General features: G+C 47.0%; 1 protein-coding gene and 1 long non-coding RNA gene across 7 annotated transcripts in view; one reads left to right on the top strand and one right to left on the bottom strand.

The window, feature by feature from the left end:
* LOC140593285 (uncharacterized) overlaps positions 1-12,847 on the bottom strand; it is a 13,798-nt gene extending 951 nt beyond the window's left edge. The window contains exons 1-6 of one of the 5 annotated variants that reach the window (XR_011993549.1): positions 12,675-12,847; positions 12,433-12,515; positions 9,880-9,969; positions 9,711-9,792; positions 8,686-8,874; positions 1-1,070 (exon numbers count right to left, since the gene is read on the bottom strand). The exon at positions 1-1,070 is cut by the window's left edge and continues 951 nt beyond it. This is a non-coding gene — a long non-coding RNA (uncharacterized lncRNA). The remainder of the gene's footprint in view (positions 1,071-8,685; positions 8,875-9,710; positions 9,793-9,879; positions 9,970-12,432; positions 12,516-12,674) is intronic. The other 4 variants (XR_011993551.1, XR_011993550.1, XR_011993548.1 and 1 more) reach the window with 4 other exon arrangements.
* A 38,527-nt stretch (positions 12,848-51,374) lies between these two features.
* Positions 51,375-62,789, top strand: fmr1 (fragile X messenger ribonucleoprotein 1). Of its 2 annotated transcripts, none has more exons than XM_023819901.2 (15): positions 51,375-52,134; positions 53,115-53,167; positions 53,529-53,622; positions 54,138-54,209; positions 54,358-54,506; positions 55,606-55,699; positions 55,788-55,904; positions 57,049-57,219; positions 57,559-57,637; positions 57,724-57,836; positions 57,936-58,022; positions 58,110-58,305; positions 58,820-59,005; positions 59,339-59,421; positions 59,730-62,789. In XM_023819901.2, exons 1-15 carry the CDS (start codon positions 52,084-52,086, stop codon positions 59,907-59,909), a joined length of 1,725 nt encoding a protein of 574 aa, XP_023675669.1. In that variant the 5' UTR covers positions 51,375-52,083; the 3' UTR covers positions 59,910-62,789. The 2 variants fall into 2 exon arrangements, with proteins under 2 accessions (XP_023675669.1, XP_023675668.1); XM_023819900.2 differs by having other exon boundaries at positions 57,933-58,022.
* The last annotated feature ends 9,300 nt before the right edge of the window (positions 62,790-72,089 follow it).

Here is a 72,089-nt window from a genome sequence, read left to right as displayed (position 1 = left end):
CCCAAGGAGATGGTTAATTTCACCCTGTACCAGGCCTGGCCCCCAGTTGATAAAAGGTAAGGGGAAACTGGAAATTCAGGCCTGATCCTGAAATTCACTTTGTATCCCCCAGATATATATTCCAGATACACACCGGCACCAACCTCCTCATTCTCAATGCTTTCAGTCAGCTCAGAAGCTCCTAATGTATTCCTTTTTAATACTCCTTAATCATTATAATATTGAAAGATCAGATTTTTTTCCTCTGCTGATATATTACAGTCCTTCACCCGCATCCTTATCGGGCTCGTGGTGCAATAAGACTGGGCGTGATGAGCAAATGCATTTCTCTTCATTATTATTTCTGCCATTCACAAAATTGCACTCAGATCACTGAAGGACTATAAAATTTATGCTATTAGAGTGAAGATTCTGTTTGTTTTAATTGCATTATTAGCAGAATGGGTTAATACTGTTAATTTAATTTTGTTTGCAGTTACTTATGGCAGATCTGGCTCTTTGCAGAGATACATGCCATTCATCTACGTTCACCGTAAGTGCAGACATTGGTTTGTGGTCCACAGCTGCCAAGCGGGTCCTCATTATTGAGTTGACCGTTCCTTGGGAAGAGGGCATACCAGCTGCACATGAGCTAAAGCGGCTCAAATACACCGAGCTGGCAGCAGAATGCAAAGAGGCAGGGTGGGCAGCACCCATCCACCCGGTGGAGGTTGGGTGCAGGGGCTTTGTAGGCAGGTCAGTGATCCAGCTCCTCCACGCGACAGGAACAACAGGGGCAAGGCTGCAGCGAGCGGTCAAGGAGCTAGCGGAGGAGGCGGAAAAAGCAAGCTACTGGTTGTGGTTACGGAGAAAGGACAGTATATGGGGACAGACACCCCAATAGGGTCAGATGCAGGGAGTGGTAGGGAGACGTCCCTAGGAAACCACTTACCCCCCCACCTGGAGATGTACTGGTTAGGGGACGTAACATCGGTGAAAGGTGGCACCAGCTGACGACCCCGCATCTGACCCAAAATGCACTGGAGGAGGTGCGACAGGCAGAAGGCCAAGCAGGAAACACCATCTTGAACCTGTATACAGTAGTGATAGTAACGGTTAATGATTTGAATATCCAGTAGCTCTTGATTGCTTGCCTCTGCAGCTGAATCCTCAGCATCACTGAATGATATCCAGAAGGCATTTTGCTATGTCCCACAAAACTGGTTCCCCCGCCAAAACAAAACCTTTATTCACTCGTGACTTGGATCAAAGCACAGTCTACACCTTCTTTTTTTTCATAAACCCATTCCACAACGGATTTGTGGGAGTAGCACTGCAAAAATAACAACCACAACAGAGCTGAAGTCTCCAGCGACAGATACAAGCCCTGAGCATCTTCTAGAAAACGAACTTGCTATTTATAGATGAAACGAGGCCGCACGGCTTGAAGTGTAGCTGTTTTGGGAATAGATTGCTCTCAGCTCCACAAAATCCCCAGCTAAGGCAAACAGCACTTTGATACAGTCGAGTTATCAAGTTCAACATCAAGAGGTACTACTTTGACCAAAAGTGAGCCCAGAATGTATGTTCCGGTTTTTTCTCAGCGGCAATGTTTTGATAAACTACGCTTATCTCTTGCCTATAAAATGCTAGTTTATACTTTACTCACTTCTGGTTGCCCGTAGTACTCTGAATGAATGGTTAAACCTTAAAGTCCACCTAAAATTCACTATAACTGTAGAAGGTGACTGAAAAACTTTTAATTCCATAGAATAATATCCTGCTGTGTTTATTATTTCACTTCAGTATTGAAATCACGTGAGAATGAGCCCTCGCCTGCTGAATTGAGATACAAACACTGAATTAACACTGAAACCAATCAGGCCCAGAATTGATTACTCAACAGCTCGACATGATTGAGTCGCCATTGAAATGTGCCCAATAAGCTCTCGATTTCATGCGGTTTCAATCCCAGCATCCATTAAAGCAGCAGCTCAGTCAGGGCTAATTTATTAAGAGCAGGATTAGAACAAAAACTCAGTGTGTCTCCAGAACCAGGACTGAGAACTTCACTGTTACTGCATTTTACTAAACACAGAGGGTAGCTTTCCCAGTTGCTTTGCCACTGCTGTTGTAAGATATAAAATATTTTCTACTGTAAAGAGAAAGTATGGTAACACTTTACTTTTACTACTGTTGCTACTGTTTTTAGTAAGTCATAAACACATTCATAATGTATTATAATGCATTCATAAATCATTATAAACATGGCTATAGATATTTATCAAAAGGCATAAAATATAGCCATGTGTATTATGCATTATGAATGCTTCATGAAGCTCTCATCTATAATGCACAATAGATATTATAGCCATTATATAGGTTGATATGCGCATTAAGGATGCTTTGCACTGCATTATAAAGGTATCTATAATGCATTAAAGATGAGAGCTTCATAAAGCTGTGATGGATTAGGTAGGGGTAAAGAGGACGCTGTCGCGGAATCAGGTGCAAGTGACTTTAATAAATGAAGTGAAAGCTGTCTGAAGACTAGAAGGTTACTGGCGAATGTATCGCTCAGAATAAACAAAAGGAGCAGGCTGGATCGTAGTCGTGGGACAGGCTGGGGTCGGGCGATGTACGGAGTCGGTCTTGGGGGCTGGGCAGGTCTCGTAGTCGGGGTACAGGCGGAGGTCAGGCGATTTACGTCAGGCATCAAAGGGGCTGGACAGAAACTCGGGGTCAAAACGGCAGAACAACAGTCAGAGAACACGGAGAGAAAAAACCAGGAAAAACGCTCGAACTCAGGAATAATTCTTGAAGATCTCGCATCAGGCTGCAAGATCCGATGGCTAAAATAGTCTCCCTAATCTAGAAATGATCTGCAACAGCTTGCGGTAGGTGGATGCAAAGAGGACCGGAGAAACCGGACAACCCGGTATAGCGGCGTAGAGCTGACAGCTCGTTAAAACGGGGACGGTAGGATCAAGGAATCCCCGGAGGCGTGATCTTCGTGACGTCAGTCGGGGATCCCTGGGGTCGATCCGTGACAAAAGCATTTATAATACATAATACACATGACTATAATGTGTTATGCCTTTTTATGGGAATGTTTATAATGCTTTATGAATGTACTATAATGCATTATGAATGTGTTTATGAATTATCAAAAATACGGCCTTAAGTAAAGTGTTTTAAATTTAATTTTAATTTAAAATGAGAAAATGAGTCTGGTAGACTTGGCAACTCGGGAAACAGAAACATGTGACAGAATAAAATAATAAAACAGAGCTCAGCAAGCAACAACAGGATGAGCTCACAGCCAAATCTGAAATCCAGCCATCAGTTCTGACTCACAGACATAAACCCAAAATCCAAGCAGGAGAACCGACTCAAGGACATGAACCCAATATCCAGGAAAGAGTTACTGACTCACAGACATAAACCCAAAATCCAGGCAGGAGTACTGACTCAAGGACATGAACCCAATATCCAGGTAAGAGTTACTGACTCACAGACATAAACCCAAATTCCAGGCAGGAGTACTGACTCAAGGACATGAACCCAATATCCAGGTAAGAGTTACTGACTCACAGACATAAACCCAAAATCCAGGCAGGAGTACTGACTCAAGGACATGAACCCAATATCCAGGAAAGAGTTACTGACTCACAGACATAAACCCAAAATCCAGGCAGGAGTACTGACTCAAGGACATGAACCCAATATCCAGGTAAGAGTTACTGACTCACAGACATAAACCCAAAATCCAGGCAGGAGTACTGACTCAAGGACATGAACCCAATATCCAAGTAAGAGTTACTGACTCACAGACATAAACCCAAAATCCAGGCAGGAGTACTGACTCAAGGACATGAACCCAATATCCAGTTAAGAGTTACTGACTCACAGACATAAACCCAAAATCCAGGCAGGAGTACTGACTCAAGGACATGAACCCAATATCCAGGTAAGAGTTACTGACTCACAGACATAAACCCAAATTCCAGGCAGGAGTACTGACTCAAGGACATGAACCCAATATCCAGTTAAGAGTTACTGACTCACAGACATAAACCCAAAATCCAGGCAGGAGTACTGACTCAAGGACATGAACCCAATATCCAGGTAAGAGTTACTAGCTCACAGACATAAACCCAAAATCCAGGCAGGAGTACTGACTCAAGGACATGAACCCAATATCCAGGTAAGAGTTACTGACTCACAGACATAAACACAAAATCCAGGCAGGAGTACTGACTCAAGGACATGAACCCAATATCCAGGTAAGAGTTACTGACTCACAGACATAAACCCAAAATCCAGGCAGGAGTACTGACTCAAGGACATGAACCCAATATCCAGGTAAGAGTTACTGACTCACAGACATAAACCCAAAATCCAGGCAGGAGTACTGACTCAAGGACATGAACCCAATATCCAGTTAAGAGTTACTGACTCACAAACATAAACCCAAAATCCAGGCAGGAGTACTGACTCAAGGACATGAACCCAATATCCAAGTAAGAGTTACTGACTCACAGACATACAGTAAACCCAAAATCCAGGCAGGAGTACTGACTCAAGGACATGAACCCAATATCCAGGAAAGAGTTACTGACTCACAGACATAAACCCAAAATCCAGGCAGGAGTACTGACTCAAGGACATGAACCCAATATCCAGGTAAGAGTTACTGACTCACAGACATAAACCCAAATTCCAGGCAGGAGTACTGACTCAAGGACATGAACCCAATATCCAGGTAAGAGTTACTGACTCACAGACATAAACCCAAAATCCAGGCAGGAGTACTGACTCAAGGACATGAACCCAATATCCAGGTAAGAGTTACTGACTCACAGACATAAACACAAAATCCAGGCAGGAGTACTGACTCAAGGACATGAACCCAATATCCAGGTAAGAGTTACTGACTCACAGACATAAACACAAAATCCAGGCAGGAGTACTGACTCAAGGACATGAACCCAATATCCAGGTAAGAGTTACTGACTCACAGACATAAACACAAAATCCAGGCAGGAGTACTGACTCAAGGACATAAACCCAATATTCAGGTAAGAGTTACTGACTCACAGACATAAACCCAAAATCCAGGCAGGAGTACTGACTCAAGGACATGAACCCAATATCCAGTTAAGAGTTACTGACTCACAGACATAAACCCAAAATCCAGGCAGGAGTACTGACTCAAGGACATGAACCCAATATCCAGGTAAGAGTTACTGACTCACAGACATAAACCCAAATTCCAGGCAGGAGTACTGACTCAAGGACATGAACCCAATATCCAGTTAAGAGTTACTGACTCACAGACATAAACCCAAAATCCAGGCAGGAGTACTGACTCAAGGACATGAACCCAATATCCAGGTAAGAGTTACTAGCTCACAGACATAAACCCAAAATCCAGGCAGGAGTACTGACTCAAGGACATGAACCCAATATCCAGGTAAGAGTTACTGACTCACAGACATAAACACAAAATCCAGGCAGGAGTACTGACTCAAGGACATGAACCCAATATCCAGGTAAGAGTTACTGACTCACAGACATAAACACAAAATCCAGGCAGGAGTACTGACTCAAGGACATAAACCCAATATTCAGGTAAGAGTTACTGACTCACAGACATAAACCCAAAATCTAGACAGGAGTAGCACAAGTCACCTCTGGAATCAGCCAGCCAGGCTCAGTACTGTGGATGCCATGAACCTTGAACCTGACTTAGTCTGGTCCTCGTCAAACAGGCTCTGTCAGGCTCAGCACACAATAGGAGCCCAGAGTTATTAGTGAGAGCATTTAGGGCCATCACATATACAGAGTAAAGTGCAATAAAGATCCTTCCTGAACCATTATAAAACAAAGCAAAGATCAAAAATAAAAGAGCAATATGGTTGTGGCTGATGCCTGTTGCTGAAATAAAGTCATAGAGAGTATGGAACAGAAAATAGCTCAAGATTAATCTGCAGCGTCAATTTGCACATAGGAGTAAAGGGGCCTTGGCTGCCTTTTAGCTTTATGGTTCCGGAAGCTACCGGCTCAGTGATATATGCACTGCAAGGCTTTGTATATTCAGCAAGTTCTTGTTTTTTAGGCAGAACGGACTTGACTTGTTTCTGTATTGCACATTAGCATTTTCATCAAAGTCCAAACAACCATGCTATAAATATAAATCTTAATTTTACCACGCAAGCAGAAAACACTGCAACCCTCAGAAGGAAAAGTGATTTCAGATGGATGGATGGATGGATTGCACCAACAGTCTTTCACATCAAGTCACAGTATGGACTTGTCCAAGTGCAGGACCAATGACATTTGTGTCAGAGCCAGTCCCTGACATGCCCCTTTTGTGTATCAGATCCCCATTTAGCCAGCAGGTGTCACTGGCCATCCCATTCTTAGCCCAGAGCATGTTCTCCTGTTCTGTGGGTAGCTGTGTGACTTAATAGACCAGGTGGATGGCTGTGTTATCCACACTTCCTTCTTGTCATGGGTTTGAGGCTAGCCTGAACCATGTTTATTATTTAGCATTTAGGAGTCTTTGTATATCATGTGTTATATTGGTGTATTCCTGTAGAGATCCTTCTACTTGTCCCTTAGTAGTTTTTCCTATTTGTAGTAATGTTCAGTAACCTTTACTATCTAGTCTTCCCTGGTCTTCGATCCTTTGGTTTCCATTGATTGCCCACACTTGTTCCTCAGTGTTGCTGGTCCTTAGTGCTGTTACTGTAACTACCCACACCTATCATGTGTGTATTTAAGTGCCTGCCCATGCTCCATTCTTCAATTAGTCATTGTGTTTCTGTGCCGGTGTCTGGTGTTCGGTGTGTTTCTTATGTGTGTTATTGCCTTGTTTCCTGCCTGTTTCACTAGTTGAAACAGCAGTTCTACCTGCTGTATTTTCACCCCTTGTAGTTCCTTTTGTTTTCTGGTTTCCTGTAGAGTTAAGTATTGCTCAGTAAAACCCTTTCTTTGTCTGAAAGCTATACTGTGGATCGCCATTCCACCAACGCGGCAAGTTGTACAGTGAACCTCCCACGCTTCCATATCATAGAGTTGGATTCTTACCGAATCCCAAACCATACCAGACTCATTACTTTCCCTCACTGATTGGTCAATTTGTCCACTACACAGCTAGTGGTAGGTTTATACTCTCCATCTTCAGCTTCCCTCCATCCAAGCTGAAAGTAGGCCGAGCTGTCACCGTGTTACACTGTGACCACAGGGCTACTGTCGGCTGCACATCACACAAAGTGACACTGACGCTGACAGCAGGCCTGGGGATTCTGGGAGGTGGGGTGGGATAGGACCAAATGCCAGGCAGCAGGGCCCTGAAAAGCCATGGGAGTATCCTCCCCTGGGGGGTTCCACCCCTTCTTTGGATATTCCTGAGCTGCCCTTGACCTTTATCGACACACCTGTCACCAAACCACAGCCATCAATGCCGACCATTCCAATAGGTGACAGAGGAGGCTGCCTAGGACTCCATTTCTGAGGGGATGCAAACTTAGCCAGCTGACTTCACTTTTTTTGCATCCGGGGTGCCAGTGATGCTTAAGGCACCACATGCTCTTCAGCTGGAACTAGCAGCCATATGTCCTGGCTTCTCTCACAATCATTCAGATATGGAGATCGGCCTCGACTGCTGGGACACTCGCTCTTTCCTGCCAGTCGGCTGGTTTGGGGCTATCTCATCTCCTGGCGTGGACATTGCCTTGTCACCTTCAGCCGCCGCTGCGGTAATTTTTGATGGGATGTTTAGTGTCTTTCAGATGTGCAGATGAATGCCAAGGCAGTAAACGTGGTCCAGGAAACGCTTAGATGCCCTCACGGCGTAAACGAGGCCTCACGCACTCTCCATCGCTCTCCTCTCTTACTTTACCGTCAGCAATAAATTACGCCTTAATTACGTTGATGTTTTTTTGGTCTTAACAGCACTTAAAACCCATAAGAGCAACTGATAATACATGGCTGAGCGATAATATTTCAGCTGGTTTCCTCACCTACGTGGATCATGACTTTATAGGGGCTATTTCAGCAAACTTTCCTGCCAGTTCTGAAGATTGTTAACACTTATTAGCTTCGTGTGAGCATGTGTGTAATAAAAAGTCAGCAGAACTGCACCTTTTTACCCCCCACCCCCACCCCATTAAGTGAAGCTCTGGTGAACGGTGCACCTGCAGGTCCCCCCTACAATAGGCGCGGTCGTAGATGGCAGGAGCTGTATTCATTACAGATTGCTGTCATTTTCATTTCATTTTATTTTATATAATTTTCTTTTTTCACTGAATAAAAGTGTGACACTGTAAACTTGAAATTTCTATCTATCTGTCTGTCCATCTGTAAATCCATCCATCAATCTATCCATCTATTACGGAGGCATACGCTGAATTTATGCATGGAGGGGCTGTATGTTATTACTGCAGTGTATTCAGGGTTCAGTCAGACGGTGCCTTTGGAGCTGGACTTGGGACTGCAGCGTTCTCTGTTCTACTCTTAGGACGTCCTGAACCTTTTGGTAGCAATAATCAACATTATAAATGGGGAAGATGCAAGTAGCTCTAGATACCTTCTAAGCAACATTATGCTAAATGATGCCATATTTTATTCATTAAATTCACTATTAAATTTACCTCAAATTGCTCACGAGCTAAGCTATGGCAAGGACACTGATGTTACCTGGAGAGGGTGCCAAGCTGCCATTATTCACACGAGGAGTGCAAAGGGAGGGCATCAACTCCTCTTCCCAGGCAAACCCAGGCTGAGCCCTTTCTCACCCCGCCTGCACTCCCAGCTTGAACTCGAATCCTCAGAGAATGGAGGAGCAGGCTTACTGGAGGCTGGGTTTCTGTTGTCGGGCTTGATCCCCTGCAGGAGGAGAGCAGCAGGAACAGCCAGACAGACGTTCACCTATGGGGGATGTGTATCGGGATACCCAAAGAGGTCTCGTCTCCTGAGTGTTACAGATGAGAATATATCCATCTGCACCATCAGTCATGAACAAGGGGGAAAAAGCTAGTCAGGTGACTCGCAAAACAGCCATCTCACCCCCCACCACACACACACAAACGACTGAATTATACAATAATGTAAAGGTCCAAATTGTCCCACGATGAATTCCAAAAGCAGATATTTAATGGCGGTCTGAGGCAGAAGGCTAACTAATTCTGCACCTGTGGCTGTCACATCTGGCCTGAGGAATAACCTCAAGGTAGAAGACAGACAGAGGTATTAGGCTTCTTGCTCCCAAACTTTTTTATTTTTCTTGAAAGATGCTAGCTGCTATGGCAGGAGATGCTGCTGTGCCCCGCAGGCCTGGCCCCTGCCTCCCACAGCCACAGGATAATGAAGAAATCCACTCCCCTCCCCACAAAACTGTCAGCAGTTTGTAACGGTTGACCTGCTTGTTGGTGCTATCTGAGGGAATCGCTGGGCTTTCATTAAAGTGCCCAAAACCCTCCCCCCCCCCCCCCCCCCCCAAGTATTTCCTGGGAGAGGGGAAAAAGAATCAGCCAGAGCTTTTCACAGGTGTGGGGGCTATTTCCAACAGGTCTCTCTATTCCACCAATTCCACAGGAGAGGGAGTTAGTATCTCCACACAGCCCAAATATCTGGAACCCAGGGGCAAGGCTGACACCCCCCCACTGCCCCCAGCAGCTGCTTCCAGTGCTGTTTGAGTCAGTTTAATATTTCTTGACACATACCATGGGATGCTGGAAATGATGGTGGGAGATGGCAGTGGAGATGCAGGCTGTGAGCTGCTCGTTTGGGAGGATCCAGTCTGCTCTGGAAAAAGGGTCTGTTAGCTGTGAGCCTGTGGGAGCTGTGACCTCATGAGCTCCCCCCAACCCCCCCCCGGGAAGGAAGACTTACATTTGACCCCGCTACACCCAGGCTAACAGTTTCCTGGTTGCCTCTTTCAGCCAGAGACCCGGAACCTTCCAGACACGAGAGTCCCTGCATCTGTTCATCACAAGCCCAAAAACCATGCTGCGTTCATTAGTGCCTAGAAGTCATTAAAAGGGTTTGCCAGTGACCCGTGGAATGTCGATCAAATACACCATCAAAATGTAATCAAAAGGAATGGCTAATCTGACGAGATAACAGAATATCTGCAAGGAAGCTGCTCGATGCATTGGATTCGCTCAGTCTAATAGCCCGGGAGGGGAATTCGAGAAAATCCTCTGAGGGTCCTGCACTGCAATTCGAGATTTTGCAACGAGAGCTAAAAAATAACGAAGCTGTCCAACTCACAGCAATGTTAGGAGTGAAGGAAAGAATACCTGTAAGAATGAGGTCATGGTCCGTGCCACTATTGAAGCTGGAAATTGTTCCTGCTGTGATATGTCATTGGTGGTCTTTATCAGAATGTTAACATTAGGCTAAAAGGTTCACTTAAAACAGGTTTAGCAGTAGGGTAACAGTATGCAATTAGGTTGATTATCTGGATTATTGATAGGCTAACATTGGGCTAACAGGTTTCAGGGTTGCCAATTTTGGTCAGCTTGCTGGAGTGAAATTTTCAATTCAAGAAAAGTCTGCACATACATTCACATGCATTTACATGTATGTAACAGTTTTATTACCTTGTAAATAGTCTGTAGGGTTTGTAAACTACCACATCAGTTTTAATGTAGCTAATGTTAGGTTTATAATGGAGTAACATAGATTTGCCGTAAGATTTCTAGAGTGACCGTGAGAGTCTGAAAGCGTGAGTGTCATGCTAGATGCGTTAGAGTTGGCAAGCCTGTACTTTAAGTTAACAATGGATTAATAATAGTTAAACCTTTGCCTATTAGTCAAAGAGGTTTACTTTAGTTTATCATTAGCTTAATAGTAGGCTATCATTCTGCAAACAGACTATTAGGCTAACAGGTTTATGTTAACGTTATCTTAATATTAGGCTAATACTGAGCTGTCTTGAGGCTAGCAGCTTAACATTACTATGTTTAGGTTAACATTATGTTCATAGTAGACTAACATTAGCCCAAGATTAGGCTAACATTAGTTTAACACTACAGCATTTTTTGTTCCCTTTCTTTTCAGTGTATCATGAATCCACAAGCCATAGTTAAGTCATCGGAACTAATTTGACTGTAAATGAGATTAAAAGCCATCCATTCATCAACCTGCATCTTCATATGTAGAACTTTTACAGTGATTAAACCATCAGGTGTTGGGATGGGCAGCATTTGCATATTAAATCAGGGTGTTGACGCATTAGCGGTTTGGAAGGTTTATAAACACAGATGCTCTGTACGGCTACATAGCATGGGCTCAGGTCCTGACAGCGCTGAGTTGCTGGACAGGGACGGGGGCACAGGAGAGATTTTTGAAGTGGGGGGAATAAAGAATGAGCAAAAGGCCTCATCTTTTAAGCATATGCAGCCATGCTCGATGAAGCATTCGGCATGATTTGGGCTGATGGTTTAATACACTAAACATCTTATTTCACACTGGCCAACATACATACAATATTACTTTTGGTGCTTTTCCACTGGTGTACAGGAATCGAGTTAAACCCGAGCTGTACCACAAATAAAGTATAGCTACAGTACAGTGTTTTTCCAGTTTGCTTCAGTTTCCACTGCAGAGGGGTCAGCTTTTTAAAGGCACTGCTGGGTTTGGAGCTACACAAAACTGAAGAGACACTTATTTACAGTGTACACTATGATTTACTATGTGCTAGTTTCCGCTAGCATGTGTGTAAGAATAGCCATGTTAGGTTAGCATCGAACGCTAGCGGAATTAGCATTGCTTGCGTAAATTTGCATTATGAATCCATTCCATTCAGCTGTTCTGTAGTATTTTTTATGTAGAGTTTGGAAATGTTCAAGTTCCAAGTTATTGGGAATGCATCAGTACATCATGATGTGCAATACTACTAATAATGAATAATATATAGAATATACCCTTTTTCCTTGCGCAGAACCTAAGTATCTAATGCATTTCAAATGGTTATCAGATGGTAGTGATGAAAATACTTTGGTTTAATCAGACTTTTGACCCTGCATGGTTATGGCTCGGGTACAGCTCACATACTTTGCAATGGAAAACCACTAGTTCATGGTACAGCTCTGGAAAAGCACCATTTGTTGTCCGGTGTTGCAGTTGCCAGTCACCCACACATGGCCTATTGGACAATAGCATAAACAACAGATAGCCTCCTCTACAATGTGTTACAAGTTTAAATTTACTGATCCACAATATACTGTAATGTTACATAATATGTGAGGACACATTCATATATATATTTTTTGCTTTAACAGACATAATTTAACATTAGGTGAAGCTTAGGATAAGTAGTTTTCTTTGCTGAAGTAAAATAAATTAGCCTATCAAAAATATGGGGAAAACCATGTTGACAATTGCATCCAACATAGGCTTGGTATAAATTAAGCCTGTTTAGAGTTTATGACTACTTACATTCTACTTATTCACTTATTGCTTTACAAGTGCTGGCCCCTCTGAATCTGCTTGGGTATCCATGCCCCTGTTCCTAGGTATACCTTTAAGTAAAGGTGCATATACACATTAATATATGCAAACAGGAAGTTTTCATCCAGAAATCACTACTGTTTAAATTGTAGGCAGTGGATTTACTCACAGCTCCTTATTGTTGTCACACCCCCCTCATGAGAATGTGGAACACAGCTGACAGCACTCACCTGCGCCTGATTTAAGCCCTGCCGGATCCTGCGAGCAGTGCGATGCATTAGAGAGTGCTCTGTGAGGTGTACTAAGCACTCTGACCTGGGTCTCCTGTTCAGCTTCGATCTGCCCTGCTTGCTCTGCCCGATGTACCTGTCAGTCCTGCCCTACCTCCACCCTGCCTGTGTCCTCAAACTTTGCCCCCTTGTTATCCCTGTGTGTAAAGTCTGCATTTGCATCTCCAGATTAATCTCCCCAGCTCCTTTTGGACTATGAACTCTAGACTCCGACTTTGCCTACTCTTACTGTTTATCTGTGGAGGGTGTCTAGTAAACAACCAAGACCTCTCAGTCCATGTGCAACTGTTCTGTCTGCTACAGAATACCTTGCCTAATACCATGGATCCCTCTGAGATGCAGACCGAGCTACACCCAGATTGCTCAGCTCACAGACCTGGTCAGACAGATCCAGCAGGGTATGGCCACCACCACTCTGCTACTGACAACTCCACCCTGACGATCTTCTGTCATGTCGATGGTGATGCCGAACTGGTACGACAGCAACCCTGACACCTGCCGGGCCTTTCAGATGCAGTAAGGGCTGTATATCGATCACCACCCGGAGCGGTTCCCCAATGACCAAGACCAATGCATTTTGTGATCTTGCTGCTGAGTGGCTGAGCACTGGAGTGGGTGACTATGCTCTGGGCTGAGAACGGCACACTGCTGCAGTCCTCTAGTGAGTTCCAGAGTTTTTGATCAACCGTCCATAGGGCGTAGCCGCGTCAACGGACTGTGTGATCAGTGCCAGGGAACAGATCAGCCACACTGCTGGTTTGGGATTGCTTAAAGGTGCTGTACAGATGGGTACTAAATTCAGAGCTGTACACAGAGACTGCCTGCCAGGGAGCCGCCCGTTCTTTCTAGGAATACATGCAGCTGTTGATCGCTATGGACAACATCATCCATGAACAGCGCCATTCCCACTCAAATGCTGACAATCGATGTGCTTCTTCCACTCCCTGGGTGAGTCAGAACCAAGGCAACCGGAGGGGGTTTCTCTACCTCCAATAGATTGATTGTGGAGGTATCAGAAGCAGTTGTGTCTCTACTATGGGGAACCAGTACATGTGATCAAGTCCTGCCCTATGCGCCCAGTGAGAGGACAACCTGACACCAACCCAGCATAGCATTCCCTTGGAGCCGTTGCCAGCCCCCGTTATCGTTCAAGGTGTCTACGGCTCTCCACTCACCTCCAGTTGGGTCTTTCATTAAATCACCCCTCTAAAGATGCAGGTAGGGGCTTTTGACATGGAATCTATCCAGCTCCTGGTTCTCCGTTTGGTTCAAGACTGAATCATCTGAGGACACCCATGGCTGCCGGAGTACAATCCCCACCTAAACTGGAAGGTAGGAGAGATTTGGTCCTGGTCCAATGAGTGATTTGGAACGTGTCTTGTGTTGCCAGGCAGAGTGTCGTCAGTGAAGAGCCCCCAACCGGAGGGTGTGTCTACCATTCTGCCTCAGTATCAGGAGTTCCTGGAGGTCTTCCGCAAGTCAAAGGCATTTAGCCTCCCTCCACACCGTCCTTCAGATTGTGCCATCGAGCTGATATTGGGAGTGCTGCTCCCTAGGGGCCACTTGTACTCCCTCTCCTATCCCAAGGAGGAGGTCATGCGATCTTACAACCAGGAGTACCTCATGCAAGGTTTAATTTGTTCATCCACCTCCTCTGTAACCTCTGGCATCTTCTTTGTTAAGAAGAAGGATGGCAGACTACGCCCATGCAGTGATTACTGGGCCCTGAATGCTATAACAAAGAATGACCAAAAACGCTCCCACTCATCCCCTTGGCCCTGGAGCTGATTTGATTGCCGCAGATTTTCACCAAGGTGGACCTGTGAACTGCCTATAATCCGATTCAGATCCAGCAAGGGGATGAGTGGAAAACTTAACTTATTACATCAACTGGTCAGTATTTGGTGATGCCATGTGGATTGGCAAATATTCCTTCCATATTCCAGTCTTTCATAGGTGAGGTCTTAGGGGATATGCTGAACCGCTTTGTCATTGTCTTTATTGATGACATTGTCCTCTACTCTGACTCATTGGAGCACCACTTACACCATGTCCGGAGTGTGCTTCAAAGCCTGAAAGACCACCACCGCTACATCTAGGGAGATAAATGTGAGTTTCATAAACCTCTATCAAGTTTCTAGGGTACCGGATTTAACCCGGAGGAGTGGAAATGGACGAGAAGATAAAGGCCGTCCGGGATTGGCCATAACCCTGCACAGTGAAGGAATTGCAGTGCTTCCTGGGTTTTCAAACCTCTTTTATCAAGGAGTTCAGCCATGTGGCTGGCCCTCTGTCCAACCTTCTCCAAGCCTGAGGATCCAAGCTGCAGTGGACCCTTAGGGCCATCTCTGCCTTCTGACAATGAAGGAAGTGTACTATTCTGCCCCGGTTCTGCGAAAGCCTGACTTGTTGCAACCCTTTGTCGTGGAGGTGGACACTTCCAAAGTAGGCATCAGCGCCGTCCTGTCCCACCACAACCCAGAGACCGGTAAGACCCATCTGTGCACCTTCAATTAAAGAAAAAACTCATGCCAATGAAGTGTAACTATGATGTGAGCAACTGGGAACTCCTGGCCATTAAGGCTGCCCTGGAAGAGTGGTGGCATTGGCTAGAGCGGGCCCTACACCCCTTCCAAGTGCTTACCGATCACTGGAACCTGGAATACCTTCACAACACCAAGAGGATGAATTAATGCTAGGCCCGATGGGCACTCTTCTTCACGTGCTTTGATTTCCATGCTTCCAGAGCCTCCCCGCTCCCATTTTGCCTCAGTTGTGTTTTGTAGGTCCAATCCTTGCTCTCCAGGAGCAATTGAAGAAGATCAATCAACAACATCCTCCTCCCATTGATTGTCCCCCAGGGAAGATGTTCATCCCATCCTGGCTCCGCAACATAGTGCCCCAGTGGGTCCACATTTCCTTGGAGTCCGGGCATCCAGGTGTAGCTGTGACCACCCGACTGGTCTCCTGCAGATACTGGTGGCCTGGCTGGCGACATGAGGTGGAGCAGTATGTCAGCTCCTGCCCTGTGTGTGCTCAGAACAATGTACCTCCCCTGCCACCAGCTGGCCTTCTGCAACCCCTTCGCACACCATCCAGGTCATGGTCCCACATCTCCCTAGACTTTATCACTGACCTGCCACCCTCCCACAGCTGCACCACCATCTTGACGGTGGTAGATCATTTCTTCAAGATGACTGGTTCCACTGTCCAAGTTTCCTCTGATCTAGCAGACGTGCTGTTAACTTTAGTGTTCCAATACTACGGGGTCCCTGAGGAGCTTATCTCAGATTATGGACCTCAAATCACTTCCAAGGTATTCCACTCCCTCTGCTCCTGCCTGAATGTTACCCTGAGCGTCACCCTGGCATGTCATCCCCAGTCCAATGGCATTGCAGACAGGACAAATCATGAGGTCGGGAAGATGCTCTGGCTGATGTGCGCCTCCCACCCGACTGAATGGTCTCAGTACTTCCTTTGGGGAGAGTACATCTGGAACTCCCTGATCCAGCCCTCCATGAACCTCTCTCCCTTTCAGTGCATCCTGGGTTATCAGCCCCCACTCTTCCCATGGGATTCCCAGCCCAGCAACGTCCCATCAGTGAAGAAGAAGTATCAGCAGAGTCAGGTCTGGAAGCAAGCTCACTGTCGCCTCTGCCAACAATCCGCCCTCCAGAAATGTCACGCTGGCCACCGATGCAGACCCGGCCCAATCGTCCACCCCAGCCAAAGGGATTGGCTCGCCACCAAAAACCTCCACATGCCAACTGATCATTAGTTGACCCTGAAGTATTTCGACCCTTTCCATGTCCTGAAATGACTGGGGACCATTACCTACCATTTACCCATTTACAGTTACCTGAAATATATCGTATCACCCTGTCCTTCCATGTGTCTCTTTTCAAGCCTGTCCGTTACAGCCTAGCACACCCAGGCTTGGAAGTGTCTGGACTGCCTCCGTTGATTCCGTTAGAGGATGGAGAGGCCTTTTCTGGCCAGGCCCCCCTGGATTCCCACTACCGGTGAGGCCAGTTGCAATACCTGGTGTACTGGGAGAGTTACGGCCCGGAAGAAGATTCATGGGTGCCTACCACAGATGTCCTAGACCCAGAATTGATTACCCAGTTCCGCCAAGATCATCCAGACCAGCTTGCCCCACATTCCCCGTCAGACCCCTCGGCCTCCAGGAGGAAGCCAACAGGGGGGGTTCTGTCACGCAGAGTTTTCAGCACACAAATCACTACTGTTTAAATTGTAGACAGTGGATTTACACACAGTTCCTTATTGTTGTCACGCCCGAACGAGGAACATGCAGCTGACAGCACTCACCTACCTGATTTAAGCCCTGTCAGGTTCTGCGATCAGTGCGAGGTATTACTGAATGTTCTATATGTATACCAGGGATACCCAACTCCAGTCCTGGGGGGCCGGAGCCCTGTGTAGCTTAGTTCTTTACCTGTTCCACCATAAATGATTCAGCTCAAGAGCTGTGTGGTAATTAGCACAAGGAGTTGAATCAGGTGTGTTAAATGAGGGGAAACCCAAAAATGTGCAGGGTTCTGGCCCTCCAGGACTGGAGTTGGACACCTCTGATGTATACTGACCAATGTCTCCTGTCCAGTTTCAATCGAACCTGCTTGCTCAGTACATGTGCGATTGTTCTGTCTGTTACAAATCATGTTAAGACTGACAGTTTAAATGACACTTTCTTGGCTGTTTTTTTTCTAAGCTATTCCGTGCAGTTTGGCCCATCCTGCAGCCCATACTTGTGCCAGTGGGCACTGGCTTATTTGTGTGAGGGGAAAAAGAAGGTCTTTGCAGTTACTCCAGTCTGCAATCTATAAGTGAGAGGGGCAGATGAGTAGTCTGAGAGGGGTGGGGGGAGAGAAATGGGGAAGAGGGCCATCCGGTCATTTGTAAAGTGCAGCAATCAAACAGATTGCATTGGGCCTCGCTGCTTTCAGTACCCCGCTTCATTATTGTAATGAACGGCGTCCAGCAGAGCCTCTAGTGACAGGTCAGCATGGCCACATGCCCTCTGCGCTTGCCTTTCCTCTCCAAGGGAACAGTTCCTGTTGGCCGCCTGACCTAACAGCAGTTGGGTCGAGTGTTAATGAATCAGAATGGTGTGAAGTGACTAAAAGGTGATGGATTTTATAACCCAGGTGGTGCCTTAACACCCAGGAGTTCCTTAACCTTGAAGACAACAGCTGTACGAACAGGCGGAGGTGGCAAAACTTTGAGTGAATGAGGTTGCTACGGGTCAAACCAAGACACTGCCAGCTCCTGGCCCATGGAACACGCTATCCGGAACTCTCACCAGGTTGATGTGGTGCTCAGAAATGGGCAAAACTTGAGCAAGTGGCCTCTGGGAATGGGGCGATGATGAAGATGATGATTATGACGTTATTTATGCTGATACTGATGATGTCAGTGATGGTAACATCTTACACGATCACAAAGTTCTTGTTTATCTGTTGTAGACGAAGCTCTACATGGTGGAGATCCTCAAAGGAGCACTCTGCCTTGCCTCTGAACAGGACATTAAAAATGTAGTCTAAACCACCTTGCAAAGGTGAGCCAAATGCTGTATGGGGCGTGGTTTGTGGACTGTTCATCCTGCTATTGGTTCTCCCTTTCCTCAGGGAATCCGATTCACATAAAAACAGTCTAAACTAATAAATCATGGAGCCTTGGGCAATGTGTGAAGTACAGACATTTGAGCATAATGCATTGTGCTCTTAAAGGGGAAAATAAACTGACCAGTAGGCGAGACTGTGAATCAGAAGTCAACATGGACGCAGTCATGTGATCTCCCCTCCCCGTGACAGAAAATGTCTGCCATGTTTTGCAGTGAATCACAGAAAAGACAAAAAGCAGCAGGGCTCTCCGGGGCTGGAGGTGAATCTGCGTGTTGGAGAGGGACCCGTGCAGCATCTCCGGGGATGTTTATGAGGCTCTGGTGTCACCTTGTGGTCAAGACATGAAATCATTAACAGACGCACAAGCCGCGCTAATGTCCACGCCGGGGACAGTCACAGAAATGACAGCTGCATGGCCCCTGCTTGCATTGTCCTGCTTTCTTTTGAGCGATTCATCTGCACAAGGGTGACATAAAAGCCATCTCTCACTCCATAAAGGCTTCTTTGGGCTTCTACATTAGCTTCTCTCACTCTCCCATCAGCTCATTTATGGGGCTTGTATATTCTGCACAATTTTGCAAAGGTGCAATTACTACAACACATACTTTGCTCAAGGGTACAGCAGTACACTATCATTGCAGCATAGAACTGCAGCTTGGTGTTTTAATTATGAGTAGCAATAACTCACTACTGAACTAGTCCCTATGCTAAAGTACCTGACTAGTTAACGTGCCCTAGAGTATCACCATCACACGGGGGGAGAGTCCCTCGAACCTCAGCCCAATCCATGTGACGCAACGCCGGAGTGAGTCAGCCTTTCCTGCCAGAAGCTCCTCAGAGAAGATTCCGGAAAGCCTGCGGGGACTGACATGAACAGCCAGGGACGACACGGGCTCATTAGACGGTGAGGCGGTCACGTCACCAGCACCACTAACGTCAGCACGTTCACCGGAACAGCACGACCCAAATGGGCCGTGAAAAGGGAACGAGAGTAAAATCGCTGAAAGGGTCGACGGGGAATGAGGATGAAAACATGGGATCTTCTAAAAGAGGAATGATAAAGTAGACAAAGGTGGCAATAAAGACGAAAGGATCGATGTGGGCTGTTTGATCAAGCTATCAGACCCCCCCCCCCCCTCCCGCAGTCGCTTCCCAGGGAGGTGGCATCAATTCCAGGCTGATAAATAGTAACACATATTTTCTCCACGACTGCCATTAATCTTTCCCTGCATTTCACTGGGAATGATCACCGCTACAGAAGGTAATTAAATTTCTCTGCGTCTATATCCAGCCCATAAAAACGGCACGCCAGTGTTCCTTGCTGTAATGGAAAAGTGGCCTCCGGCTCGATTCCGGCCCGGCCTATTGTTATTGGGAGAAGTCTCAGTAAGCGCATTACTGACAAACTTGCTGCTTTTTCCCCCCTTTTCCCCACTGTTCATAATGGGTTTTTCAGAAGAAATAAAGCCTTTTTAGAGCTTCTGTTGTGATGGCAGCAATAAACAGATCGGGGCTTTCACAGCTTGGATGAATATCCCCTCGTCTCTGTCAGAAGGGGAAGACTCTAGAACAATGCCGTTACTTTGTTGGTGAGGATGGATCCAGCCAGGTTTTCTCCTTGTGATATCCGTATAATTGCGCCTATAGCTCAGCTTCCCACAGAGCAGACGGGAAACTGTGAGCGGGAAAGCCGGTCCCGCTCCCTATCGGTTATCGGACGCGTTTGGGCAGGAGCGGGAGTGAAGGATTAGGCCTGGCCTGTTTCAGATGAGTGCACGGGTCTGCTAGCGCCTTCCCACGGAGTCCAACAATTGAGGTTACCATTTCCGTGGCTGATTGCCAAGTGGGCAGGCTAGCGCTTCTCTGAGCAAACCAGAACAGACGGGACTCCTCTCGCAATGCGGGTGATACCTCAGGACCACTGACAGCTCCTCTGTGGGGTGCAGGAGATGTTTTCATTTATTTTGACTACATATTAGCTTAGCGGGTGGTCTCTCTCTTCAAAATGACTCTTCAGCCATTTATAGAGCTGTATCTTGTAAAAATCTGAAGTTATTTCACACAAAATCGACCACTAAAGAGGACAAGAGCAGGGTTCCACTTGGGCTTTAACAGTGGATCTGCTTTTGGCCTCATTCAGGGGTTCATTTCTTCATCAGGAGAGCTGCTGTACTTTAGAAAGGTAGGCAAAAAACCTTGAGTGGGTGTTTTTACCTTGTGCTGAATCTGGGAGGTTTATTACTGCTGTTTTACAGTGATGTGTCTTCCTTTGTCTCCTTACCAGTGAGCAAATTGCTCCGCAGCTAAATCCCAGCACTTTCAAAGGTCCCCCTGAGACAGTGGTCATTTTTCCTGACACAAACAATGAAAAGAAAAGTACTTCATAAAATGTAGCTTGTATTCTAGTACAGTTGGTTCCATTGTCCAAAATATTGACCAAGGTTATCTGTTATGACATCATCTTATCATGCCAATAATCCTGTGTTGCATTTACATTTGTTTAATGTAGCCACGCTCTTATACTTTAAGCTATTCAGTTTATTAATGAATAGGCCACAACAGGCTACATAAGCATACAGTAAGCACCAAAAAAGGTGAAAATCAGATGCAGCACGTTTCAGTAAGTGTGCTGAGTGTTGTGCAGTGTGGATGTTGGGTGAAATGTTACATATGACAACATAATTCTGTAAATATCCGTGGAAAACAGGGTGAGTCAACACTCACATTTATGACTCAAAATCAGACAGCAGAGCTAGAATCAGCTTCATAAAAAGACGAAGACACGAGTGCGACGACAGGATCACGAACATATTCAGGATGTGGTGGGAACTTCGAGCTGGAGAGGCAGCTGAGTGGAAAGCTTCCCCTCCTCGAAAACGCAAGAGGCATTTGGCAGTGCCATGGTGGGGAGGTTTGTTTCAACACACAGGGCCCAAGAGCAAAACCAAATGGGATTTTAATTTTTGACCTGTCAGACCTGGAACTGTCAATTGAGCTGATGTAAGGAATCGTCTTGACAGTACAGGGACGAGACCTTAATGAGACTCTGGAGTTATAGTGCTGTTTCCCTGGCTGCCTCATATACCAAGAATTACCTCATATACCAAGAGGAAGGTCCAGAATTTCAGCTGAGCTTCTGACAGGTAGCCGATGTATGGCGATCCGGAGGAAAAGGGATGTGCGAGTCTGGGGAGGCTGAACACAAGTTCAGAGGTTAGGATAAGCCCAGCTAGGTGAGAGATGATCATAGCCTGTGCCAGCAGTTAGGCTGAAGGATTCAATCTGCAGACATAAAGTCAATGTTGCTATGTTATAGGATAGGCTGAGGTTCTTCTTAAGGGTGACAACAAGGTTTATGGCTATCCTCCTTTATGTATTAGGTGGCTTGTCTGCTCTCTGATATCACACTGCTGTTTCAGCTTGACCTTCTCTTTCAAAAACCCCACACAGCCAGAAAAGACGTGACTTCAGCCCGGAACCTTCTCTCCTCAGGGCATGATGTTCATGGGATCATGGTAGGTAGGATATCAAAGCCCACAAACCGACAAAGCCACATAGACCTAAAGCCGGCCATCCTGCAGAAGAATCCAGAACCACAGGATCCTAATCTGTGGAACCTGCCACAAAGGCTGCAGAAAGCCAGGGCGAGATATTATACATGAGTCGGCACCCAGTGAGTCAGCGTGCACAGCAGCACCAAGCGGGAACAGCAGCGCTTTTAGGCTGGCTAATCGCTTTTTTAGGAGGTGAGTGGAGCTCTGGGGAAAAGTCATCATGTTTCGCGGTTGGCGAGGCTAGCTGTTGATTGGACGGCGGGAGTGAGTGCTTTTGATCACGCAGAGAGGGATCACGTATTGGAGTCACACAGAGAGTTTGGTTGAATAACTGATTTCGATAAAACAGCTTTCCACTTACGGTCACGAGTTCTAGTTTTTAAACTAATATTGAAGTAGCCATTTGCCTGAACAGCATCCAGACCTGTTAGAATCTTATATACCTGGATCATGTCCCCCCTTAGTCTCCTTTGCTCGAAGCTAAACAGATTCAACTCAACTAATCTCTCCTCATAAGACATTCCTCGAAGACCTCGAAAAACCCTGAAGTACCTCAATATGAACGCAGGCCCACTGTGACATTGTGCCTCTATTAAAACGTGGATGAAGCATAAGATAAGAAGTGTGTTTGAGGACAATCTGGGGGTGCTACCTACTGACCTGACAGCTGGACCAAAACGTGCTTTTACATCGCCTGAGCCAGCAGATTGTCATGAAAATTATGCACCTATGACTAGTCCTGCATGTTTCGAACCTTGACAATGATAGTGTATCTGTGTCTGGCCTCTGGGGGAGGAAGTTTGGGTTTTGTTTTGATTGTAACTGTAGCCAGAAGGTTTGCGGTTCATATCCCATGAAGCACCAGCAAGCCACAGCAGTATAAATGGGTCCATAATAACTCTGAGAAATGATGCTCTCTGTTCGTATAGTGCAGTGCCCTAGATGGTCACCTACATGTCCTCCAGGCTGACAGCGGCCCAGATGCTTCAAGTGCATGTCATTCACACAGGGAGTCGAGAAGAGGATGTTATCCAGCACTGCCATCCTGCATTAACTGAACATCAGAGTAATCAGTGCAGAAATGAGGCCTGGAGTGGCCCTCAGTGGGAGGGGCTTACCTCCTGCGGCCAATCGCTGATAGGCTGGGCCCCAAAGGAAAACAGGAAGTGACCAATGAGAAGCGGCTAAACCTGACAGACAGAGCACACATGTCTGGATGGTGCCCTCTCCATGTGGTGTTGCACTTAGCATAACACACCCATGTAAAGCGCCTTGGGGTAACTCTGTTGTGAAAGGCGCTATATAAAATAAATTAAATTGAATTGAATTAAATTGAGAGCGGCGCATACTGTGGGCCCTACCGAGGGAAGTGGCCGGACTGGCCTGCCTTCTTTCTTTTGAAGGTTAATTTTTTACACAGGTTGCTGGTTTTTAGCTTTGCCTGGGAGGCTTAAGGAGCTGCAAGTCACAGCGGCAGCCAAACACCTGGTACATCACTGTGGGGCGTCTTTGTGTTACACTGTGTAGATGCCTAACACAGCAACAAAATCATATAGTGTGTGTGTGTGTGTGTCACAAAAATGTACTAGCTATATTTCCATTCAAATGATCAGAGACAAACCAAGGAAAAGGAACAAGAACTCTTCTAAGTTCTACTGTACTCTTCTACTTCCAAGGACACAGAAATAAAACAAAGACAATTTATACTCATTCTACTGATCAACAATGGCACAGAAGGAATCCATGACGGATTGCCAATTTTCCATTCAAAATGACATTTTCAGTAGCAAAAGTCAACTGAACCAGGAGGTAATACAACGACTGGAATGAATCACTTTAGAAATGAATGACATTAAAGGTGCAGCCCGACAGCACCACGATGAGCAAATAATATAACAGGCTTACATCAGTCCTCAGGAAGGGGCGCCTGAGGGGAGCATGCTGATTGGATGTGCATAACCTCCAATCAGAATAGGGCAGGGTATGAGCACGTTTGGTCATGAATCAGGTGCCATCCAAACAGTCTATAGCTCAGGTACATCTGCGCGTTTAGGAATTAAGGGTTTTATTAAACTTGTGTTCAGACAGACTAAAAGAGTAACAGCACAATTTGAACCAAAACTGAGAAAGAAAACAAGAAAAAGAAAGGTTATAATTTAGAAAGGATAACACTATTCTGAACAAAACTAGCAAGAAGTTGCCTAGATCTACCAAGTGCCCAAGCCCAAGTTCATTGATGTATCAGGCCCAGTCTGGCCTTTTGGTATATATACCCTGAATATGCACGTAATTAACCGTCCAGCAATATCACACATTACATTACTGTGTGGGTCATGGTGCAAAGAGCTAACTAAAACTAAAAAGCTTTTCTTGTTGGAATGAACAAAGACGTCTGTGTTATAAGTGATGAGTACTTGGTAGTACTCGTAACCCGAAGCAGGTAAGGAAAATTGCCCTAATTATGAGGAATAATGAACATACAGGAAGTAGGAAATACTTACGGTTTATACCAAGCCAGCCACTATGAGGAGATTATTTCATTATAGCTCGAAGGTGAAGTGGTGTCCTGTTTTCTATAGTATTTACAAAGCACACAGGCACTTCAAATCCACAAGTAGCATGTTAAAAAACAGCTTAAGCACATTCATTATTGTAATTCAGAGGGAATTAGCGAGAAGAAGAGCTCATTTACAGAACAGAAGGGCAATTAATGGTTAGCAACTCACCATTCAGCACAATATCTCCAGAAACAATATTCACAAAGTCTCCAAGATGATATATCTTTAAGGCCGGGTGCAAGCTTCAGCACCATCACCAGTTAATGGGCCACTTGTTGGATAACCTCGCCACCCTCCCTGTCGCCATGGGAAACATGATGTTTTTAGTATAAGCTCTGTTTCCATGAAAGATTCCAGCACCACGGAGGATCTTGTGGCAATCGTTCACTCGGCTTGCATCAGGCCGTCACGCAAAGGCAATCAGGGAACCAGCGAGTCTGGAGGACATGTGACTCCACTGTTTTCTTCCTAATGTCAACACTGGCCCATCTGGCAGCCTGTCAATGCGTTAATTAAGCACGCCAATCTGTTTCACGCTGGAGAATCGGCTGCTTAGGAATTCAGGCGGGCAAATTGGCCGGATCGCGGAGAGCCAGGGCACCCGTGGGAAGCGAGGACATGGCCTACCTTGCGGACACTCGCCTAATTTCCCATCAAAGGCCCCCGATCCGCAGTGCTGTGTGGAAGCGGCCTGCACGCTGAAATATTCATCACATCTGCGTTTCAGGCCAGATGGCGCCGTGCTGCAAAACAAGCCGCGATCTGACAGCTTCTGTGCCGAAACCTCTGTTGTCGATCTGTCAGATTGGTCTTTTCATCCACCCTGCAGAGCATGCCGGGGGGGGGGGGGGGGGGAGACGGCTGTATCACCCTTTGTCAGGCATATATATATAAATCCCTGGAAGCCCATGAGGAGTTCTCCATGCATAAACACTGGACTTGCGTGATTCCCTCGCTTAGGATAAGGCATGTTCCTGCGGGCCGTAGGGGGCCACACAGATAATGCTTCAATTCGGAACCAGGGTGCGTCCTCGGCTGGTCCAGAGACCCCTGGCAGCAGAACAAAGCTGTTTGCCAAAGCGGGGAATAATCAGCCAGGGTACCTCAGCTGCTCCATGTGATGAGTCACCATCAGCGGGCACATGACATGGGACACGGCCTTCAGATTCCTGGCAGGAATACTGTAGCCTGGATACCGCAAAATCTGAGGCGGTTAATATGCAACACCCAGGGCGGATCGCAGGCCACTGACAGCCTGTGAAGCACTGTCTCCACACAGGACACTCACATAAAGCATCTGTCCTACTCTCATATGTCTCTAAAAACACATTTTCCGATTAGGGTCACATTACGCTATAAGCTGGGGTAGGAAAGCTGCACACACGCACACATAAGTATGCACACACACACATGAACACACACAAACAGGTGCACAGGCATGCACACACATACGCACACACACAAACACACACACACACATGCACCCCTGAGAAGCGTGCGTGTTGTGAAAACAGTGCCAGCAAACTGGAGTATCAAGAGACTGCCACATGAAAAAGAAACTCCAAAAAATGATATGTCATAATGTGCATGATGTTTATTTTAAAATATTGCTCCTCATCTAAGCAAAAACACCCCAGTGCATGTAAATGTTTTAGGACAGTTGCAATACATGATGAAATCTCTATTTCATCATTTTCGTTCTTCGAACACTTGCATGGAAATCAGTTTTTTACAGAAAAACGTGACAGCTGTGTTATTTTTAGCTAACGGGTCAGCTCTGTGTCATTCGCTAACCCTACACTGCACTTACTGGGCAGACATTATTGGCCTCTTTTCAGTCAGGAACCTGTCCAAATAGCCAGAGCGTCTTAGATCAGTATGAGATCCACATCAGTCCCAGAGTAGGCAAAATTTTCTGCCATAATTAGCGATGAATAATTAGGGTTTTGGGATATTCGATCCAGTGACACGTTAACATTCGATGATCACTGCTAGTTGGTTTGGGGTTCAGACTCCAACAGTAAGATCACAGCAGTGTAAGCTAGCCTGTGGTTGGTAAATGCTGCCTTTGTGTTTAGACTTACCCATTATGGCTTATCACCATAAACACCCCCCCCCCCCCCATTCACAAGTGTGAAAAATCATTAAATCTTTGCAAAAGAAAAAACATTTTCCAATTAAACTCCTCTTTAAAACATTTTGTCGAGGAACATTTTATGTAGTAACTTGTGCCTTATTTGTATTTGGTCTTTGGAGTGTCCATGTGTCGCAGAGGTAAAATCCCCACGGTGTGTCTTGGGGCATTGCCTGGAAAAACTTTGACTAATCCCAGAATGCACTGCAAAGCTTTTTTTGCCTGGGCTTCAGCCAGAGTTGCCGCTCCAGTGACTCTTCGTTAAAGCGTGCCATTTATTTGCCTGCGCTGAGATTAATCGAGTAATCAGTGTCCCTCGTTCCCCTGGGGGCCTCTGAGATGCAGTAGCCAGGACAAGCACACAGAATAGCATTTACGCTACACGAAGGACAGCGTTTGAAAAGGTCCCATTACAGAACGATCCAGTGGAGTGAGAAATCAGGTGTGAAATGCTAATTTGCTAACTGGGACAGCAATGCATGTCACTGATTTATGGTGGTACCTGGGAGGGGGCTTCCTGCCTCCTCGCGACGAGTGGTGGTATTTACCACCACTCAGACTGCACATTTGCATGGGGCAATTTAGGTTTTGTGCTACCCTGTTTGGTAAATATTAAACAAACACTTACAATAAATAAATATTTAGGAGATGATGCAGTAGGTTGTTCTGCTAACTAGCAAGTGCTAGTTACCATCTACTGACTCTATGACTCCTTAGGTAGTTATTTAGTTGTTGAAACTTCCTGGGGGGGGGGGGGATTTTTTCAGGTGGGGCCGAGGAACAACAAACCCACCCCTGCCCATGGCACGCATGTTATTTGACACTGTCCATTTCTAAACGCATGTCAGTGTCTCCAGAACGTTTACAGGGCGTCACAGGGATGTTAGATCCCAGCTCATCATACATCAAACAGCCCAGAAAGGACAGAAAATCATGGCAAACAGTGTCTTATTTGTGCTCTATCGGAGTCACTACATATTTCACTGAAATGCTAGAAGATGAAAGATAATCGGCTTCTCCCAGAGGAGAAAATGGTGCCTTTTAATTGCCACGCTGCACTCTGCAAAGCAAGAGGAGTGACTTCCAAAACCTTTGATATTACCACAGTTTTGTTTGCTTTTCATTTATTTATCTTCCAAAAGGTCCTCTCAACAATACGGTTTTTTTTTTTCCTCAGAAAATAGAGCACATGCCCCCGCGTTGCTGTGCCCTCACATCCCTCCAAATTGAAAGATTCTGCCAAATCACTTATTGGTGCAAGAGACTCACAAACAGGCAGTTATGTATTATTCATGCCCTTGTAAGTGGAGCCGGCCTTGTTAGCTTAGCCTTGTTAGCTTAGCCTAACCAGCCAGACTCAGCGGTCCTTTGTGCTGAGGTGACCAGCTCGGCCTGACAAACAACAGGATTGGCTCTGAGACATCGTTAAAAAGCAGGCTTGCCTTTTTGAGAGTCAGAGCGTTAATACAGCAGCCAGTTTCCAGGAGAGGTGACCCTGCCAGCTGGGTGAAATTAGCAATTAGCATGCTACATTAGCGGTCAGTGTATTCCTTTAAGTTTGCCCGAAATATGATCCGTGATACGAGGTCCTTCCGGGGCCGTCATCCAAGATGGCCATGTGCAGGTGTGACAGGGTTCTTCCCAATGAAAGTGCACGATTGCAGCATCGTTTTAACCTTGGAACCTAAACCTTCCTCACCAACATTATGTATTTGTGCTGCCTGGAGCAGAGCCAAGAATTTGTTGGATGTGAGTCATGGCGAGATGAGACACTGGCTTAGGGGCCAGTACACACTGCACTGTTTGCAGTGGACCCTTATATTAGTTTGCTGTTATTATTAATTATTCATTTGAAAAATGACCCACAGCATTCTCACTTTGCTCAGCCGTATGAGAGCCGCGTTCTTCTTTGTACTGGAACCCACACCCCACTAGTCAGAGGTGTGACCTTTAAACACAAAACTGATGTTCATAATCATTATTCTAATGAGAACTTAGCAAATGGCTGGACGGTCACTCTCAGTGCTCAACTTTGTTTTGGACGGAGCTGTTTGCTAAATATCCTGCAATGGTTCAAGCTCATGGATTCCACGCTTGTCCTTGAACAGGAAATGAAGCAGGTAGCTTTCTCCATAGCACCACCCAGTGGCGGGTCACCGGAGCTGTCAGTGGGGGAGTGCTGCTTCGGTATGCATCTCGCTCATTGTTCCTGTGCTTTGGTGTAAATTAATAAAGTTCCTTCCCAGGGGGCTGTGGAAGAAAGTCTGGCCCCTCCTGCAGTGGGAGAAACTTAAGCTCTCGATGAGTTGCTCTTATATCGATTTCCTGTCTGCAGTGATACCCCACCTCCCCACATTCCATTCCCCCCCAGCCGCCCTGTCTGTGTTATTGCTGGGGGGTGTCGAGGGGGTGGGAGGATTCCCCTCCTCTGTAGTGCGGACTCCAAGCAAGAGTAATTAGTCCTGGATTTTACTGCATTCCGTTTGTCTCACACAGATGGCGGGCATGCTGGGCTGGGTGATGCAGCTGGGAGACCTGCAGCGATTCGCGACACGGCCTCACAGAGAGCCAGGACACAGGTTGGAGGACTGAGACCTGACTTTTCACTTTCACATAAAGCCTACAGTTCTACCCCCAGGGACGGATTAATGCACAGGCCAAGCCCCAGCACACATCAAAGCCCCATCCTGCCTCAGGGAAAATGGAGCAGTTAGTTAAATCAGCAACTACTGAATGTCCATGCTGATGTCAGCCTAGGGCACCTAGATAAGTTAACCCCCCCCCCCCCCACACACACACACACACACACACAAACAAACACATACACATGCCTTATTCATAAGAGTTTGTTAGCATAATAAGGTATTCAATACTCATGGACGCAACAGCATATGAAGACCCGGACGAGCCCATCACTGGAAAGAAGATTAAACTATATCTCTCTAATTAACAGAATACAACCCCGTTTCCAGAATAGTGGGGGCGCTGTTTAAAATGCAAATAAAAGCAGAATGCAATGGTTTGTAGTTATACAGACCCATATTTCACTGAAAGTAGAACAAAAACAATATGAGAAATGTTATTGTTTTATGACAAATATATGTTCAATTTGAATTTGATGCCAGCAATATGCTTCAATAAAGTTGGGACAAGGGCAACAAAAGACTGAAAAGTTGTGTAATGCTAAAACAAAATAACTCCTGGTTGAATATCTCACAACTTATTATGTAAATTTGCAATGGGTGACTAAGATGATTGGATATAAAAAGAGCCGCCCCAGAGAGGCAGAGTCTCTGTGCAGTGAAGATGGGGAGAGGTTCACCACTCTGTGAAACACTGTGTGGGCAAATGGTGCAACAAATTAAGAATAATGTTCCCCAATGTAAAATCACAAAAATATCATTAAAAGATTCAGAGAATCTGGAGAAATCTCTGTATGCAAGGGACATGGCCGAAAACCAGTATTGGATAGCTGTGATCTTTGGGTCCTTAGGTGGAACTGCATTAAAAACAGATTCTATACTGGAAATCACTGCAAGGGCTCAGGAACACTTACAAAAACCACTGTCTGAGAACACAGTTTGTCTCTGCATCCACAAATGCAGGATGAAACTCTACCATAGAAGAACAAACCATATCTAAACATGATCCAGAAATGTCGCTGACTTCTCTGAGCCTGAGCTCATTTAAGATGAACTGAGGCAAAATGGAAAACGGTCCTGTAGTCTGATGAATCAAAATTTCAAATTCTTTTTGGACATCATGGACGCCCCATGCTCTGGAATAAAGAGGAGAGGGACCATCCAGATGCTTATCAGTGGACAATTCAAAAGCCAGCATCCGTGATGGTATGGGGGTGCATTAGTGCCCATGGCTCGGGTAGCTTGTAACTCTGGGAAGGCGCCATTAATGCTAAACAATATATATATACGTTTTGTAGCAACTTATGCTGCCATCCAGACAACATTTTTCTAAGAGAAGGTCTTGTATATTTCAGCAAGATAATGCCAAACCACATTCTGCTCATATTACAACAGCATGGCTCCATAGTAGAAGAGTCCGGGTGCTAGACTGGCCTGCCTGCAGTCCAGACCTGTCACCCACTGAAAACATTTGGTGCATCATGAAATGAAAAATACAACAAAGGAGACCCTGAACTGTTCAGCAGCTGAAATCTTATATCAGGCAAGAATGGGACAATATTTCACTTTCAAAACTCCAACAACTGATCTCCCCAGTTCCCAAATATTTACAGAGTGTTGTTAAAAGAAGAGGTGATGCAACACAGTGGTAAACATGCCCCTGTGCCAACTTTTTTGAAACATGTAAATGGCATCAAATTCAAATTGAGCAAATACAGCTGTGGAAAAAATTAAGAGACCAGACATAAACAAATCTACAATTTAAAATCCTGGTTTGATTATACGTCTCCTAGCAGAAGGCTACACTGCGAGTCAGGCTGCTTCCAGGTTCAAAATTTCTAAGACAGCATAACACAAGAACAAGGTGAAGCATAAGACACTGGGAATGACCAGAAACCAGCCAAATAAACAGCGGAAGAGACTTTCTAATGCCAGAGATGACCATTAAGTTATCTAACAGTTTCCTGTAAATTATAGGATGACATCAAGTGGCCTTCAAAAGCAATGGGAAACATTAAGTGCAGGTATGAAGTGCACTGATAGGACAGTTCGTATCAGGCTCCAAGAAGCAGGACTGAAGTCCCATAAAGCAAGGATGAAGCCCTTCATCAATGAGAATCAGAGAAGAACCATTATATTATTCACAGACACACACCCTTAAATTGAGAAATAAGTGAAATGAAAAATTGTGCTGTGGCCTCTTAATGTTTTCCAGAGCTGAATTTGTCATAAAGCAATAAAATTTCTCAGTTTAAACATTTTATATGTTGTCTTTGTTCTAATTTCAATTACCTAAACGTTTATAAGATTTGTAAATCATTGCATTCTGGTTTTATTTACATTTTACACAGCATCCCAACTTTTTAGGAAAGGACGTTGTGTATATGAAAGTCATGTGATAATATTAAGCTGGCAGTCAGTGTAGGCAAGAGGGGTCCTGACAGGTAGAGGGTGTTAATTGGCTTATTTTTACAAAATGTCACCACCTCACTTACTCGATATAACTAATGAACAGGTTGTTTGGCTTGTCGAGCCCCGTTTGTTCTCTGTTATCATGTCTTTAAATGTGTAACCAAGAATATTAGAGAAATTTCCATTATACACAGAGAAATATTGGTGTTAAAACTCAATGACTGTAACCTTTTAGTTTTAAAAAGTGAAGAGAGTGAGGCGTCACCAGCAGAGGGAAGCATGTGGGGGCCGCAAACCCAAGGCCTGCATGTGTGTGGGCTGTGATCCTAAGGCACGCATGTGTGCGGGCCACGATCCCAAGGCGTGTGTACAGGCCGCAATCCCAAGGCATGCGTGTGCTGGCCGCGATCCCAAGGCATGTGTGTGTGGGCCGTGATCCCAAGGCGTGTGTGTGGGGGCCACGAACCCAAGGCTTGCGTGTGTGTGGGCCGCGATCCCAAGGCATGCGTGTGTGCGGGCCGCAAACCCAAGGCCTGCATGTGTGTGGGCCGCGATCCCAAGGCATGCGTGTGTGCGGGCCGCAAACCCAAGGCCTGCATGTGTGTGGGCCGCGATCCCAAGGCATGCGTGTGTGCGGGCCGCAAACCCAAGGCTTGCGTGTGTGTGGGCTGCGATCCTAAGGCTCGCGTGTGTGCGGGCCACGATCCCAAGGCGTGTGTACAGGCCGCAATCCCAAGGCATGTGTGTGCAGGCCGCGATCCCAAGGCATGTGTGTGCGGGCTGCATCTCTTGTCTGGTTGGAAGTTGAGAATCGAGCTCATCTAGTTATCTGCAGGCTGAGAATGATGATCACCATATGACACCATATGACACACCGTCCTCTTCATCACACCTAGAGGTCTTCCTTGAGTTAAAATGTCAGTGTTTTAATCTGGAATCAATAATTATGTAAAATCCAAACCCAGCAACCACAGCCAGACCCAGACAGGCACCAGAGCTAATCTTTCTGTGTTGAAAGTAAAGTAAATTGATCATAAACACCAACAAATATTGCTTAAGCTGAGGGTCCATATTTTCCAGCCTTACACTGAAACCAAAATCGTAGACTTTATTAATCCTCAAAAGCGCATCTTCTGTGTTAAATTTTTCACTATTTCAAATTATTATGCAGTTCGAAATGAAAACCAGAGCAGATTTTCCAGGCGGGAATTCAGTGTCTCTGATAACAGACCGCTCGCCTCTGAAATATTAAAGCCCGCAGCTGCATTTGTGTTTCAGCGGAAGCCCTTTAATCATGAGCGGAGAAGCGCAGGATGTCCGGTGCATTATTTCTGCATTGTTAACAAGTACCACATTAAATGCATCCTCTCCCTGATATAACAGTGCGCTGGCATTAATGTGGGCATTGCATTCCTTTTGCTCTGACGTGTTCTGCTCTTTCTCATTCTCTGGCACCTTTTTCATCATCATTTGCCTGAATAGTTGCCATTGAGGAATGAAGCACAATGAAGCAGCCCCCCCTCCCCCGCTCCTTGGGTTGAGTCTCGGTGTCTAAGGGAGCCCATTACTAAGGCGAGGCGAGGTGGCCCGCTTTCATCTCACCCCAGCATCGACGAGGGCCACTGCAGTCCCTAACTGGGTTGCCGCCATTTTGGTGTGTGCGCGTCGGCATCCGGGGGATCTGTCGCCGCCACGGAAGCATCAGAACTGGATCAAAGGCGGAAACGGTGTCACCTGCTCGGTTCCCCTCGTGGGGATCCTGTCTGCCGGGTGAAAAACGTAAACAAATGCAGGAGGGCCATGATGTAACTCGGTGCAATGCCGATACATCGAGGGCACAGAATTGCACTAGGAAAATCATCACCTGCCGCAGGGCACACACGTGCATAGAAAAGAGCACTTTGGGAACCGCAGAGGTCAGAACTCCCCGGTATGGTCCATGTGTGGCCAGAGAGAGTGACTTTGATATCCATCACTGTAAACGCTCAGACCATCAGAAATGAAGATATCTGTAGTTCATTAAACATTATCTGTGCTTAATTTATACCCTGATTAAATGTATGTAAAACTGTCTTTGACTTCAATACAGAGCTAACACACACTCAGATAATGTTTGATCAACCACCTCATAAACACATAGTACACTTTACTGCACAGAGCGATAATACTCCAACCTCATAAATGTACAGTACACTTTACTGCACAGAGCAATACTTTGCACATTGCCCTTTGCCATATTTCCTATTTCAGCTTTTTCATCTGTTTATTTCATATTTAATTCATTAATACGTACCTATCCAGTTCCTAGTTACACGTTTGCTTTGATGTTTTGTGGGTGTCTTTGTCTTGTTTTGTGCTGTCTAATCCTGCTGCGTGTTACTGACTGGAGTACGAATTCCTATGTACTGATGTACCAAAAGACAAATGAAGAATCTTGAAGCTTGCTGTTAACACAGAGTTTAGTTCAGTTTATTTTTAAATATAATACTATATACTAAATGTATAATACTGTGCAGAAGTCTTAGACAGCCAAAGAAAATTATGTTTAAATGATCTTCAGGTGTAAAACTATGACAGTACGCCTGTCAAAGTGTGTTAGCGTAGCCATTTTCAAAACTTCAGGTAAAATCACCCCAGTATTTGCAGCAATCCTCTATATACTCATCTCATATAGCTAATTAATAAAAAAAATACTTTTTTAAATGAGTAAAGTAAATTAAGTAATTAAGGGAGCTGGTGGTGACATTTAGCAAATACACGCAATGACTGAGGTGCCACATGCAAAAGGTTTGGGAACTGAAGCGGTGATAATCTAGTCGTTAAAAAAGATATTAGCAACTTTTTGTAAAAAACAAGAAAGTTTTACTAGTTTTTATTGTGTTATTCTTAATTTGCATATGTTCTAATGCTAAAGTGTTTTTTTCTTCTGAGAAAAAGTGCTACTCCACATTTTTTGACTGCCTAAGACTTTTGCACAGTACTATATGTAAAACGCTCTTCAACTTACATTGCTAACACCCCCTTGCTGTAACAGAATTCAATGCCATCCATCCAGCCATCCATTTCCTACCGCTTGTCCTAGGTTAGGTCGTGGAGGCAGCAGTCTAAGCAGTGATGCCCAGACCTCCTTCTCACCAGTCACCTCCTCCAGCTCCTCCAGGGGAATACCAAGGATTTCCCAGGCCACCGTGTCCTAGGTCTGCCTCGGGGTCTCCTCCCAGTTGGACATGTCCGAAGCACCTCTAGATCCTAACTAGATGCTCGGACCACCTCAACTGGTTCCATTCGATGCGCAGAAGCAGTGGCTCTACTTTGAGCCCCTCCTGATTGTCTGAGCTCCTCACCCTATCTCTAAGGCTGAGCCCAGCCATCCTGTGGAGGAAGCTCATTTCTGCTGCTCGTATCCATGATCTTATTCTTTTGGTCATTACCCAGAGCTCACGAGCACACTTGAGAGTGGGAATGTAGATTGACTGGTTAATCGAAAGCTTTGCCTTCCGGCTCAGCTCCTACTTTACCACGACAGAATGGTACAGCATCCACATTACTGCCGACGCTGCATCGATCCGTCTGTTGAACTCCTGCTCCCTTCTTCTCTCACTCACGAATAAGACCCTAAGATACTTAAACTCCTCCACTTGAGGCAGCAACTCATGCCCCATCAGGAGTGGGCAATCCACCCTTTTCCTAATGAGAACTATGGCCTCAATCTTGGAGGTGCTGATCCTCATCCCAGCCACCCTGCACTCAGCTGCAAACTATCCCAGTGCATGCTGCAGGTCATAGCCTGATGATACCAGCAGGACCACATCATCCAAAAAAGGCTCCCGAACCGGACCCTCTCCACCCCTTGGCTACGCCTAGAAATTCTGTCCAAAGTTATGAACAGAATTGGTGACAAAGGGCAGCACTGGTGGAGTCCAACACCCACCGGGAATTAGTTTTACTTACTGCTGGCAATGCGAACCAAACTCTTACTCTGTTTGTATAGGGACCTGATGGCCTACAACAGCAGACCCCATACTCCCAAAGCAACCCTCCACAGGATCCCCCGAGGGATATGATTGTATGCCTTTTGATTGTAGTCCACAAAAGAAATATAGACTGGTTGGGCAAACTCCCATGAACCTTTCAGTGTCCTTGCAAGGGTGAAGAGCTGGTCTCCCGCTTCGCGACTTGGACGGAATCCGCATTGATCTTTCAAGAATTCAGGGCAGATCTGATTCACCCCTGGAACCCTGCCACTGAAGAGTTTTTTCACTACTACAGTAACTTCAGCTCTGGAGATGAGCAAATCCACCTCTGAGTCTTCCAACTCTACTTCCTCCAAGGTAGGCGTGCAGGAGATCCTCGAAATATTCCTTGCACCACCTGAATATATCCCCATTTGAGGTCAACAGTTCTCCCTCCTTGCTGTTTCCCTCTCCTGAGTCTGAAGGTTTGCCAGAATCTTTTCGAGACTGACCAAAAGTCCTTCTCCGTGGCCTCACCATACTCTCCCAAACCCAAGTTTTTGCTTCACTAAAGCTGCTTTCTGTTTGGCCTGCTGGTACCCATCAACTGCTTCCAGAGTCCCATAAGCTAACTAGGCTTGGAAGGCCTCCTACTTCAGCCTGACAGCTCCCTTTACCACTGGTGTCCACCACTGGGTTCAGGATTGCACCCGCAACAGGCACTAAAAACCTTCCGGCCACAGATGGTGATCAGTTGACAGCTCAGCTCCTCTCTTCACCCAAGTGTGCAAAACATACTGGCACATATCCGACAATACGATTACAAAATCGATCATCAAACCACGGCCTAGGATGCTCTGGTGCCAGTTGCACTTATGAACACTCTTATATTCAAACATGGTTTTTGTTATGGACAAACTGTGGTTAGCACAGCTGTCGGATTCTGAACAGGCAGGCCATTCTTCCCAATCACACCCCTCCAGGTTTCACTGTTTTTAACCACATGAGCCTTAAAGTCCCCCAGCAGAACAATGGAATCCCCAGAATGGGTGCCTTTAGAGCCCCCTCCAAGGTCTCCATGAATGCCGGATACTGCGAAATGGTGTTTGGCAAGTACGCATAGACAACAATCAGAGCCCATCCCCCAACACAAAGTCGAAGGGAGGTGACCAGGCCTGGTTCTGGGGTGAGGCCCTGATCTTCCCAGTCTGAGCGGGATTACATGGTCCCTTGTATTTTTTATCATCATCAGAGTTTTCTGAATCGCACTTAGTCGGGCAGCTCACCTAGGACTAATTTGCCTTGGGAGTACCTACTGTACCAGGGGCAATTGCACCCAACAACATAGCTACTAGGATCATGGAGGCCTCCACCATGATAAGGTGATGATTCGTGGAGGGGAGGTAGCGATTCATGGAGGGCAATGCAATTTATTTTTATTTAGTGCCTTTGCCAAAATGGTTGGGTAATCGTCTCAGTGTATGTGTATAAGCCCAGTGCTTTATGGTGGGCTTGGCGACGGGGGGCAGGAATCACCAAAAGTGGGGTTGTTTCTCCTGTGGAAGCAGGAAACATTTCAGCCAATCAGAGGGCTCCCACTGTGAGCGGCCTTCCATTACAGTCAGTTCTTTCTGGGACCCCCAGCAATGCGGCACCTTATTTCCACGCTTATTTACACGCACTGCAGTTTTTTTTCCCTTCACCAATGACTGTGCTGCCTCCTCTGAGCCGCATTCATTTCCAGTTTGGCGCCAGAGGAGTTAATTATACACTTTATTCTGCACGCATTCATGAGCTTTACACTAATTGTTTTAGTGAAGTGATCACCTCCCACATTTTATCTAGGCCATGGTTTTTTTTTATATTTACTTACTTGTTTATATTTTTTTCACTTACAAAATTGTTCACATAAATGGTTCATTAATCCCCCCCTTCCAATATTTCAACCTTCACTAGCCCCAAATACTCACTGTAAGCAGTAAAGGTGCAGCACAGTTGTGACAAAGAGTTTGCGCTTATGTACACCATACATCTTATAACAGCTAATTGTACTCCGGGTCACGGGGCCCCAGGAACCTATCCTATCCAGCTCAGGGAGCAAGGCTGGAGTCCACACTAGATGGGGTGACAGTCCATCATAGAGCACAGACAAAAGGTCATGAGAGTTTTACTTACACAAAAATGTTCTGAGGGCAGAATGAAAAATGATTGGCTCAGAGATTTAACCAATCAGATTGTAGAGGAGGTGGGTCCAAGCAACTGGAGGAGACGCGGTCAACCAGTCATATGTCTTGTTAATGCCTTCTAAAGTTGATTGGACCCACCTTCTGTACAATGTGATTGGTTGTCTCTCTGAACCAATCATTTCTCGTTCTGCCCTCAGAACATTTTTACCTAAGTAAAACTCTCACAAGCCACACACAACCCTGTTCTGTGGGGATCTGTGACTTAGTGGGTTAGGCTTGTGATCAAAAGGTTGCTGGCTCAAATCCCATGATTAGTGGACTGATGCCACCATTGGGCCCTTGGGTAAAAGGCTCCTGGGACAGTCTGATCCTGCTTTCAACATTTGTTGTTTTATATAAAGGTGTGAAAGCATGCAACAATCATGCAAATGTCACACACACAGAGCAGAGGCTGGATTCAAACCCATCACCCCCAGATTTCACTATGGACTCTGGTTACTTAGTTACTCTGTTTACTTGCTTTATTTAAAGCTGGTCAGAGGAGAGCAGCAGATCACTGGCAGCTCCTTCTAATTACAGAGCATAATGGAAATTGATTGAGAATCCTGACTGGGGTGCATTACCATGACTCACCCATACTGCTACACCAAGCTGTCATCTCTCTCATGCTTCAATGAAGATAAATCCCCTGATCGTTCAAATGATTTTTATTTCAATTACATTTCAGTTGAATTGGATTTTATTCTGTATTTGGGGGGGAGGGGGGCATTATGCATCCAAAATCCTAAGTGAGGATGGCTAACCAGTTTTGGACTTCCTGAAAAGACTAATTCCGTTGTGGGGCCGAGCTGGCTCGGAGCAGCGTGATCAGGTAAACATGATTTGGCCGAACGATTCACTGCATTTCCAGTTAGCTCAACGCGGAAGATGATTATGATGTCAGAGACACGAGTACCTGGGAGTCGCATGGTCACTGAGCGACCAGATTCTATTAGTGCCTCCAACTGACAGCTCTGCTCAGGTGTCTGTACAGTTCAGTCCAGTGGATGGATCCCTTTTTCGAGAGGGGGGGGGGGGAACACATGGAGCATATGCTGCTGTACGTCACCCCCGGCTCAGGGGGCATTGTGCAACACACTGGCTTGTGATGTTGTGCCCATTTTTGGAAGATCACTGGTTTGAACCCCTGAGCGAGGCCCTTATCCCCCAGTTGCTCCTGAGGCTTTTCAAAAATGCATCTTGCTTTGTAATAAATAAGTATATAATAAATGTAAAATGAGAGACAGCACTCCCATCAAGACTTCATGTCCCATGATTCAGCGGGTCAGCACTGCTCCCCCTGCCCCTCCTCCAAGACCCTGTGACTACGGCCAGCTGGCTTCTGCATTACCCCTCCAGGCCAGGAGAGCACTTGGTCTATGCTGATCTCCACTCCTGTGGGTGGGGGGCTTTTACAGATGGGTGTGTTTAACAGCCTGATGCAGAGACGCTGGACAGGATGCCAGCCGACCACAGGACACGAGGCAGGGACACGCTGGACAGGATGCCGGTCGACCACAGGACACGAGGTAGGGACACGCTGGACAGGATGCCGGTCGACCACAGGACACGAGGCAGGGACACGCTGGACAGGATGCCGGTCGACCACAGGGCACGAGGCAGGGACACGCTGGACAGGATGCCGGTCGACCACAGGACACGAGGCAGGGACACGCTGGACAGGATCCCGGTCGACCACAGGACACGAGGCAGGGACACGCTGGACAGGATCCCGGTCGACCACAGGGCACGAGGCAGGGACACGCTGGACAGGATGCCGGTCGACCACAGGGCACGAGGCAGGGACACGCTGGACAGGATGCTGGTCGACCACAGGGCACGAGGCAGGGACACGCTGGACAGGATGCCGGTCGACCACAGGACACAGACACAGGAACAGTTTGGGGGGGGGCGCGGGGGCCAGTGCCCCTGTGACAGCATATATAGCCCCTCTCGTGCCCCGTCTAAATACATATGCTACTTGGGTCTGAAATAAATGTATTATTACTATTATTATTATTCACATTTATATATGTGGGCTAAAATTCTGTGCGCTGGGAACAGGCGAAACACAAACATAAGCACATTATCTTGAGGGACGCTTAATGCAGGTGCGCTGGGTGGTCGAGGCGCTTCAGCTGCTGAAGAGCGAAGTTAATGATAGAAAAAAATAATCAAGCTTATGTCACACCCTGCTTACCTGCTCCTCCCGTTTCTCCCTAGCAGGGCTCTGAGGAGCCACACCTGTTCTGTGTTTGTCTCTCCTTTAGTTCCTGCCCCCTTGTTAATTAATTCACTCCAGCTGCTTCCTGTTTACTCTCTCGTTAACCCAGTGTATAAGGGCCTGTCAATCTTGTCTTCCTTAGCCCTGTTATTGATGTTGTTCCCAGCTGTGTCTATGTTCAGACCTGTTCCAAAGTGTTAGCGTTTTTGGATACTGTGTGATCCCTTTTGTTTCTTGCCTGGTTCTTTTGATTTCGGCGAAGTCCCTACGTTTCCCCATAATCCTGCTCTTGCATCCTCCGTCCTTCCTGGCACATGACAGCTTACGTATTTGTATGAATTACATATTTGTGAAAACTGTCAAATGTTACTGCAAAGCATTGCATAAATACCTTACTGGTTTTCAAAATCCGCCTTAGCTTTTTAATGTTGGCAATCTATTGTAAGTAATATTTGGAGGACATTAGGGTCAAATGCATCTACCCCCCCAACAGAACAAGTGGCCCCAGTCTGCCACCCCTCCACCCCCCCCCCAGTTGAAATGGTCTAGAACTATACATGTCTTTGGATGGGGGAGAGGAACCTCAGACAGGAAGCCCACACATACAGTGGGATTTAACCCCAAATCCCGCAGTGTGAGGCATCAGTGTTACTCAAAGAGATACCATGGAGACATCATGTAACTTACTGGCAAGAGTCACCAAGGGGAGCAGTTCCATTTAAGAATTTGAATGACTAAATTCAGGAGCTCTTTGCCTTCTCTTGATTTAATTAATCTAATGAAGCTGCTCCCTCAGGGTAATAGAGAAAGATAAGATTCTGTTTATATACACCAATAATGTGTCACTCAAAAATAAGCAGTCATACATAATCTCATAATCAGGAGGATCACGGTTTCATGGCTGCACCAACTCAGCGGTGACCAAACAATCACTGCATTTAGGTTCCCCGTCTGCCAAACGATGCAGGGTGAGCCTCCCACACTCTGATCCGCTGGATCTGGCTCCTGGTCGGGTCTGAGCCATGGACCTGTTTGAAGAGCCCTACTAATGAGCTTTTTGGAAAAACATGTTTCCTCGAACCACGAAACATTGCCTTTGAGGTACCTAAAGCAGGTAATTCATTTCCCCTGGGGGCTTTTTAATCTTGCAAGACAAATTAGAGTCTAAAAATCATTTTGTCACCAAATGGCTCATCTTCGGCCTGTGCACCCTGCTTCCTCTGGCCATAATCACACATGCTGCAGTGAGATGGAGTGGCGAGACAAAGTGAGAAGCTGTAATTAAAGGTGGGGGGTGGGGGGGGGGGGTCCTGGAGGCCTCTGGCTAGCTTCAGTATACAGGGACAGTCCCTGAATAACTACGCATCACGCTAATAGCTAGCATTAGCACCGCTGAGGCCTTATAAACAAGTACAGCCATCACAGAGCATGCTAGTGGCAGGGAGCTAGCGACTGGCAAACTTTGGCCAAGCAGCAGGCCCACAGTGCCCCTCTCAGGCAGACCCCATCCCTGACCAGCTGCTCGCCCACCCCTCCACCCCCTTGGGGAGCCCCCGCTGGAGAGAGTCAGCGTTTTTTAAATAAAACCGCCCGGCTGATAAGCGGACGATTTGAAATGGATTGTCTTACTCCAGTGGAAGCCACATGCGAGCGTGTGTGTGTGTGTGTGTGTGTGTGTGTGTGTATGTGCATCTGCTGGGGCCTTGGAGTGCTGTGAAATGCGGTGTGTCCATTCGCTGCCGCTGAGCTGTGGCGCGGATAGCAGACACTCTCACCGATGCCAGGTATGACAGCCAGAGGCAGAGGTGAAGACAGCTTCTGAGCACAGAGAGCCTTAGGACTGTCCATCTGTAGCACAGGGCAGTTGGCTAGGGGCAGGTTTGTTGTTTCGCACTCAAAAAGTCACTTTTGCCCCCCCCTCAGATGTTCAAAAATCTAAATAAATAACTAGCGAGTAGGGTCAGAAGATGGTCGCTAGCTAGCAGGTTAGCAGAACATGCTGCTTCAGCATCTCCTAAGTAAGGAATGTATTTAATATTTAGTGTAGTGACTTTGTGGCCAACAGGGGGCCCTAAACTTCAGGGGCTCCAGGAAAAAACATGTTTTTTCTCTAGAGAAAAAGTGCACCAAACCCTTATGGTTCCAGTGACACGTCCACTGAGTGAAAGATGAGTGAAGATCACGCAGGCCATCATGTGGACGGGCTGGCTGAGAGGCGGGTATAACATAGTGCCGCCTTGAGTGTGCAGTGCGCAGGGCGCAGTGGTGGGGGTGTGTCTGTGACTGAGGGGCTTCCTGTCTGCGACTGTTCATGCGTCTCTCTGAGTTTTACCCTTAAGACAGAAACCTATTTTAAGCCGCCTGGAGAAACAAGCTGGTCTATTAAATATGCAGCGTTTCCTGGAAATGTTAACACTTTAGAATAAAAAATATGATCTTAGTAAATAAGTTGTGTTTTCAAAATAATGTTCCTCTGTGGAATCAGCTGGAAGGAAAAGTAAATGAATTTAATTGAATGCAAATGAGTCTAACAATAAAAACAATGCAAAAGTCTGTACCTAAGTTCTGAAAGTTCTGCAAAAAACTTTTATTCAGCAAAGAAATTCCTTATTTTCTCTCATGTCATGTGATGAACCCATTGGGGGTACACTTTAAAGTGATTCTCCAAATGACCTCCCTGGCTGAGTCTCCACCCCTTCTTCTGTAATGTCCATAACTGCCCTCACACCTTTCTCAGACACATTTTCTGGGATTAAGAATCATTTTGTGTAATATTTTCAACATGTACAGGTCAAACTATTGATGAGGATCACTATTTAAAATATATATGAATTCTATGATATTGTATCATATAAATCTACAGTATGTTACCACTTCCACCAACTTGGTCCATGATGTTTTAATGGCTTGTGGGAGCTTTACAAAAAATGTTCTGAGGGCAGAATGAAAAATGGTTCAGAGAGATAACCAAACAGATTGTAGAGGAGGTGGGTCCAAACAACTGGAGGAGGTAGGACCAAGGCATCTGATTGGTTGGTCCCACCTCCTCTAGTTGCATGAACCCACCTCCTCTACAATGTGATTGGTTATCTCTCTGAACCAATCATTTCTTGTCCTGCCCTCAGAATATTTTTGTGTAAATAAAACTGCCATTAATGTTTTAATGGTCTTCTCCACCAGCAGAGATCATATGCATCTATACTCTTTTTGCCAAGATTCTTCATAATCCAGCTTTCATCTCCATAGAGTCACAGACCATTCTTTCTTAGAGATAACTCAATCCTTGTCCAGTGTTGTTCCATCAACACACTGACATGTACTGAAGGCTGTTAAGGTTCCTTCCATCTGTCTTTAGCCCACGTTTGTCTGCTTCCAGTCCAGCTTCTCTCTTTGTATGTTCTACGTACACGATGAACTCCTTTACCAATCTGGATCAAGCCAGTTTCTCCATATTCCCTCCTAGTGTAGAGATGCCCATGTGCCTTTCCTGGTGGGGCGTGAACATGGCCTCCCATCCCTTCATCTGTGCCATTAGAAGCATCTCTCCTGATGTCCGCTCAGCTATGAGTCGTCATCGAGTGATTTTTAACCGAAGGCCTTTACAAAATCGATGCACCCATTTGCAAGTTTGGATGAAGCACCTTCAGCCACCGGCGGCTGTGGTAACAGGACCCTGGAGGGCAGTGGGTCAGTAATCTTGGTGGGTCCCTGCTGTGTGGGAGCCTGGACTCGGGGAAGCGCAGCACTGACACAGGTAATTCATCAGTGGAGCAGAAGCTAAGCACAGCTCTCCATTTTGTTGACAGACCGGCGGGTGGGGGGGGGGGGGCATTGTACGAAACAATGGTGGTTCTGCTTAAAAAAAAAATCACCTGCCAACAGCAAAAGGGCAAAACAAAACTCAAACAGATCTGTCACAGCCAAAGCAGACATCAAACCATATAAACAAACCTGGGGACTGAAACCTCTCCCCCCCCCTTCGGCCCACCACCCAACACACTGCCCTGCTGTCCAGTGTAATGAGGCTCAGGCGTCTGCTGTGATCTTCACATGTGTGTGTGGAAGTAGCAAACCCTGGGCTTGTCCTTCAGCCCACATGAATATAACCGCTCCAATAAGAAAAATGTTCAGGTACAACAGGACCATCCATCCATTGTCCAACCTGCTTATCCTACTGGGTTGTGGGGGATCTGGAGCCTATCCTGGAAGCAATGGGCATGAGGCAGGGAACAACCTTAGATGGGGGGGCCAGCCCATCGCAGGGCACACTCACACACCATTCACTCACACATGCACACCTAATTGCAATTTAGCAACTCCAATCAGCCTCAACATGTCTTTGGACTATGGGGGGGAACTGGAGTACCTGGAGGAAACCCCATGACGACACGGGGAGAACATGCAAAATCCACACACATGTAACCCAGGCAGAGACTCAAACCCAGGTCCCAGAAGTGTGAGGCAACAGTGCTAACCACTGCACCACCATGCTGCCCCCACAACAGGACCACAAACCAACAATAAAGTACTATTAAAAACACATTTTAGAACCAAACATGTTTATTTCATTAATATTTGATCATTAATAACAATTAGGCTTGATAACAATCAGCTAAGTATCTTCTGCTTCAAAGAATGCACATTTCCTAAATAAAGATTGCATAATTAATTAACTTGCCTCCCAAATCCCTGCGGATATCCAGGACCAAAAACAAATCCAAGTTATGAGGAGGTTAGATAAACAGTTCCAGCTAAGTGTACTTCAAACATAAAAGTGTGGAAAAGAAAACATGAAATAAATGGATTTATTTTAAAAACCAGGACATACAATATAGAATGCTGAAAGCAGATCGTACCCCCCCCCCCCACCAAAACCGCTCTCTCTCTCTTTCTCTCTTTATGGGGACTGAAAAAATGTCTCCAGAAGGTCAAAATAACAGGGTTTTATCGCATATCACATTGTGTGTGTACCTTTGGTCCCCACAATGTAATGTACACACACATCCACACACACACATTATTTAAATGTTTAAAGCAGGTGTAACTGCTTGTTACCATGACCACCAAGGGTTAACAGTCAATAGCTGTTTCTACTGAGGCATCAAGATCTTTGAAGTCTAAGACAGAAGCCCCAGAGGTTTGCTCTGCATGATCACAAGGCAACCCTAGCGCCTCACAGTGGTTGTTTTGTGGCATATCCCATCACCTGTAACTGAGGCATGGACTTGCGTGTGCTAAGCACGCTGCCCGCATGTGCGCCGCATGACGGATGTCGTGAAACCTGATTCCCCGAGATGGGGCGTCTTAATTGGATGAGTTTCTGCCTCGCCATAATTGCCCTTGATCAAATCTTGTTGCTCTGCCCATCCACAGCAAAGCCATCGCATCTTAAACCCTAAACCTCTCTGGAAAAATGATGATGGACAGCTCAATTAGGGTTAAGGGTTGGGAAGAGATTATGTTGGGATTATATGTTAGGGTCCAACAGCTTGTTATGAGAAACAGATACCCAAGCAGTGCAGGGTGCCCTATTATCCCCCCCCCTCCCCTGGAATATTTCCTTCTATATTGCTTTCGGGACCACAGAGAATCCAAACAGCGACGCGTGCTATTTTTTCCCATTATATTACAGATTAGCCCTAAATAATGGATTAAGGACATAATCAATAATGCATAGTCGTATCTGTGTTTATCCCCAGGCTGTACAGTCCCTTAAATTTGCTGACAAAAGCTGAAAGCATCTTTGCAGACTAAAAAAATCACACTTGATTATTCATGCTAGATGAAACGATCCTGCAGGATTTGACTGGCACAGTCAGTCGTTTTTTTCTTGTCGTCCTTGTATGTAGCATCTACATTTTAATAAGGTATTTATCACAGGCTGGTAATATCTTCTAATATTCAACAAAAAGCTCCCATTGAGAACTCCGAGAACGTAACTGCTATCTCAACTTAACTTACCTTTCTACATGTGAAATTCCATTAAGTGCCTATATTTATTATTTCCCCAGCTACAATAAAAAGTAATCGGATTGCTTTTTGTAGAGAGCGAACAGTAACCTAATTTCAGTCTTTGACAACAGAAAAGCAGGACATTGGACACAGCTGTCCCTGCAGAGAGTCACATTAAGTGAAGTTAACCCAAAGGTATTTGCATTGGAAAGACAATTTAACTTTGGGGGGACTTTTTCAGAAGTGACAGAAGCCATTAGGGCCAGACATTTTGCCATTTTTATGGGAGTAAACAGGCGATGATGACAGGGAGCTTCCTGTCTGTCCCCTCCTCCACCAGCCGGGTGTTTAATTGGGACCAATGACCCAAAGGCCACCTCCAAAGCTGCCTGGATATTTGCTGATAACAGACAGTAACAAAAAATGACCATAGGAAATAGCTTATTTAATTCCTAAAAATAGTCACAGGAAATACTCTCTGGAAAATGGGGGCTTTGATTTTAAAAAGCACTTTCCAGGAGTTGTTAATAAATGTTCACTTCCTGGGCTTTGTTTAAGCGGTATTTTCCTGGCTGAAAAGACCCCGACATTTATTGAAAAAAGATGATTTTCATCTCAACTCAGGAACAGCTACGAATGTTTTATTCCAGAATCATCTTCAGTCTTGGATGTTTTGGTTCTGTTTGGAAAGATGGGTGCCCCCGAGGTTGGTTGGAATATGCAACTCCATGGTCCTCTCAAGTGATTATTTTCTGTAAAGAGGGTTAAAAAGGATGCGTTCCATCCCAGCCTGACCCTCAAGTCCGTGAGTCGATGACAGGGTGTCAGGGTCATGGGTGAGGGGGTGTGATTTTGCTTCCCAATTTGACCTTCACCATGAGAACATGGAACTTCAGCGGAAAGATACATTTACACTATCACATAGTCATAAAACAAGAAACAGCTGTGGAAAAACATCACCTCAGACGCTAGGAGGACATTGTACTGGGCTACCATTCCAAGGGACAAGTCGTCAACATCCTAAGTCCTTTGGTGACAGAATGAACCTCACATCAGACCTGCAGAATATCTTCCATGTTGACCTCCATCTTGGGCTCAGTCTCCTAAGTATTAGCTCTGTCATCCCATGATACATCTATATCGATGAGTCCCATTTATTCGCCCTGATAGTTGTTGCTCACTCTGTCCTCTTTTGCTTCATCCCTGGTAAGCGAGATTAAAGTGTCGGTGTCCCTCTCCTGCCGAGCATGCTGAGTCCCGTGTGACATGGTTCTGTTCCCGGCCCCAACCCAAGATGGTGTCACTCCTCATTCATGTTGCTATGCTACTGATAGCACTAGAACATATACTGTATCGTTCTGGATGGAATCAGCTACAAAACCCATACCCACAAGTTTAACTGCACGTGGTGCAGCAGGTAGTGCCTCCATCTCAGTGGTTGTGGATTCGAATCACATGGAGTTTTTAAGTTCAATAGAAACATGGAAACCCTGGAAGATTCGGGGGGGGCAAGGTGACATGTATAGAGATTTTCTAGTTATGCTCCTTTCTCAGAAAACACACAGACACACAGGTGAAAGGAAGTCTGGGAGATGCAGTGCAGGGCCAGCCTTGTATCCAGTGCTCCTAGAGCAGTGTTTCTCAACCCAGTCCTCGGGGAACCCCGGACAGTCCACGTTTTTGCTTGCTCTCAGCTCCCAGTGCACCTGTACCAAGTATTAGGTGTTCCTGATTGGCTGGGAGCTGAGAGGGAGCAAAAATGTGGACTGTCCGGGGTTACCCAAGGACTGGGTTGGGAAACACTGTCTTAGAGCAATTGGACGGGGGGGGGGATGGGGGGTGGTCAGGGCCTTGCTCCAGGGTCCACTGGTAATATCACTCTGGCAGCCCTGGGATTTGAACTGGTGACCTTCTGGCCACAAGCACCAAGTCTTGACCTACTGAGTCATACTTGGCCCCCATAAGCTTTATACAGGTTTCCTCAGGGTATTCAACAACAACAACAAATTTATTTTTGTATAGCGCATTATCACATTACATCGTCTCAAAGCGCTTCACAGCATCCCCACCCAAAGCCCCCAGTGAGTAAGCCATAGGCGACAGTGGCAAGGAAAAACTCCCTAGAAGGAAGAAACCTTGGGAGGGACCAGACTCAAAGGGGGAGCCCATCCTCCAGGGGCCGGCAGGGAGAGTCAAATACAGTTAAATCTGAAACACAAACGGGGAGCAGGGGGGAGATGACAAGCCGGTGCCAACGCTCCCTCCAATCGCCAGGTAACCAGAAGGCAGGGAGCGGGTCATACAAGGAAGATGACACAGGCAGAACAGCAAGCTGGATGCAAGGACATTATTGGTAGAGGTGACGTCACATGTAGCAGGGTGTGCTGGACATCTTGATAGATTGAGGTCTCCAGGCAGCACCCCCCAGGAGAGGTAGGGGAAATAAAATATGCAATTAGTCAAAGTAGGGGAGACTATAGGCAGTGCTAAAAGTTAAATGAGTGCAATATGAAGTGCAATGCTCCGGCAGATATGGCTATGGCAGCATAAGTAGGAGGGAGAGGCAGGTGGGAATGCAGGCATGGGGAGTCCCTGAAATGTCAGCACTCCAATCCCACAAGCGATTGTGAAGCTAGAATGACAGCACTGTCAATTCAGTTTATCCAAAGCCAATGGCACCGATCCCCACCCATTCTGCTCTGCCCTCTGCACCTTCCCCCCAGTGCTGGATAAGAGGGTGGGAGATGGTTGGAAATGTGAGACATGCAAGTTTCTTTCAACATCTACACAACAGTTAAATACACTTAGATCAACAGACCATAGCTTTCTGCTATAATTACCCACAGCTTTACTTCCTGAGTGGCACAGCAAAGACAGGCATGCAGGGTTCCAATCGGGAATTGGCCTAGGCATCATTTGTTTTGCCACATTTACCGTACGGGGCAGGTCTAAAACCACACAGAAACCTGCAGTTTCATAGTAATGAACCTGCAAAATAGGAACTGTCCACTTTGTTAATGGCTTAGAAGCAAAAGCCTGATTTTATGGATCTGATAATCACAGATTTATAATCCTTAGTAAAACCAATCAGTCACACGTGGCTTTCCCTGTTCCAGTTGTAGACGGTTTCTCCCAGAAAAGCTCACGGCAGTGCAGTCCAGCAACTGGTCAGGCTGGTATGCAGAAGCGCAGCACGTCAGTGTAACACAGCACACCGTATGCCGCGACGGCAGCACTCCATCGTGCGCTGGACATTCTACACTCCTGGTCGGTGGTCCAGCTCGGGAGGCATTGCATACTCTTCACCGGTGATCATGTCAAGAGCAGAGGGCGGTGTGCGGCTCAGCGGTCATCGGTTCAAATCACATGCTCAGCAGAGTAGCCACGTCTGCTTTGGGCCCTTGAGCAAGGCTCCTATGTAATGCCCCAGGGGTGCTGGATGGACGGCTGACCCTGTGCTCAGACCGCATGCCTCACTCTCACCTCTATATGTGTGTGTGTGTGTGTGTCTTAAAAAGGAGAGCATGATGGGATATGTGAAAACTAACACACCCCATTGTTACATTGTGCCTGTACTTCTGCAAATAGCAAATAATTTCTTAGCTTTCTGTCATAATACTTTGCACTCCTAAAGGCAGAAGTGTACAGTCCCATATAAGATGCTGGTTATGGATGCCCTCACTACAGCAGAACCCCAGCCACTCATATTCAGGAGAAGAATGACAGGGTATGTTAAGCACAAGGTGTACAAGGGTTTGTATTTCAAGAGCATGACATCATTGCAAAGATAATAAGGCAATGCAGGAAATTTATATAGCCACTAGATGGCTACAAGAGCAACCATCCATTCTAACTGCTTATCCTGCTCAGCACTGTGGGTGTCTGGAACTGATCCCAGGAAGCAGAGGGCATAGAGCTGGGGTATACAGTAGAGAAGATGCCAGTGCATCACAGGGAATATACATGCACACAAAGGAATCCCATCAGACCTGGGGAAAACATGCAAACTGCGCACACTAATGACAGAGGTGGTATTCAAACCTTCAGGGAAGTACAGTGCTAACCACTGAGCCATTATGTCATCCCAAGAGGGACAGATAAATTAATTTAAAATGTGCTACACTGCACAATAATATGCCTGTACAAATGTACACCTCTACCTGTCTCTAGAAAACATGAATCCTTCTGCCAGAAGTATTATTTTATCAAAAAAGAATACAGCGAGCCTTAGTATTTCTCTCTGTATTTTCCTTACATTTTATATTCCAGTCAGCACAACTCGTTTCCTGCAATTAAGTCCATGTGTTTGTAAAGGAAAAACTATAGCTGACCTTTCATCCAGCTCTGGGTTAATGAGTTATCTTTAGGATATAGGTGATTTATAGTGACCACTTCTGTCGTTTGCATGGAGTGACTTTAGTAATTGAAGAAAGTAAATTAAATGAAGTACACTTTAGTGACATCTAGTGGGAACAGACGGACAATACAGGGCAGTCAACATTGATTTTTCAAACGATAGATAGATAGATAGTCAATGAGCAGAAAAATAAAGATCGTGAGCATACATTTGTTTTAACTTTTTATGCTTTTCCTGTGATACCTGAAAATACCATACCTTTCTCAGATTTTAATGCGAACTGAACAGTGAAGGCATGAGTACCAGTCACAGAGGACGGTTGTCTTACTTCAGCCCAGCATTGCCACCTTTGAAAGTACCATAATATGTCAAAATCAAGGGAAATTACCTGATAAAGTTACAAATTACACACATAATATTTCACGTTACTTTTATACGCTTTTTTACATTACATGTTTTGCTTCATATAACGTATGCATGGTGTGTACATATAATTTACACGGGGAATCGCCAGGATGACTTCATAAATACAGTTGACGTGTATGGTTATAAAACACGTTCGCCTTCATTCGAAAATCAGACTGACAACTAAGCGCTGTTCTGCTTATACGTTGCCTGTACGCGGCACCATTTTGGATCCACTTCCGCATCATTTAACTCGTTAATCATATGCGCTGATAAGAGCCAACATGGCCACCACCACCCGCTCCGTGGACTTGTGATCCAGGGCGCCCTCTAGACAAGAGCAAGTGGTCTAATCATGTGGCAGGATTATTTCTATTAAATATTTTTATTCATTTAAAATAAAATAATTTTAATATACGATAACAGGCTACATCGTAGTATTGAAACTTAAGAAGTGTTTTCATAAATAAATAAACCATTAGGGCTAAAATGCACTCAAAACCTCCCTGATCACGTGCGGAAGGTGAATAAGGGATATCACGTGATAAGGTAAACGAATGGTGAATATCCTGATCACGTGTCAGGGGTGCTTTCTCTGAGTGTTGACGTGATTATTCGTGTTCTGTGTATCGTCTGTGAATATATTGGAATAATAAAAGTGGGAGTTCTTGAGGCCGACCCTGATCACGTGTCGTAGGTCCTGTCAGGGTCTGTGTAGTTTTCGTGACTGTTAACGTTCTTTCTGTGTGTCGGCTGTGAATATAATATTGAATAATAAAAAGAGGGAGTGTGCGAGGCCGACCCTGCTCACGTGTCTGGGGCGCTCAACGGTTCTGTAATGTTTACTTGACTGCTAACATTATGTGGATCATTTTGTGAATATAATATCTTAGTCTTTGAAGCCGATCCTCGTCACGTGTCGGGGGTGCTCGTAGGACCTGTGGCGTTTACGTGACTTCTTTCTGTGTGTCGGCTGTGAATATGTTGAATAATAAAAGAGGGAGTGTTTGAAGTCGACCCTGGTCACGTGTCGGGGTGCTCTCCGGGCCTGCCGTGTTTACATCGCTGCGCTCAGGAGCGGCCGGCGGGGAGGACTTGCTTCTTGTATCCGCGCTATGCGCGTCGTCTTTCGCCGTCGGTCGGTTAAAAAGCCGGTCGCGATACCCGCTACGCCGAGCAAGTAAGACATCGCCGAGGAGAAGGAGCCGAAGCGTCGCCGCGGTTTCGGCGGCGGGCTGGGGGTGCTGGTGTCCGACTCCGTTAGCTAGCTAGCGTCTGACTGGCTGCATCTATGGAGGAGCTGGCCGTGGAAGTCCGAGGGGTGAGCGGAGCCTTCTACAAGGTGGGTACCCTTCCTGGGAACACATCCCTCCACCACAGACGGGGAACTGACCGCCTCCGTGGGCTGCCTAGTTACGCAGGCCGGTTCGCAATATCTGGGTGTCGCTGTACGGCTGCGGCCCGCTTCGACGCCCTGGCGGAGAGGTTCCCGGGGGTGGAGGCTCCGAGCTGTGCATAGGCTCTCCATTGCTCCGGGAACAGGACATAATTATGAATCAGCTTCGTACATTTTTAGCCATGCATTGATGGCATTTTGTTATTTTTTCGACGTACCAGCCATGCCAGGCCGCCTGCCTTCTTACCCGTTCGGCTACGTACTGGTTTGGTACCGGTTTTATGAATTCGTCCTCGGAAATTTTGCATGCCGCAGCCCGGTTTTGCATATCGTAGTGTTTCATGCATGTGCATCGCAACGCGCCTTCTGCACAGATACGTTTGTGAAAATTGTTTCCAGTAAATGGGGCAGGTTTTAAAGCCGGGTGCTATTCCTGGCGGTACACAACAGTTAATGGAACAGGGAATATAGCGCCTGTCCCTGTTTTCACTATGATAGAGAATATAGCGCCTGTCCCTGTTTCACTGGGATAGGATATATAGCGCCTGTCCCTTTTACATCCACAGATGTATATTTTTAAGTGTTATTATATTTGTTTAATGCATTTTTTTATTTGTCCCTTATAGATATGTACACTATTCACAGTTTGGAACACGTCAATGCAAACTGTACCGAATATAATTTTGTATGTGACGAACAAAAGTATGGAAAAAACCTTTGGATGCTGTGTACCTCCTCACAGTGGAGGTATATTTGCAGTAAATGGTGTGTTAGGTGCTGATGTGAATTCCTGTATCCTGAGCACCTAAATTAGGTTTTAAATGGGACAGATCTCTTATTTTGGTCAGAAGACCTTTTACTGTATAAAAAGTCTTGGCCTGGATGTCGTCGTCTTTGTTAACCTTTGTCCTGACTTTGCATTGCAGGCTTTTGTGAAAGACGTGCTCGAATCGTCCGTTACCGTGGCTTTCGAGAATAAGTGAGTACTAAACCCTGCTTCCCCAAAAAGTAAAATGTGCTATTTATTGCATTTAGCACATTATTTTAATTGCTCGTAATTGGCCGCTGGGGGCGGTTCCCCTAGAAGATAGACAGTTTGAGGTGGTGTTTCAGTTTGGCCAAGTGCATGTTTGAATTAAGCATGGTAGCCTGGCCGGATATGGGGAAGTAAATTTGATCACAGCAGGATATTGCTACAGGCTACATGGAGGGGGAGTTGGAGAGGATATTGATTTATCTTCCTTTTCCTGTCGTGCTTTTCAGACCGATGGTTTGCTCTAGTGTTCATTTTTATAACTTTATTTAAATCTTTAATCCTTTTTTTTTGCCACCTCCCTCAGCTGGCAGCCGGAGCGTCAGGTCCCCTTCCACGATGTCCGCTTTCTCGCACCCACGAGCTTTCAGAAGGAGATCAATGAGAGCGACGAGGTCGAGGTACGTGCCGAGAGCCAGGGCCTTTGGGGCCCGGCTGAGATGCAGCACAGCAGGGAGATGTGTACGCTAATTAGCAAACGCTCTGCATGGGAATTGTGAATTCTGTTAATGGAGACGTCTCTGGGTGGGGATGGGGGTGGGGGGATGTCTAAGTAGTTAAAATATGACGTGTGAAACCTTATAGCAAACAACACATAAACCGAAAACATACTAGTGATATGTAAAAAAAAAATGAAAGGATAGTGTAAATGCAGGTGCATGCTGCCTTTTTGCGTGATTGCTTCTGCAAACTCCAATATTTTTTGTGCAAGTTTGGATTGCTTGAGTCGGTTTTACCTTACCTAAGAGCTGCTCGTAATTTATTATCGTTTTGACATTTAAAAGCCTGAACATAGTGTTTCTGACCAGAATTCCAGTTTGGACCTGAGGATCGGAGCCGTCGCTGTGTAGCAGCAAGTTGGTCTCTGTGGTCATTGTGCAGAAACGCTCTCTGTAATTCTACCGTTTGCCGCCAGGTGTACTCCAGAGCCAACGACAAGGAGCCTTGCGGCTGGTGGCTGGCCAAGGTCAGGATGGTGAAAGGAGAGGTGAGCTTCTCTCTCCTCTGTGTGTGGGGGGGATTTTTTTCCCTTTTGGGAGAGTCCCCTAACCTCCCCTAAATATTGCTTTTGCACAGTGTATATTTTTAATAGAATCAGCCATTTTAAAAGGTGTCATTGCCCCACCGCCCCACAGTTTTACGTGATCGAGTACGCGGCCTGCGACGCCACGCTCAACGAGATCGTCACGCTGGAGAGGCTGCGGCCCGTGAACCCCAACAAGGCGGCCACCAAGAGCACCTTCCTCAAGGTGCGGCTGGACGTGCCGGAGGACCTGCGGCAGATGTAAGAGGCTCCGCCTCCCACTCCGCCAAATGCACAGCTACTGCTCACAGCCACTGCAGACCACTGCACTCATTATTGCTCCCTGCTCCGGTCAGCTTTCACCCTGCTCCAATGAAATTGCTTACCGCTCACTCCAAAAAAGAAAACAATATGCGTTATATTTAAATTTTAGCTTAAACTGTAGCCTGGCACCAAAATAACTGCGCAGCCAGATCCACATTCAAGCAGCAAGATGCACTAGCAAAATAAAAGAAGCCATCTGTAAAATTAAATTAATCACAGGCCTAATTAAATAAATATAAGCTACAAGAGGTGCAAGTTTTAAAACTAAATTAACTGTTAGGCAAATCCTTTATGACTTAAATAAAATTGACTCAAATAACTCAAATTCATTGCGTAATGCACATATGGTTTACATAAAATTAGCCTGTATTTCCTGTCAAATGTCCTTTTAAATAAACTATAAAGAAGAATTGTCATGCTTCAAATGCATTGTGTGAGCGGGTCCGGTACCACTCCGGTATGCAAAAGTGGACCGAGACAGAGCGAGAGAAAAGGTTTTTCCAAATATGCCGTTCCTTGCTCAGCCAAAATCCGTCCGCTCCTGCTCCCGCTCCATGCTCGCTCCCGCTCCATGCTCGCTCCCGCTCCATGCTCGCTCCCGCTCCATGCTCGCTCCCGCTCCATGCTCGCTCCCGCTCCTGCTCCATGCTCGCTCCCGCTCCTGCTCCATGCTCGCTCCCGCTCCTGCTCCATGCTCGCTCCCGCTCCTGCTCCATGCTCGCTCTGCTCACATGCCCGGGTGGAAACTGGCCAAGCAAGACCAGCCACTTGTGTCTGTCTGCATATCGGCAGATTTCATGATTTATAAGGGAGAAGATCATCATTTTCTTTCTTGTAACGCTGTTTACTGTCATAACATTTCTGAAACTAAGGTATTCCTTAAATAAATGTGCTCAGTGCTGCCCATGCAGACTCGCTGTCTCTGCCTCTCCCTTTCTGTGGCCCAGAGACCCTGAAATTGCAGGCTGTGCGCTTAGCCTCTAGTGCTGCCTTCTCAGATAAGCACCCAGAGCCACCTCCTGCTTTCGTCCTCTAGGTGTTCGAAGGACTCTGTGCACAAAGACTTCAAGAAGGCCGTGGGTGGCTTCAGCGTCTCGTATGATTCTGAGAAGAAGCAGCTGGTCATCCTGGTAAGCGTGCGCGGGCCCCCCGTCCTGCCCCGAGGGAGCTCACCCCAGCCACCCGTCCCCCCCCATCTCATTATCTGTCCCACTCCAGTCGGTCAACGAGGTGACGAACAAGCGGGCGGCCATGCTGAGCGACATGCACTTCAGGAGTCTGCGCACCAAGCTGACCCTGATGCAGCGGAACGAGGAAGCCAGCCGGCAGCTGGAGGTATCTAACCCGGCTCCTGAAGCATCTCTCACGCTCTTCAGCCGGACCGTAGGAACACGGCTTCAGACTTGTAGGGTTGTTGTGCCGTCGAGCACTATGATGGCGTAATAGCTGCCGTGGAACTATGGCTGCACGGTGTCACATCGCAATTATATAGCACATGCACAATCATCACCAAGGCTTTAGATGATGGATATGAACGTTAGTCCAGATGCCTGTGTTGCAATACTATACGGACATTTACTTGCGCTCAAAATTTGGTAAGCAGATTAATAGTGCACCTAAAATATTAATGGGAGGCATATTATGACACCCAAAAGTGAATCTGTATAAATTTGGCGTATTTAATTTAATAAATTGCGAAAAGAACCACCACACCACCAACATGTTTTTATGTTGTTTGGCAGCAACCGGTCTTCTCTTTAAAAGATGTTTTAATGCTTTAAAAGCTGTTGATCTGTCCCTTTCTTCATCGCTACTTCAGTGCTTATCGTTTCCATGATTTACCAAAACGGTAGTATGTGGCATGCTCTGCTAACCAAATTGAATAAACACAGATATGCAAAATTTATACAGATTACTCATTTTTGGGAGTCACAATACGCATCTCATTAATATTTTAGGCATACTACTAATGTGTTTACCAAATTGTGACTGTAAGGAAACATCAGTATAGTATTGAGATCATGCAGCCCTACATGCAACCCTGAGAGGCGCCACAATTGTTCTAAGAAAAACTTGGTGTTTACCGCCACGGAAACTACGTATGTGTGTTAGGCCCCAAAGGTTTAGGCTCCCTGTTGGCCACAGTCACTACCCTAAATATTAAATAAATGCGCTCCTTATTTAGGAAGTGCTGAAGCATCGTGTTTTGCTAACCAGCTAGCAAGCTACGATCTGACTGTACTCACTAGCAATTTAGTTTTTCAGGTATCTAAATGGTGGGGAGGGGGGTGGGCACTGGGTGCTATTACATGATATTGACCATCTTCCATTATGGCTGGATGTACATGGTAAGTCTCCTGAAGCTGGTGCACTTCACCAGTGTCATCAGCTCTACAAAGGTCAGGTGTTTAGAAGTTTTCTTTAAACAGAAAGTCATGTTGTATCTCTAAGGGAATTTGGGTGGGGTTCCTGTATGCAGAGCTCCCGGCAGCTGGCCTCCCGCTTCCACGAGCAGTTTTCCGTACGGGACGACCTGATGGGGCTCGCCATCGGCACCCATGGCGCCAACATCCAGCAGGCCCGGAAGGTCTCCGGGGTTACCACCATCGACCTGGACGAGGAGACTTGCACCTTCCACATCTACGGAGAGGTACCATCATTTTCCCCTTCTGACGAATTGTTTTGGTCGATGAGTCGTTTGTGTTTGCTTGAGTGAGATCAGACAAGCCGTTTGTTTTTCTTGATGGGAAACAAAGCCTAACACCAACTGTGTGTCTGCGGTGAGGAGGGGGGTTGTTTGGTTATCCCTTGGCCTCTATAAACGAAGCAACTGAGTAGAACTCCTGGGAGAAGATCCAGTAGACTAACAGCCGCGGGATGAGTATGCAGCGAGTGGGCCGCCAACTCCGCTAGTTGTCAGGGCTGCCGTGTGGTGACAGTTCATTTTGGCAGTTCATTTTAAACTGGCACCGGTGGTGTTCTGCCGTAGGACCAGGAGGCCGTGCGGAAAGCCCGAAGCTATCTGGAATTCTCCGAAGATGTCATCAAAGTTCCCCGCAATTTAGTAGGTATGTAGAAAAGCCCTCTGTCGCCACCCTTTCTTGTTCGCAGGGTCTTCCATCATTGACTCATTAACCTACCCCTGTCTTGTTAGGGAAAGTCATCGGTAAAAGTGGCAAGCTTATCCAGGAGGTTGTGGACAAATCCGGAGTGGTCAGGGTGAGGATCGAGGCTGAAAATGACAAGAAGCCGCCGCCAGCCGACGAGGTGAGTAGGTGTGGCCAGCCAGTGGCAGTCTGACGTGGGTCTCCTCAGCTGGCCGTGTGGTATCTAACGGGCCGCTCTCCATGACATGCCCTGCAGCAGGGCATGGTGCCGTTCGTCTTCGTAGGAACCAAGGAGAGCATCTCGAATGCCCGCGTCCTGCTGGACTATCATCTCAACTACCTGAAGGTGAGGAGGGGGGATTCTTCAGGAGGGTGATCTTGCTTTGCGTGTGCGTGCAGATCTTGTAACCGTAATCCCCTCCGGCCCCCACAGGAGGTAGACCAGCTCCGCATGGAGCTGCTGCAGATCGACGAGCAGCTCCGCCAGATCGGCGGGGGGCCCAGGGCCTCGGCAGGACGGCCCGACAAGGAGAAGGGCTTTGGTGTGGACGACGGTACTGGCCCCCCTCGTGGGGGGAAGCCCTTTGGCCGTGGGGGGCGTGGCCGACGGGGTCCCGCCTTCACCTCAGGTACCTGCTTCTCAGCTAGTGAGGTTTCAGTTCTGTGCTGTCAGAAGGGGTGGAACCAACCGGGCTATCTCAGTAAAAAATGACACTCGGCCAGCAGTCTTTTATGAGCCAGTTGGGCTAGTTTAATTTCCAGCCTTGGCTGTCAATTTGAAGAAAAAAAAAAGACATGGTGTGAGTGATGCTTCCCTGTGGTTAAAGGCCTGTCTGGTCTGACCTGGAGAAGTGTGTGTTTGAATGTGTGCGGTATGATTCATCTGCTCTGCTGTGGTTTGATTTCAGTCGATTTGGTTTAATCTGCTGAGGCTCCACTGGACACAATACCGTGATCTGAGATCTAAATGGTTTCCTGACTGCCAGCTTCGCTGACTGTTCTGTGCTATAGGAAGGAGTCCAATGTGCTGTTGGCTCCTCCCCTCGTTGCTCATAGGCTGCTGGAGTTCAGCAAGCGACCTGCCATTTCCTGTTTCTGCCCGTGTGATTTAATGTACTGAAGTGCCGCCCCGTGCTCCCTCAGGCACCAACTCCGAAGCCTCCAATGCTTCAGAGACCGAGTCGGACCACCGAGACGAGCTGAGCGACTGGTCCCTGGCCCCCACCGATGAGGAGAGCAGAGGCTTCCCTCGCCATGGAGATGGGCGCAAGAGGGGCATGGGCCTTCGAGGACGTGGTGGGAGGGGCCGTGGGGGAGGGGGCTACAAAGGTCAGTGATGTTTCCTGTGGGGCATCCCAACTGTATTGGGTCTTGGTTATGGTGGTCGCAGCACCCATTAGCTGTTAGCCTTTAGGATCCCTTAGCTTTTAGCACTGTGTAGCTGCATGTGTGTCGTTTTGTGAAGCTGGTCTGTATTTCGCCGCAAGGATTTTTCGCCTGTCTTTAGCCAGTTTGTGCTGTAGCTTTCCACTGGGCCTGTAGGTGTGTGTGAATCCCGTGTAGCGCTTGGCGAACCAGCCTTGCTGCATAACACAGCTTGATAGTAAGAGCAAGTTAGGAGCTGGTATTCAGCTCTTTAATGATGGGCTGTCTGCTTTTAAGGTCCTGAAGACGTGCAGTGGAATGATTCCCGCCCACGCAGTTCCAGAGATGTGAAATCCAGGCCCCAGGAAGATTCCCTGCAGGTGAGAATGCGCGAGTCTTTGAAATGGGGGTTGGGTGCAGTTCCACATATTCGCCACTGGGTGTCAGTGTTAGTTATCAGTGTCAGGCTTTTTTTTTCCCCCCCAATTTCCGGTTGTTACCCAGTGCTGACATCATCACACACTGAAAGCACAGAGGATCCAACTCGCAAACCAGTTGGATCCTTTATCATTGGATAACATTCCTCAGATGTTTGCATGTTAGCGCCCCCAGTGGCCACCATGGAGCACTGCACATGCTCGTGCTGTACACTCATGTGCTTTGTCTACCTTCTCTCCGATGCCCGCAGATTCGTGTTGACGGAAATAACGAGAGGAGCGTCCACACAAAGGCCCTCCAAGGCCCCACCCCTGGAGCCGAGATGGGTGGTGGGGGCCACCGGCAGAGACCCGTCAAGGAGCGGGGCCTGAAGAAGGAGAAGGCAGAGGGACCTGAAGGGTCTCAGATGCTGGTGAATGGAGTGTCGTAGTCCAGCATCCGCTCCCCCGCTCTCCTCCCCTCCCGCCTCCCCACTCTGCTCTGTCAAATCCAGAAGCTTGTTCATTAGAGACTCGTTAGGCCAAAGAGAACGGGATTGGTAGGGCTATTTCAACACACTGGGGGAGGGTGGGCGCACGTCACATTACTGTGTCTCCAGCACTTGCTTCAGTGGAAGGGGGGGTGGGTGGTGGTGTGTGTGTGCGGGTCAATTCCTGCCCGCAAAGAGAGCGCTCGGTTTTAGCTAAAGGTAAACAGGAGCCAATTAGCAGGTGGATTACAGGTTATAATACTCTGTGTGCTCTTTAACATCTAAAGTGAGCTATTATTACTATTATTATTACTGTTATTTGTTCCTCCCCCTCACCCCCCCCCCCCCCCCACTGTAGAGGTTGATTAATAAGTTGTGTGGCTTTTTAGCCTTGCCATTCTTTGATGCCCCACACTGGTAGCAGATCACATGTTCGTTCCAATGTGATGTCACTGCTTTGACATTATTCGAAAAAAAAAAAAAAAAAAAAGGAAAAAAAAATCCTGTCTGATTTGTGCCTTTAATCTGTTGTGGGTGATTGAACGTCTAAATCAGGGAAGAAGGCTGAGGATAACACTAATGTAATATAATTGTATTTAGAGATGCCTGTTCCGCTGATATTTTTCTTTTCTCAGAGACTGCATGCGTTTCATTACCATTTTTTACATTGGGCAAAAAACCGGAATCGCCCGTGTTATCAAATACTGGTTTTTCCATTAGCCTTGCACTGAAATCTCCTAGGAAGCTGGCGATAGAGCGGTTTGTTTGCCTGGAGAGTACTAGGACGCGCTTGCTGTCAGAAGACGGAGGGACTCTCTCGACTTTGCTTTGCGGCTCGTGTGGATGAACCAAATGTAGCGCAAGCCACAGCATCAAATGGGTGTCTGCTGATTAACTTAACGCGTGATTGTCTAATATTCCAGTTTCCTTTTTTTTCTTTTAATTAAAACCGTGCTGAAAGGCAGTTTAGGCATAAGTGGGCAAGACTTCTGTTTGTGAACTATAAGACTAGGTTGCTTTGTAGGGGATCGCTTTTACCTTTGGTTAAGTAGACATTCTGCTACCCGCTTTGTGAGTAATGTCCTTGTACAGTGTTTATATTTGACAGGGCTGTAGAAGCACTGACCAGGATTCAGTGGTTCTGGTGGGTGGGCTCACAGACATCAACTGTGAGATCATTCTCAGTCCCACGCCCCTTACTGATTTCACTGAAAGCGCGAGTGTTTCGGCTAAGCCTGGCTCTCATTGGATGGAGATGAGCTGGAGTTCAGGTGTGTGCATAAGTGCACGCCTGTCAGATACACTGTCAAGTTCTGTTGGATAAAAGGCCGCATCCATGCTATTGGACGGCTGCAACACTGTATATTATACCATTGTTTAAAAAATAGATGCTGTTATTTTGGATTTCAACATGTAAGGTAGGCCTTTTCTTCCCGTGTCATTTTGCAGGTGTTTTCTTTAATCGTATGAAATGTAATAAACCAGATGTGGTATTTAAAATCCTTTGGCGTTCGCCGTCTGCAGTGTTTTAAAATCGGGCAGCGGTTTTCCCGGCTGATTGTTCCTTTGGGGCCCCGGCCGTTTCGGTGAGAGACTCACTTCGCTCCTCGTGGACCGTCTGTCTTACATGATCAGTGCTTGTGCATTAAACCTTAGTTTACTTTCGAGGACTTGAAGCTGTTTAGAGCCACGCCTCTTGACTTTCTCTGCCCTTTCCTCTATTATATTTGTAATATAAACATCTTACATTACAAGCGACTTCCAGTTTGCAACTGCTGTCAAATTCCGTCCAACACCGCGCTCACTTGGTGCCACCGGTCCAGTACTACTGGGTCGTGATCTGCTTGCCGTCCGGTGGAGGAATGGCGGTTCGGACATGAAAGAGCGCTTTTACCAGACGTGACTTGTGAATTTCTACCACAGGATAACCGACTCGGTGTGACTCGTGATCCTGCACCGTGGCATAACCCACTCAGCATGATTGGTGATGACATTACTGGTGAACCTTCACCAAGGAGTAACCGGCACCACGTGATTGGTGAACCCGCACCTCGGGATAACCGGCGCCGCGTGATTGGTGAACCCGCACCTCGGGATAACCGGCGCCGCGTGATTGGTGAAACCGCACCTCGGGATAACTGACACCGCGTGATTGGTGAACCCGCACCTCGGGATAACTGGCACCGCGTGATTGGTGAACCCGCACCTCGGAATAACTGGCACCGCGTGATTGGTGAACCCGCACCTCGGAATAACTGGCTCGCTGTGACTCGTGTCACTTCCAACACTAGGCGAGCAGATCTGTCATCATCTTTCACATCCGTTGTGGGGTTCAGTAAGTGGGCTTTTGGTGCTGTGGTGCCAGTCTGTGACACCTTCTGCAGGAGATATCCAGCGAAGGCGTTGACGACTGGAGAATCACACCTCTGGGCTGCCGCTTGACGGGCTCTGCCAGGCCGTTTACCATCAGTGTTCTTAACGCCTGCGCGCCCGGCACAGAGAGCAAGCAGATGGTCCTCGGAAATGTCCTCTAAGTGTTGCCAAACGGGACGATTTGTAGTTATTTATTTTGGGAATGTATATGAATTAAAAGATTAAAAAAATAATCCGATGTTTCTTGCACACGTTGTAGGCTGTCGTGGTATAAAACTTCAAACCGAAACGTTGTAGATACTGAACTGAGGTAGACTGACCTTGTATATTACTGCACTTTGGGCAATATTTTCTCTGTACATATTAGCAGAACCAATTTGGGTTTTATGTTGACATTGTTTGGTTATAGTGCAATATATTTTGTATGCAAGCAGTTTCAATAAATAAAGGTTGATCTTTCTCTGCTAATTTGGTTTCATTTGTCTCTGTGACCTTGTTAAATCATGACTAGGAAATTCAGCATCAGTGTAGCTTTATGATGCGTCAAAGCATTTGTATTTTATTTAAAAAAAAAAAAAACATAAGGTTTATATCTGGGCAGCACAGTGGTTAGAATGGTCACCTTACCCCTCTGAGACCAAGGGTTACATTCTCTCCCCCGATTCTGTGTGTGTGGAGTCTGCATGTTCCCCTGTGTCGTGGGGTTTCCGCCAGGTACTCTGATTTCCCCCACAGTCCAAAAACATGCTGAGGTGAACTAGAGAAACTAGGTGTGTGTGTGGGGCGGGGGGGGTTGTGTCGTCCTGCATTATTCCCTACCTCGTTCATGTCTGTAGCTACTGGGATCCCTGTGACCCTGGATCAAAAAAAGTTGCTATGGAAAATGGATGGTTTTGATTGCTCTTTCTAAGCTATATGGCAAGGAATCTTGCAATTTAAAAAAACTCATCTGTAGCTCCTGTGTTGAGCCACTAGATGGCAGTGTTCTACTGCCCAGAGGTTCCACTTGCCAGGCTGGGTGATCAGTGTTTTCTACTATTTCTCGGGAGAGATTGTCTGTTCGAATGGCTCCGACAGCCTTTGACAGAGCAGCCCTGGCTAAGAGATGCATCCCAATTATTTCTAGCGAAAAAAATGGGGGGGGGGGGGTGTGCACAGCTTCGGCCTCCCGCTGGCCTCGCTGTGGAATTAGAGCTGTCATCCACGTACTCCGGAGCCTGACCTACTTTCACATGCTCTCTCACTCTCTCTCCATGACATCGATGAGCCCACGCGGGTTGGGCGCAGACCCCGGATCATACCGGCGCGGGTGGGCTCTGAGGATGCAGAGCGCCACCTGCCCGACCCCTTCGCCGGGCACCTCAGCAGGATCGTTAAGAAGTGCAGGGGAAATTGATGATGGCACTTAGAATGGTGCCTGGAGTGCCATTTAATTAGCATATAATGGCAGAGCCTGTGCATCCATTACAGTCTCGTATTAGTCGAACGGGCATTCAGCTCAGTAACTAATGCCGGTGTTTTGCTGGAGTGGGGGCGGGGGGCGGGGGGCAGGGCATAACTCGTTACTTGGGGAGCGAACACAGAGCCCGCTTGAAGATTTGTCCTGCCTGCTGTCCCATACCTGGCTTTTATTTTGAAAGATTTATTTAGGGAGACGCTGATCAGTAGGCAGTGAAATCCAGTACCTACTTAGGGGGGACCTACTGCATCTCCTGCAGTGTGATGCTCAAGTGACTTTGGAATGACCTTATAAATACGGCCATGTGTGGTTCTTCTACCGCTTCCATTTTTCTCCTCTCTCTTTTGTTTCGCCCTGTTTTTTTTTTGGGGGGGGGGGGGAGGGGCTCTTTTGTTCTCATTTTCCCGAATGAGCCCCTCCAACTTTTTTGGCACCGGCTCGCCCCTCGTTTAGGAAGGACTTCACAGGCCGCGAGTGTGAGGCGCTGGCGTCTCTCCCCATTATCACGCTGCCAGCCGCCCTGCCAACGCCGCGGCTGGGCTCTGCCATCCTGGGTGCCCGCGGATGCCAGCGCCTTCCAGCAGCGCATTCACAAAACGCTGCCCTTTCAGATCATCTCTTATTGTAAACATCGTCCGTGGGAGGCGCCGTGCTCGTCTCTCAGACTCAGTGCCAGCTGGTCTCCAGTGTGGTGTTTTAATTTTAACAGATTTTTACTAGAAATTCCTGCTCCAGAATTCCCAGTCCCAACATTTATTTATTTACCCGCCCCCTCCACACCAGACAAGTGCCTCTCTGTTCAGGTCTTTTGTGTGTGCGTGCGCATGTGTGCATGCAGGCGTGCTTGTGAGTTTTCCACTTCCCAGACCTCCACCCTTAAACAAGTTGTTCATGTGGGGCAGCATCTCTCTGACTTTCCTGGGAAAAGGACCATGTGACCTCCACGTTCCCGTTTCCATGGCAGCTCTGCGTCACATTCCACTGGCCCGCAAACTGTGCACCACTTAGAGCCCTTTTCTGCCATGGTTGTCAGGTTGGGGCTGAAGGTGAGGTTGCGGGGCAGTCCTCTGTCCCACAGAGACTAACAGGTCCCAGCCCCCTCCCGTAGGGACACATTCCTGACACATTTCACTTGGACACATGATGGGCTGCCTGGACCAGATGTTATTGGTTGTGGTCATGTGACTTTTTACATCACCACTGGTGGTGTCTGACCAGAGCAGGACTCAGGGTGCCGTAGCCATTCATGTCATGGACTTTAATGTCCGGGTTGCTGCTTCACATTTTAGCCTGAATGAGGTTGTGCGATCTCTGGATGAAAGCAAAGAAGATATATGTAGAGATTTAGATTTTTAAATCATGTTTATTATTTTGTTTTTATTAAAATATGAAATGCTTCTGGCGTAAGGGGGTCTTCTAGGCTGCGGACAACATTCTAAGCATCCAGCAGGAACCATTGCGTTTGATGGTTCTTTATGTGCCTCCCGTGTCCTCCAGGATCACACTGGGGCCTCAGTGAAGACCCCTCACTTTCTGTTTACCTAATTAGTGCCCTATCATTCCTTTTCACTCTTGAAGACTGCAGAAACCCTCATTAAGTGTCAGTGCACAGTAACGGTTTACGGAGTGTAAACGCTTCAGAGCATCTAATCCCCTTTGAGTGGACCGGATCCGGCGCCAGTGTGAGCGAGAGCCCTCCACGAGGGCGACCTTGTGGGCTGGGGTGGCACCTTGATTGATTGGTTCCCATAGTAGGGAGCTCTAGTTGGAAAAAAAATCAGGCAGACCAAGGTCACCCGTGTCAGGAGAAGGACCCCCAGTTCACGGCAAAGATCTCCCTGGTCTTCACTTTATTAATGGTGTCCGTTGCTGTCCTTCCTTCTCCCATGTCACGTGCTTGCTTGGTGTGTGTTTGTTTCCTTGGCTGCAGCCTTTCTGCTGTCGCACCCTCCCCATGAGCGCTCAGGAGCTCTGTGGCCTTTTCCTCACATAAGGAGACCCCCTTCCAGCTCTCTCTTCAGATCTGCACATGGGCTAATTTAGTGCTTAGTGCTTTTTCACTTGTGCAAATGCCATCAATGGCATGATTATTTGTTTTTTATCTTTCATACGTAGCGAGGTTGTCTGAGGTCACCTGAGGTTACCTGGGGTTCACCCAGGCGTGAAGGTAGAGCCCCTCCTCAGGAAGGTGGCCAGGTGTCTCCCTGCTCTAGCATTCTTTTGCCATGGGGCCGCATTCTGAAAGCGAGATTCTGTGCTTGCGCTCTCACGGGAGGGGCTCTCGGTTTCACGGGGGCACTGTGGTCGGGTCTGGGGGGGGCGGGGGACAGGCTGGGTGGCACAGGTGCCCCGGAGCTTCTGGCGTGTTGCAAATTCAGGGAACAGGGGCATCTGTTTCGCCTCTGACCGTGGTTTTTAACGTTAGATTAGCAGCTGTACCTGCTCTCTGAGCTTCTTTGTAGGAAACTGTTGCACAATCGAAAGTGGAGTACGCCGGGTCCTTAATCGCTGCAGATTTCCGTGGGACATGCCACTTTGAGGCACGTATATACCACCTGCTCCCCGTCCCCTGCCTGACTCTGGCCGATCGACAGTCCAGTTTGGCCGCTTTGGCTGTCTGACATGCCACCCCTGTGCCCAGCCTCAAAGCCCTTGGTCAGTCCAGACAGCAAGGTTTTTTTTTTTTGGTGGGGGGTGATACATTCTTTCATTCTGGCTTCTGTGAAACGCGACCCAGTGATTGGCTTCTCTCCAGGGGCATGTAACCCCTCCCCCAGCACTTACCAAGCGATCGCACCCTCCCTGCTAATTCATCACTGTCTCACCCCTTTGGCCCTGGACCGCGAGGGCCTGCTGGAGTCTTCAGGCCCGCCGTGGGACGGGGCTCCGCGCGCCAGTAGAGATGTCAAGAAACCCGAAATAAAGGGAGGAAAATAGAACAGAACCCATAAAAGCTCATTAGGAAGGAACACACAGTGCTGTGCTGTTCCTGTTCAATCCAAACACCCCATAAACTTTTTGGACTCTGCCATTTGAATTAGGGCTAGGCGTCTTGCTTTTTGGCAATGCCCCATCCGAAGGGGAACATTGGGTGGTACAGCCTCGTGCTACAGAAAGTAGACCTGAAGGGGGCGCCAGTGAGCTTGGGGGGGGGGGGGGTCTTTTTGCCTATTGACGCCATCCATGTCCTGGTAGGTGGTACTGGAGGGCTCCCTCCCATTTGTTCCGTTCTACCATCCGCTCCGTTCTCGTCACGGCCGTTTCTTAGGGGAGACAGTCCTCTCCTTTGTGAACGTATGTCCAGAGCAATGAGTCTGGTTTTAAACAAAACCTAACGCCGCTGTTCAGTCTTAATTTAGCATTAAGCAAAACAGAATCCCGTCTGACTCGTGAAAGCCACCATTGTCCATGCGCAGGTGGAACGGGATCGTCTGAGGAGAGCGGGGCGACGGCGTAGGCCGGAGCATCCATTGTTCATGTTTATCTGAAAGTGAGCTGGGCAGCAGAGCAGCCGTTACCTTATTCAGGGTGTCTGTGATACAGAGGCAGGATGGTGATTTTTCAGTAATGTTTGGACTGTATACCTGGTGATCATGTTTTGGGCAACGATGGCAGAATAAACGGGGTGGGGGCTTCCAGTGTGCTTGGGCCCCTTTCTACTTCTGCTTCTTCCCAGATTTACTCACTTTATAAAGGTGCGTTTGGGCCAGCGAGCCACCCCCCACCCGCTCTCTGCGATCTCGCCGTACGCCCTTCCCTCAGCCTGCGGCTCTGTTCTGTCGCTTTCCCGGTTGTTGTGCTTCTCCCGCACACTCGCCTATGGGATGCACTTTGGCATAGCGTCAGTCCCCTGGAAAGTCGGAATCGGGTAGAAATGGGACACGCTAGAATATGGCCGACTTCATGGTGAGCAGGCTCATTAGGAGACGACCGAGTGCAAAGCAGGCTTGGATTTCACAAGCCTTGGTCACGTGGTCCAGTTCATCCTTAAAGCCCTAGTGTCACCTTAAGGTTATGAGGACATCTCATGTCAGTATCTGAAGCTTATTTTAAATATTGTATATAATTCAAATTTTAAATGTAATTTAAATTTACAGGCAGCTCTCGACTTGTAAATCCAGAATTATGCAAAAAAATATCCAAGATATACAAGAGTTTATGGACCACTAAAAAAAAAAAGCTTGCTTTATTTTTTTTATTTATTTAATGTTATTTAATACATGTGTTTTTGTTACAAGACAGGGGTGGCCAATCTTATCTTCAAAGGGCCGGTGTGTATGCAGGTTTTTGGGATAACCTGTAGGTCAGCTGTTGAAACCCAGGTGTGTGGACTCTGCAGCCAATCAGTCCTCTGATTAGTAATCTAATTAGGGAGTTGCAACGAAAACCCACAGACACGGCAGCCCTATCTGGATAAGATTATAAGGTGTCTTGAAATGGTATGGGCAAGTTACTGTGACTTCTGCCAAATCTGACTTATGTAAGGTTTTGAGGGACGGATTACTTGCGTCAGTCGAAATCTGCCTATATACATATACAGCTGCCAAATCTATAATGGAAACATGGTAACAGTCACACTTCAGGAGAAAGAAAGTAAATGTGATTTTACAGTTTATGATTCTAATCCAAAAGGAGCCAGTGGTTGCTTCCACTAACATAGGAAGTTACCTGACATCCCCCACTGCTTGTCTGAACATTTTGGCCATCTGCACTTTCTACTGCACACTCGCCGGAAATTAGAACAGTGTTTAATCACTGCAGATCCTACTGGTTTCCCTTTTCTTTAGAATAAATGGCATGGTAGGGGCAGGGCTAGTCAGAGTGGACTTGGTGTCACTCTCCCCCAACTGGTTCAGCTGGTAACTGTGGTAAAGTCATATGCACAAACGAAACTGAAACCTGTGTGCTTGTCGCCTGCCCGTTAAGGATCATAGGAGAAGCGGTGCTGTAGAAACACCAGCTCTGTGTTTTCGGGACCGCATGCCAGTTCTGAAATGATCAGGCGAAACGGCCCCCATTCAGGTGTCGATTTGCATGCACTGTCGACGACCTGGTTTCCTTCTGGGTCCTTCTGGCGGTTGCGAGAGTTCTGGAGGGCGGCTTCGCTGCTGCCTGCGTCACTCACTGACATAAAGCCTCATTATGTTTATGCCGAAGTTATGATATTATTACACGCTGCCGCATAATTAGCCAGACAGGCTGGACCCGAGCTCCAGCAGCCAGCGCTCTAATTAAATCTCGCAGCCCTTCGAGGTGCTGCTACTTTTCAGAAACGTATCCAGCAGGTTCCATGACCCGCATCCCTGCACCCTCTGTTGCTGCAGCAGCATCATTCTGAAACCCCCCCCCCCCCCCCCCCCCCCCCACAGTTGCGTGTATCAGCTGTGTTGCGGCTGTTCTGCCTCGATCGGGGACTGGAATCGCTTCAAGGACATTTAGTAATTAGTCAAATTTGCATTGTGTACATCCTACGCGCCCCTCATCCCGAGTTTTGATGTGCTGAAGCCGGCAGCCTGCGCTTACACGCTCGCCACTGGCAAAAATGACGTGTTCTGGGGCTGGGCAGAAGCTTCCAGAAGGTGTTGTGCATGGCTTCCTATATGTCTTCCTCACATGCTGCCGTTACCCCCCCTCCCCGCCACCACCGTTCCGCTTGATGGCCGAATTAATGACAGATTTTCTCCAGACTGAGAGGAACTAGGGGGTGCTGGTAATGCGGAGATTGCCGTCTTGAACAAGCGTGTATGAATAGGCCCCTTGGTGTGTCTGTTAGCATGTTAGCGTATGGTGGGGTCTCAGGCAGGGGGGGTGCCCGCCGCGGCCGGCGCGTGACTCCCAGCGCCCAAGCAAGCTGCGTGTGACCTGTGCTGCCAGCGGCCAGTGGCCTGCCGGCCGCAGATTTTTACAGGGGAGACCTCCGTCAGCAGAGTGCTGCTGGAACGGCACTGCTCTGAGCGGGAGCTCCTGCCAGCCGGGCAGTTTGTCCAAGCCCGTGGGGCCCTGGCCGCTTCTGGCTGGGCATGCCGGAGGCTAAGCTAATTAATGACTTCCACTCCACAGGAAGGGCAGCCAAGCTCAGACACGCCGGGAAGGCTAATGCTAAAGCTAGTGCTGCTGCTCCTAACATTAGCATGGTGCTAACAGTAGTGCTAATGCTAGCAGTCTTCTGGTCCTCCTGGGCTGTTTACTGAGGTTGAAGACTGCCCCCTGTGGGCCAGTGTCTGCACTAACCCTGCAGGTGTCAGCTTAGCGATAACGTACCTGTTACCCCAGTCCCACATTTTTGGCTGGATTTCCAAAAAAGAAATATTTTATTTACACAAGTACAGGTACATCGAAATGTGTTTTTTTGTTTCCACGTATCCCATCATGCTCTCTTTTTTAAGACTCACACATATATAGAGGTGAGAGTGAAGCTTGGCGTCTGAGCACAGGGTTAGCCGTCCATCCAGCAGCGCTGGGGCATTTTATAGGGAGGGGTTAAGGGCCTTGCTCAACAGCCTAATGGAGATATGGCTTCTTCACAGGATTTGAACCAGCAACCTTCCGATCACATAGCCTAAACCATGCACTGACCACACACCACCCGCACACAAATATTTTTCTCTATAATTTTTTTTTTTGTGCACCCAGTAGCGAAGTCATGAAGTCGGAACGTTTTTAAAGTGTCATGTTATCTTTCTGTTGGTATCTTTCTTTGTGCAAGATGAACAGCAAGGAATCTCCTGCATAATTAGGTAATTCCTTCAAACGACGTCAATAGCGCTTAGATATCATTCAAACTGAAGACAAAAAGGGGGAAAAAACACAAAATACAGTAGGCAGCCTTTGTGACAGACCCCTGTCATGTCTGATTGGTAACTTTAATCGAGGTCTTGTGGGCCATCGCACCTCGCAGCAGAGAATTTTGGGACAGCTTTCCCGAAGTCCACAGAAGCGCATAGAGCAAGCTGAAGGGAATTCTCCTTTAAATGAACCGCTGCTGGGTAAACAGGGTAGCGTTTAATTATTTGTTCGTTTTCACTCCTCTGAAAGGAAAAAGGAATGATATGCCAACAAAGGCCGCTTGTTTTCGTGCTAATGCTTAACGTTGGCAGACAGTTCTGTGATGCTGAGCGGTCGCACGATGTTCGCACCCTACCATGTTATTATCTTAAAAAATATGATGCAGACAACTTCTGCTGAATTTAGCGGCCTAAAATCGCTATTCATTTCATCGGGCATTTGCAGCGCCAACCTTCCTGGGAGAACAATTATTCATCAATCACGCTCTTCTGATTTTTGGGCCCCTGTTCCGCACCCTAAGGGAAAAGTAACCCCCCGCCCCCCCCCCCCGCCCATATCGCAAGGCCAGCCCACTCGCTTTCAACCAAGCCTTCGAGCTCCGCTTGTCATTTTTATGTGTCTCCGTCTGGCAGGTGGCCAGGTCATGTGACTCAACGAGATTGCAGGGAAAAGTTTTGTCAGAATCGCCAGAGATAATTAACTCTGAAATTACAGCAGTGTAATTAGGAAGTTCTCTGCATGCTGTATCAGTATAACTAATAATGGCTCCTTTATTCATGTCATCAAGATCAGAGTGGGCAGGGAGACAGTTGTATGACCTCTGCTGTTCCCATCCAGAGTCTCTCCTCCGCTTCTGCAGCTTTGTGTAGCCGGTTTGCTGGTTGCTTTTCGGACCCATCCAGCTGTGGTGTGCAATGGTACTTGAGTAAACGATTTCCAAGACGGACCACTGGACAGCCATTAAAACGTGCAGATGCTCAAATAAAAAAAAAACATTATTAATGATCCTTTCTACTCTGCCAGTTGATGAAGACTATCGATTGCATTTTTATCATCGTTATGAGGTTTGTTTAATTAAACTCCAGTTCTCCGGGTACCAACGAGCCATTTCATGACCTAATCTACTTCCCTCCTTTCGGTGGGTCAAGAGCCCAGAGTACAGCAAGAAGTGGTGGCCCTAGGTGGGCCAAGGCAGCCTTAGTCCTGGTTTAAACCAGGAGCCTAGTTCTGGCTCAAAGAATGTGAGGACCTAGACCTGGCTCGGACCCCAGCCAAGGTGAGGGCTTTGACCTGGCCTGTACCCCAGCCAAAGTGGGGACTTAGATCTGGCTCGGACCCCAGCCAAGGTGAGGGCATAGTCCTGGCCTGTACCCCAGCCAAAGTGGGGACTTAGACCTGGCTCGGACCCCAGCCATGGCGAGGGCTAAGACCTGGCCTGTACCCCAAACAAGGTGGGTATTAGACCTAGCTTGTACCACAGCCAAGGTGGGGCTTAGACCTAGCTTGTACCACAGCCAAGGCGG

The sequence above is a fragment of the Paramormyrops kingsleyae genome, chromosome 10, assembly GCF_048594095.1.
Source record: "Paramormyrops kingsleyae isolate MSU_618 chromosome 10, PKINGS_0.4, whole genome shotgun sequence".
NCBI classification, from domain to species: domain Eukaryota; kingdom Metazoa; phylum Chordata; class Actinopteri; order Osteoglossiformes; family Mormyridae; genus Paramormyrops; species Paramormyrops kingsleyae.
Note: the sequence above shows the minus strand (reverse complement) of the source record. Positions and strands in the feature narration are given on the sequence as shown.

Coding starts and splice junctions, on each gene's coding strand:
- fmr1 (XM_023819900.2), top strand. CDS start 52,084: ATGGAGGAGCTGGCCGTGGAAGTCCGAGGGGTGAGCGGAGCCTTCTAC. Junction 55,905..57,048: donor AAGCCAGCCGGCAGCTGGAG/GTATCTAACCCG, acceptor TCCTGTATGCAG/AGCTCCCGGCAGCTGGCCTC. Junction 57,638..57,723: donor AGTTCCCCGCAATTTAGTAG/GTATGTAGAAAA, acceptor CTGTCTTGTTAG/GGAAAGTCATCGGTAAAAGT.